The following is a 71766-nucleotide window of genomic DNA, read 5'->3' on the forward strand; positions in this document are numbered from 1 at the left end:
GTCTGCCAATGGACACCTAGGTTGCTTCTGTGTCCTAGCTATTGTAAAGTGCTGCAGTGAACACTGGGGTACATATGTCTCTTTCAATTCTGGTTTCCTTGATGTGTATGCCTAGCAGTGGTACTGCTGGGTCATATGGCAGTTCTATTTTTTTTTTTTATTTAAGGAATCTCCACACTGTTCTTCATAGTGGCTGTACTAGTTTGCATTCCCACCAACAGTGTAAGAGGGTCCCCTTTTCTCCACACCCTCTCCAGCATTTATTGTTTGTAGACTCTTTGATGGCAGTCATTCTGACCAGCGTGAGATGGTACCTCATTGTGGTTTTGATTTGCATTACTCTGATAACGAGTGATGTTGAGCATCTTTTCATGTGTTAGCCATCTGTATGTCTTCTTTGGAGAAATGTCTGTTTAGTTCTTTGGCCCATTTTTTGATTGGGTCATTTATTTTTCCAGTATTGAGCTGCATGTGTTGCTTGTATATTTTGGAGATTAATTGTCAGTTGCTTTGCTATTATTTTCTCCCATTCTGAAGGCTGCCTTTTCACCTTGCTTGTAGTTTCCTTTGTTGTGCAAAAGCTTGTAAGTTTAATTAAGTTCCATTTATTTATTTGTTTTTATTTCCATTATTCTAGGAGGTGGATCATAGAGGATATTGCTGTGATTTATGTCAGAGAGTGTTCTGCCTATGTTTTCCTCTAAGTTTTATAGTTTCTGGTCTTATGTTTAGATCTTTAATCCATTTTGAGTTTATTTTTGTGTATGGTGTTAGGAAGTGTTCTGGTTTCATTCTTTTACAGGTGGTTGACCAGTTTTCCCAGCACCACTTGTACACAGACTGTCTTTTCTCCATTGTATATTTCTGCCTCCTTTATAATTTAAAAAGCACATTGGAAAAAAAAAAAGAGAATTACATATCATAAGCAAGGGCTTATTCTGGGCTTATTCCAGAGATGCAAGGCTGGTGCAGTATTTGAAAACTAAAGCATTCCATCATGTGAAATGGATAAAGAGTATTTGGAATGTTTGGGAACTTGTCTTCTTGGCCTTGCATTCCTACGGAGGAGGTAAGCAAGGGGGTAGGAAACCAACACTAGCAGCAGCGAGTGGAAAGAACTGTGCTGTTTCCTGGAGGATGACCTACATGTGTAATCCATTGTGTCGTTCTTTTTGGAAGTAAATACCATTGCTGAAAAAGGCCTTAACAAAAATCAGACTACTTTATTTTTTTTTACGTGCTGGAATTCTCTCCCCCGCCTTTTAAAATGGAACATTTGTAAATCTTCCTATGGATGCTCAGCTGGGGAGGTACTGCTCCAGACTCTATTCCAAGAGCTATCAATCATTTGGAATTTACCTTAAACAATATACTGGTGAGAAAAGACAGAAGACACTAATACGAGTACTCGCCTAGTCAGGGGTGAAGAGAGAGTAACTTCAGAGCCACTGACGTCCTCAGAACCTACACTTGAGGCGGCTTTTGCTTTTTTGGAACAGTTCCCGGGTTTTGTTTTGTTTTTCTCCTGAGAGAATGGGGCAGTTCTGGGGCGGGAGGGGGTGGGTCAAGCAGTCACGGAGCCCTGCTCCGGGCAGCACACTCGTCCGGCCACGTCCACCAGGTTGCTCTGCATTTCTCAGGCCCCTACACTCGCTGCGGAAGGACTCTGTTACAAATTAACGAACGCCCAGGTCTGACCGGATTGGGAAACCGCGGCGATTTTGATGTGGGGTCGCTGCCCTGCACAAGGTGGACTCTGCGCGGGTCACCCCGCCTGGTCCACGCGATCCCGGACGCCCCGACCGCGGCGCCACCGCCTTCGGCGCAGACGCGGGGAAACCCCGCCCCCCGCGCTCTCCTTAGCCGTGATTGTGAAGGGCATCTTCTGCAGCCAATCAACACCCGCTCACTGGGCGGGGCCCGCCGGGTTGGTGGAGAGTGTCGGGCGGGGGCGGGGCCCTTGAGCGACAGGAATTCTGGCCAATCGTCGGAGGCCGTACTTCGGCCACTCCCCTCCTCCGTGAGGACAGACCTCCCCAGGAGCCTAGCCCGGCAGCTGGGAATGTCCCAGGGCGAGTTCGCAGAGACGCCCGCTCTTCTCCGTCCCGCTGGTCTGCTGCTTTTAGGGCCTTAAGTTCGCTGGGTTAAGAAATGGCCGAGGAGTCCAGCAAACCCGTTAAGTACTACACCCTGGAAGAGATCCAGAAGCACAACCACAGCAAGAGCACCTGGCTGATCCTGCACTACAAAGTGTACGATTTGACCAAATTTTTGGAGGAGGTGAGTTGATGCAGGCAGGATGCCGACCGGGGCTTGAGGGGCTCCCTGCCGAGACTTACCTTGTGTGGCGGGATTGATCTGCGCAAGACTCCGAGTGCACACCTGAGTGTGCTCACCCGCGCGGGAGCACCGGGCTCTGCACACCTGGGAGCACTCCCCTCATCCACACGCCTGTGTCTCTGCCTCCCTCTGTGTGTGCGCTGCCTGAGTGCACACCTGGGAGCGGACCCCGAGTTTGTACCCTTGAGTCTGTGCGCCCGCGTTGTCACCGGAGGCTGCACCTCCGTGTGCGAACACCTGGGGGCGACCGGAGGTGCATAGGTGCTGCGGCCAGGTGAGCCAGTCTCGCAGCCCGCGGCGCGCCCTCTTGGGGCGGGAGCCGCTTCCCGGGAACCTGCGCGGGCAGGTGGGAGAGCCCCGCTTCGCACTTAGTGGGGAGCAAAGTCGCACGTGGAGTTGAGGGCGCAACTACGGGAGGACTCTTGAAGGTCCTTTTTATCTTGAGTTTGCATAGGCCAGGTCTTCATCTAGGACCAGGGTCGTGCGACTTCTTATTCCTGGAGTGGATTCCTGATTGGAGCCGGTGCCACTCCACCATCCACGCCCAGTCACCCGCTGTTCACCTAGAAGGCGCCCAGTGATATTTAAGGATGAGGCGCAGTACTGGACTCCTGCGAGGGGCTGGGGTGGAGGTCGGGGGTGGGGGTGGGGGGCGAGTGGCAGTGAACAGACAAGTGAAAAGAGCCAGTGCGACTTCACCCTTAGGCAGCTTTGGGAATTGTAAAGTAGCTGGGTAACTTGGAGGAAAACAATCCTTTGCCTTGATTGTTTGCATTGATTATACTTTTTTGCAATAAATTCTAAGGGGTTTTTGTTTGCTACCTGACTGTTTGGTCACTGTGTGGGTGTGTTGAGGGGGTTCAGTCATAAAAAATTTTTTTAAACAATTTTTTACTGGAGTATAATTGCTTTACAATGTTGTGTTAGTCTCTGCTGTACAACCAAGTGAATCAGCTATATGTATACATACATCCCCTCCCTCTTTTCTTAAATTTATTTTTACTTGAAGGATAATTGCTTTACAGAATTTTGTTGTTTTCCGTCAACATGTAACACTCTCCTTCATTCCCCCAGACAATAAACGGTAATGTTTAGTGATGGGAATTCTTTACTTAGTTTGTGAGAAAAATGAAGATAGAGGCTTGATCTGAGCTGGATCACAATTTGTATCAAAATACATTTGTTTGGCAGAGAATGCTTAATTTTTTTAAAGGTTGAAGTTGTCTATTAGTAACATATTTTACTGTTAAATTGTTACCAGTTGATGTACCAGAAGATAAAATAGTGTCTTGATGTGGTTAAGAGTGGTTTATAGCAGAGGGTCAGATCTGTCCTATCCCTTCTGCTGAGAAACAGAGCTTATTTGCTATTAGAATTTCTTGAACAGTCTTGTATCATAACATCAGGCCTAATGGATGCCAGATGTCTACTTACAACTGTTCCTTCCCCATTCCCAGGGTATGTATAATCGTGGGATTTTAAAATCCAGTGTGTACGCACTTTATTGGTGTCTAGAAAAAAAATAGTATTTATCAAGTGAAGAACTGAAAGTGAAGTTGCTCAGTCGTGTCCGACTCTTTGTGACCCCATGGATTGTAGCCCGCCAGGCTCCCCTGTCTATGGAGTTTTCCAGGCAAGAGTACTGGAGTGGGATGCCATTTCCTTTTCCAGGGAATCTTCCCAACACAGGGACTGAACCTGGGTCTCCTGAACTGCAGGCGGACTCTTTACCGTCTGAGCCACCAGGATATTTTATTTAATGAAGCTTTTGCCATTTTTTCTTTTCTGTAGAGTTTGTCGTGTTCATTACTGTCTCACTCACCAGACGTCAGTATCATCCCCACCCCCTCACCCCCTTCCCCAAGACAACCAAAAATGTCTCCAACTCTTGTCAAATGTCCCCTTGGGGATAACAAAGTCACTCCTAGTCGAGAATCACTGCCGTAAGGTATATCTTGCCTGACTTTTTTTATGAATACATTTCTCAGAAGATAAGAGATTATTAAACTGTACTATAAACCATTTACTTTTATATCATTCTTATGAGGCAGAAAAGGAATTGCACAAAGTTTCTAAACAAAACCAGAAGAGCTGCAGACCAGCTTCTCAGTGGGTGAATTAGCTGACAGCAAATTCTGTTTCTTAGTCAGTTTTCAAGACTCTCTTTAAAAGGAGCTTGGGGAGAACATCTCTCAAGAAAAAAATATGATGAATTGCATTTATCACTAATATTTGATAACTAATACTTGTAGCTAGGTAACTCAAAACTACTGTTTGTAGTGAGATAAATAAAAACAAATTTATAGTGGTTCCTGTATACCAACCTTTCTTAATTGCTACTTGGTAAATGCTCCTTCAGAGCGTATTACCTACCTGTAACACAGTTTAGTCAGTTCAGTACACAGAAGAACTGTACAAAAAAGATCTTCATGACCAAGATAATCAAGATGGTGTGATCACTCACCTAGAGCCAGACATCCTGGAATGTGAAGTCAAGTGGACCTTAGGAAGCATCACTACGAACAAAGCTAGAGGAGGTGATGGAATTCCAGTTGAGCTATTTCAAATCCTGAAAGATGATGCTGTAAAAGTGCTGCACTCAATATGCCAGCAAATTTGGAAAACTCAGCAGTGGCCACAGGACCGGAAAAGGTCAGTTTTCATTCCAATCCCAAAGAAAGGCAATGCCAAAGAATGCTCAAACTACTGCACAATTGTACTCATCTCACACGCTAGTAAAGTAATGCTCAAAATTCTCCAAGCCAGGCTTTAGTAATACATGAACCATGAACTCCCTGATGTTCAAGCTGGTTTTAGAAAAGGCAGAGGAACCAGAGATCAAATTGCCAACATCCGCTGGATCATCGAAAAAGCAAGAGAGTTCCAGAAAAACATCTATTTCTGCTTTCTTGACTATGCCAAAGCCTTTGACTGTGTGGATCACAATAAACTGTGGAAAATTCTGAAAGAGATAAGAATACCAGGCCACCTAACCTGCCTCTTGAGAAATCTGTATGCAGGTCAGGAAGCAGCAGTTAGAACTGGACATGGAACAACAGACTGGTTCCAAATAGAAAAAGGAGTACATCAAGGGTGTATATTGTCACCCTGCTTATTTAATTTCTATGCAGAGTACATCATGAGAAACGCTGGACTGGAAGAAGCACAAGCTGGAATCCAGATTGCCGGGAGAAATATCAATAACCTCAGATATGCAGATGATACCACCCTTATGGCAGAAAGTGAAGAGGAGCTAAAAAGCCTCTTGATGAAAGTGAAAGTGGAGGGTGAAAAAGTTGGCCTAAAGCTCAACATTCAGAAAACGAAGATCATGGCATCTGGTCCCATCACTTCTTGGGAAATAGATGGGGAAACAGTGGAAACAGTATCAGACTTTTTATTTTTTGGGGCTCCAAAATCACTGCAGATGGTGATTGCAGCCATGAAATTAAAAGACACTCCTTGGAAGAAAAGTTTTGACCAACCTAGATAGCATGTTGAAAAGCAGAGACATTACTTTGTCAACAAAGGTCCATCTAGTCAAGGCTATGGTTTTTCCTGTGGTCATGTATGGATGTGAGAGTTGGACTGTGAAGAAAGCTGAGCACCGAAGAATTGATGCTTTTGAACTGTGGTGTTGGAGAAGACTCTAGACAGTCCCTTGGACTGCAAGGAGATCCAACCAGTCCATTCTGAAGGAGATCAGCCCTGAGATTCCTTTGGAAGGAATGATGCTAAAGCTGAAACTCCAGTATTTTGGCCACCTCATGCGAAGAGTTGACTCATTGGAAAAGACTCTGATGCTGGGAGGAATTGGGGGCAGGAGGAGAAGGGGACAACAGAGGCTGAGATGGCTGGATGGCACCACTGACTCGATGGACGTGAGTCTGAGTGAACTCCGGGAGTTGGTGATGAACAGGGAGGCCTGGCGTGCTGAGATTCATGGGGTCGCAAAGAGTTGGACGCGACTGAGCGACTGAACTGAACTGAACTGAGTGAGGTGAATGAACCTAGAGCCTGTTATACAGAGCAAAGTAAGTCAGAGAGAAAAACAGACATTGTATATTAATGCATATATACTTGATGAACATGAGTTTGAGTGAACTCTGAGAGATGGTGATGGACAAGGAGGCCTGGTATGCTGCGATTCATGGGGTCCCAAAGAGTCGGACGCGACTGAGCCACTGAACTGAACTGATACATGTATATATGGAATCTTGAAAAATGGTATTGATGAACCTGTTTGCAGGGGAGGAACGGAGACACAGACAACGGACTTGTGGACACTTGGGAATGGGAAAGAGTGGGACAGGCTGAGAGAGCCTCTTTGAAACATGCACATAACCATATATAAAACAGATGGCCAGGGGCATTTGCTCTTTAACACAGGGAGCTCAAACCTGTGCTCTGTGATAACCTAGAGGATGAGGTGGGAGGTGGTAGGGAGGTTCAAGAGTGGGGGGACATATGTATACCTATGACTGATTCACGTCCCTGTATGGCAGAAACCAACACAACATCAAAAAGCAGGTTTCTCCATTAAAAAAAAAAAATAGCCTACCTTGACTTGAGTTTGGAACACCACGACGCTCTGGTACTAACATCATTCCTTTTGATCAGTGGTCCAGAATCTGCTGAGTTCTTATCGTGGAGACTGTGGAACTTGAGAGGAAAGAGATACCATTTCTATTCTCAAAAGCTTCCGTTTGAGGAAGCAGGAATAACACAGTAAACAATACAATGGGCAGGGATTTAAGCACAGAGAGCTGTGCTCTATCAGCCAGAGTCTAGTTCAGTAATGGGGAGTGGACCCAGAGTGGCTGTGTGAGGCGTCAGGCTTGGGCTCTGGTGAGTAGGGCCTAATGTCAGTGGTAACAGATGGGCTCCCAGAGCTGGTCTGGGTTAAGGTAAGAACCAGGCCAATGGCTGTGCAGCGGGACCTCTCAGAAGGGTGAAGGCGTGCGATGAGGAGAGAGGCTCGCCAGCCCGTTGAGCTGGTCATCGGCAGTGCCGACCTTCCCAGAACTTTGGAGGGGCCAGCTGTTCTATCTGCTGTTATCACTGTTTTCCCTTCTGTGTCCATCTCTGATTAATGCCGTGTCATAGTCTCTGGCTTCCTGCCCCCTAGCCCAGCCATCCTGATTCCCGTGACTTCCTGCATCTTAAACACACATCTCATTCAGAAACCTGCAGGGTGCCCTGCTGGTGTTTCACTTCTTTCTCCTCCTCCTGTTCCATCACTTTATTATTCTAGTGCTGTTTAATTCCATCCCTTCTGAAACAAAGAGCCCGGAAGATCTGTTTCTCCCTGCTTGCTCTGCTCCCTTTCTTTGTCATTTAAAACTCCAGAAATTCATTAAAGGTTTGCATGTTAACTAGAGAATATTCTCTGTGTGTGTGTGTTCAGTTGCTAAGTCTCTCAGTCCAACTGTTTTGTAACCCCATGGACCGTAGCCCGCCAGGCTCTTCTCTCCATGGAATTGTCCAGGCAGGAATACTGGAGTGGGTTGCCATTTCCTCCTCCGGGGGATCTTCCCAATCCAGGGATTAAAACTGCAACTCTTGCGTCTCCTGCCCTGGCAGGCGGATTCTTTACCACTTAGCTACATCAAAGAATATTTTGCTTTCCCGAATTTACCCAAATATGAAAGAAGTTTGTTTTTTGCCTTCCTACCTCTAAAGGGGACTTTCAGGCTTTATGGGCTAGTGTGCATTATATATCACAGCTTTATGTGCACGTGTGCATTCAAGTTGAGAAAGTATGTACTGCGATGCATGGAAGGGAGTCCTAGTCTGTGCCTGCGCTCTCTGTCCCTCACGTGCCTTATTTAACGTAAAACAGCAGGATGGCGATGGTACCAACTTCTAAGGGTTAAGATAAGAATTAAAAAACATAATGCTGGTTAAACAAACAGCACAATGCAAGCATGTGGTCTGCACAGGAAATGCAAACCCCTGTACCCGCACAAGTCATGGATGGGCATGGCTTCTGTAGCATCGTATGTAGCTGAGTGAGAATGTGAGATTGTAGGTGAAGGTGTAAATTTGACACGTGATGTTGAATTGAAACAAGAGAGTGTTATGAAAGTTATACCCTCTGGTCAAGAATACCAGTGAAGCTTCTAAGTTGTGCATTGAGCTCCATCTCCTGGAATAATAGTCTTATAAAGCTGTTTTGTCTTCCAGAGAAGAGGAGACGCCTGAGAGGGCGAACTGGCTCGCGTTTGCTGGCAATCTGAATAGCAGCAGGCGTTTAGTTACTATCTGATACTGGCTACCACATTATGAGCCTTGTTGCCCATGTATTTTGAAAAAGGTGGTTTGTGTTTTTTCAATTCTGATCTCTAGTTTTTAAATTTATATTTGTGAAGTTGAGTCTTGTCATTTCTGATTGTGTTGCTGGCGAGGTTAATGATTATAGAACTTTGGGGCCAGGGAGAGAAATGATTTGCTTTTCCCTTTCTGCAACTGAGGCAATAGCATTTATCCAGGTTTTACCAGTACTGTAGAATAGGAGAAGAAAATATGACTTAATAGATGGCAGTAATATTGCTTTCAGTTCAAGTCATTACATGTTTCATTTGTAAAACAGACATCTTGAAAAATATTAAGACGCATAATACTTAGTGTCAAGTTGCCCCCCTTCCTTTACATGATCAAAATGGAAATGTTTCTACAGAATGTTTCCTGGTGAGCTTGGGGCTCTGGTGCTCTGTTTCTGCACCTTAGATGTTCTTTCACAGCTTTCTGCCTCACGGAGCTATCGGCCCCTGACTCACTTCTGCTTTTGGAGTCTTAGGCAGTGTTCTTTATAGCAGGTTTTGTTTTAGGGACTTACTGTCTGTGGTTTTCCTCGAAAACGGCTACCCACTTTGCAGAGACAAATGGTTCCAAGCCTGGGTGGGGTCCAGGAACAGAGTGTGGATGTGGGTGCTTACAATTCAGTGTCTTTAATTTTGAAAAACACAAAAGACCCTACATCTTTACCCTTGGTAGGACTGTCATATTTAATACTAAAATCCGAAATGCCTTTGCCTTTTTTCAAGGAAGTTGGATAATACTCTGAATCTTAGACTATTAAAAAGCTACAGTTGCAAATATGTCTTTGAGCATGAAACAGAAAGGTTATTATTATCCAACATATGTAGTTTAGTAAATAGAACTCAGAAAATGTGAAATCCGTAGGAGGGAAATATAGAGGGAGCCCTGGTGGTAAGGGTAGTGTAGGTTTCTTGGTAAACGGGCATCAGAGCCTCAGCTCACGTGGTGTTGTGAGCCTGAGGGCAGGGCCTCCTGTATAGTTTCTTCCTGTGTCTCTGGAACTTTCTGGTGCTTTTGAGAAGAGGGCCCAAAAGTGCTTGTGAGGCTGCTTTGTTTTGAAACAGTTAAAAAAAAAAAAAAAAAGAAACACTTAACATTGTTGACTTCTGGTTTTTGTTTATCTTTAAGATGGATAGAAGTTCTGACTAAGAACAGATTATGCCAGCCAGTTTAGATAAGTCAAATAATAAATAATGCTCATTTTTACTTAGTACAGATATCTATTAAAAGTCCTTGAAAACCACAGAAGACAGCCAGTAAGTGCCAGTTATTATCATGGAGTCAGAACAGCCCCTGTCGCATTAGACATTCATGGGAAGGTATTGAGAGGGGTTGCGGGTGAGGAAAGCCAGATCTAGTCCTGGTATTATTTTTGAGGTGACCTCAGGCAAGGCAGGTAAATACTTTAAATCATTTTCTTCATTCCTCCATGGGGAATATCCTGCACCTGCCTGCACTTCAGATTTGTGAACACTGGAAGAAGAATGTGTGTGAAAACACTTGGAAAAGTATGTTAATATTTCACTTAAAGTTTTCTTATGAAATAAGTGTCATAATTACTTTTCATTCTGTGGTAGGACCAATATTTACTTAGTAGGAACACATCTCAGAATTTACAATGATGTGCTTGCTTCAGCAGCACATATACAGAAATTACAGTGTTCGCCAATAAATAGAAATGGTTCAAAATGCAAATATTCACTAGGAGTATGTTGTTCACGACTCATTTGTGTCTGACTCTTAGGGACGCCACGGACTGCAGCACACCAACCTTCCCTGTTATTCACCATCTCCCAGAGTTTGCTCAAACTCATGTCCGTTGAATCAGTGATGCCATCTAACCATCTCATCCTCTGTCGCCCCCTTTTCCTTGTGCCTTTAGTCTTCCCCAGCACCAGGGTCTTTTCCAGTGAGTCAGCTCTTCACATCAGGTGGCCAAAGTATTGGAGCAAAGTATAGGCCTGAGGTAACAGCAGACTAGCTCAGGATTTAAGAAGCAGTGGCTCAAAGCCACAGTTTTGAAGTCGGAAACATTTGCTTCCTCGTGTTTATTTGCGGGCTGCTTGCGTCTTGCACGGAGTCTTGAGCAGGGATCAGGAGGGTGAGTTGGAGAGGTGGGGCTCAGTCCATGCTGGGCAGGGAGCAGGTGGCCTGTGCTGACGCTGGGAGGATCTGGAAGCTGCGTGGTTCAGGGAGTGGGTGGCCTAACCACCTAAGGCGTCAGGCATCCCTGTGCCTGGCATGCAGGCCGGCAGCCGGTGGCCCTTCTGTGGTGAAGGCCCTGGCTTGTCAGCGTCGACCTGCTTCTGCGAGGGCCTGCTCTTGCTAACCATGGGCAGGCTGTTCACTGAGCTTCATGCAACTCTATCACATGGCCAGGACACCAAACAGATCCAGCCTGCTTTCAGAAAGTGTTAAGTCATGCTAGTCCTCAGTGGGTTGATAGTGGCAGAGGGGACACTTCCAAACGTTGGCTGACCCTCAGTGTGTGCTTGATAGAACTCTAAATGCTCCTTGTGTGTACACCTCTCCTTCACACTGATACTTTTACTCCTTGAAACCTTCCTTTCAGGTTGGTGGTGGTGGTCGTGGCATTCACGTTTTTAAAGCAGGTTGGTGGTGGCGGTGGTCGTGGTATTCACCTTTTTAAAGGATAGAAAAAGGTGGCTTGGAATGTTCAGTAACCTGCTCAAGACATTCCACCAGTGACGATCCAGCCAGGGTTTAAATCTGGGACTAGGACTCCAGTGATTTTGCTAATTCTGTGATTAGGGTGTGAGGACTAAGGTAACTAGTACAGCTTTAAAGGAAAACAGCCATCCAGTTGGTACACAGTCGTTGTTATTTGCTTGAGATTTCCTCCGCAGCATCTGCTATCCCGGTGTTCTCTGTAGGAAGCATGGAGAAAGTGAAGGAAAGTTGTGAAAGAATAAAAAGAAAAGCTTTGTAAGTCAAAAGGCAAAAATGTGCTTTTCTCTCCACCCCTGCTGTCATTTTACCATGTCGCCTTCTAGAAGGTGGCGAAACCAGCCATTCCAGGTTTCCTCAGAGGAGTTTTTTAGTAGATTCTGGGAGAGTCTTCAAGGATGACTCCTCGTGTTAGGATTTGTTCCTAACACAGATGACTTCAGGATGATCTTAAGAAGCCGTATTATTTCAGTTAGGAAGGAGATTGTTGGGCACGGGTGCAGAGGCTTATTGTTCTCTGGAGGCCCTCTTAAGTAACTGGCCTGGAAGGGCTTGTCCTGCATGGAAATTGGATGCGGCTTCTGCTCTGATAAAGCCCTTCTGTGGGTTCAGTGAACACCCTGCCCGCCCCTCCCACCCCCTTGCTGATCCTCTGCGTTCTGGGTGGTGCCGTGTTTCCTTGACCGCCAGCGCCCCGCCCCCCCCAACACACACGTGGCTCCTGGGGGCCTCGGGCAGGCCTCTCCCTCCTTCCTTCACCATTTCCTGTCTTCATCCTCCTTTCTTAGGACTCTATTCTTAGACTGTCTTCCCTTTCAGAGCACGTGTCCTGCAACCCTGGTGGCTCAGTCAGTAAAGAATCTGTGTGCAGTGCGGGAGACCCAGGTTCAATCCCTGGGTCAGGAAGATCCCCTGGAGAAGGGACTGGCCGCCTACGCCAGTATTCTTGCCTGCAGAATTCCATGGACCGAGGAGCCTGGCGAGCTGCAGTCCATACGGTCGCAAAGAGTCAGACACAACTGAGTGACTAACACTTTCACACTTTCACTTTCATCACATCAGTTGTTGCTTTATGAGTTTTCAGTTCAGGTAATTATTAGGTTGTTATTATATGAAAGGATGTAATTTCTGGAAGGACATAAAGAGCTTCATTTTCTGGAAGCAGACTGTCGTTTCTCTCCGCGGTGCATGTAGAATAAGGTGCCACCCCTCTCCTGGTGCAGGGACCTCAGCTGTTGCATTACCACCACCTCGCCCTCTGCGCCTTTCTGTGTCCCTAACAAGCGGGGCTTGTTTCTGCCCAGAGACTTTGCGTGGCTTCCCTCTGCCTGGTGCGCCCTCCTTCATCACGCACTGCAGGTCGCCGCCCAGTGTCTTCCAGGCACGGGGATTTCCTGCCTCAGCCTGCCGCGTCAGAGAGTCCCGGGCTCTGTGTTTTCCACTTTGCCTCAGCTGACTCAGCCAGGGTCATGACTTCAGCTGTGCTGACAGCTCCTGGATTTCTACCTCCAGGTTACAGAGACCTCCCTCCCTCCTACACTGGATTCTTGCCTCCGAAACCCACTTCACGTCTGCACTCGGATCTCTGCCATGCTTCTCAGACCCAGCGTGTTAAAGACTGAGCTGACCTTCCATCTCACGATGTGCTCCGCTGCCGCCTTCCCCGTCTCAGTGATGACAGGCCCATCTGTTTGCGTCCTGTCTGATCCTTTTGTCTCTCTCACACCCACACCGTTTCCCTGGAACATTCTGTGGGCTCAGCTTTTATAATGAAGTCAGATCTCACTGGTCTGTCTTCTCCCCTGTGCTGTCTTCCTACTCTGAGCGCCATCACCTCCTGCTTGGCAGCCTTCGCCTCTGACTTTTACTGTCTTATAGTCGAGTGCTATTTAAAGACATCAGATCATGTCCCTTTCCTGTTTAAACATCTTCAGGGGCTAATTACACCACTCAGTGTACAACTTTGGATATAGCTGCAATAATCAAAAAAGTGTGGTGCTGGCCAGATGAGTGGAACAGAGTAGAGAAACCAGAAATAGATGCGCACAGACGCTTCTGACTTTTGACAGAAATGCAAAAGCTATCTGATGCAGGAAGGACAGCCTTTTTAACAAATGGTGCTGGAACAATTGGACATCAGTAGTCAAGAATATAAATCTTGACCCAAACATCACACTTTGTACAAGGTAGATCATAGATCTAAATATAAAATTTTTAAAACTTTCAAGAGACTTACGATTAGGCAAAGAGTTCTTAGACATAACAAGGAAAGCGTGATTCATAAAAGAAAACGTGGATAAATTGGACTTCATAAAAATGAAAAACTTCTGTTCTTTAAAAGACACTGTTAAGAGAATGAAATGGCAGAGGCATTGACCAGGAGAAATCTTTTTCTGATCTCATATCTGACAGAAGATATATTTAGAATATATAAAGAATTTTCTAACCTCAACAATAAGGAAACAAATAATTCAAATAGAAGAATGGCAAAAAAGACTTGAACAGACATTTCCTCCAAGAAGACATATGAATGGCAAATGTGAATGTGAAAAGATGTCCAATATCACTGGCTGCTGTTGCTGCTGCTGCTGCTAAGTCGCTTCAGTCGTGTCCAATTCTGTGCGACCCCATAGATGGCTGCCCACCAGGCTCCGCCATCCTTGGGATTCTCCAGGCAAGAACACTGGAGTGGGCTGCCATTTCCTTCTCCAATGCATGAAAGTGAAAAGTGAAAGTGAAGTCATTCAGTCGTGTCCTACTCTTAGCAACCCCACGGACCGCAGCCTACCAGGCTCTGCCGTTCATGGGATTTTCCAGGCAAGAGAACTGGAGTGGGGTGCCATCGCCTTCTCCATCAGTGGCTGTTAGGGAAATGCAAATTAAAACCACAGCTACTACAGCATACCTATTAGATTGGCTACAGTAAACAAAAAGACTCCAGGTAACCCAGATGCTGGTGAGGACGTGGAACTCCTAAACTCGTCTTGCATTGCTGGTGAGAATACAGAGTGGTACAGACACATTGGAATCAGTGTACACATTTTAAAATCTATGCCAAATGTAGACTTACTATGTGACCCAACAGTAGCCCTCCGTGACATTAGTCCTAGAGAAAGGAAAACTTACATACACATAGAAGCCTATATGCAGATCCCAGCAACTAGAACAATGCTGGCACAGAAAGAGGACTCGACACTGATTAATTGAACGAATAATTAAAAGTCGATCAGTATAAACAATGTCAGACAATAGATGCAGAATGGCTGTTGGGCTGGCAGCTTTACTTGTAAAGCCCCAAACTGGAAACAGCTCACAGGTTCCTCATTGGATTCCTGGTTAGACCGGTAGATTGTGGAGGGAATACCCCAGACTGGAAACAGCTCACATGTTCCTCAGTGGGGAACTGGTTAGACTGGTTGACACGTGGAGGGAATACCACTCAGCAATAAAAAGGGAACAGAGCACCGAGTGGCTCAGTGCTGTAGAATCCACCTGCTGCTGCAGGAGACGCAAGAGATGCAGGTTCGGTCCCTGGGTTGGGAGGGTCCCCTGGAGAAGGAAATGGCGACGCACTCCAGGATTCTTGCCTGGGAAATCCCATGCACAGAGGAGCCTGGTGGGCTACAGTCCACGGAGTCGCGAAGAGTCAGACACGACTGAGTGAATAAACCACCACCACCAAGGCGTCTCCAAGGCCCTGCGTCACTTGGCTCCCAGTTGCACCTGGTTCTGCCTCTGGCGTCTCACCTTCTCTGGCTGCCGGGGCGTCCTGCATCACACATGCTGATGCCCTTGCTCTTCTGCGAACTTGTCGGCACCCCTCCCCCATACGGAAGGTTATCCCCCAGATCCCAGCAGGCTTCCTCCTTCACCTACTCCGCGAGGCCTCTCCTGACCCCCGTTTCCCACCGGCCATCTCCCCAGCCCCCTGCGTTCCTGACCCCACCACCCTGCTCTGGTTTCTCTGTTTCCCTATCACCTTCTAACATGTTGTATAATTTACCTATCATGTGTGTGGCTTATCTGTCTCCCTCCACTGGAATGTATACTCGTGAGGGCGGGAGTTTCTTTCTGCTTTATTCCCTGGTTATATCCTAGCAACTGGAACAATGCTGGCACAATAAATATTTATTGAATGAATAAGTACAAGTTTATAAGTGTAAAATATTAGAAAATCAGTGCAGAATGGCTGTTGTTCTAGCTTGCATAATTTCCTGACAGCTTGTTTTATTTCTCTCTTACCTCGGGTTGCCTGCAGTAGCCATTTTAAAAAAATTTTTATGAAAAAAAAAAAAAATTTTTTTTACGCTAGGTGTAAAAGCTAAGTCCGGCCTGAGGGTCTGGAGTTGAGGAGGACTGGTTCCGCCCTCAGGCCCCCTCTCGGTCCACCTTGGGTCTCAGCTGTCGCCTGTGCCGTCCTCTCATCTTCTGGCCGTGGATGGATTCCATGGATTCCGTGGATTCCAGGTGGATCCCAGAGGAGACAGAGGAACAGCCCCTTCTAGATCGTGACCCATCTGCCGCTGGGCTCTCAGCCTCAGTGGCTTTGCTTGTTCTTACGAGGAACGCTGGGTTGAGTCAGCTCACGCGGCATGTGGTGTGTGTTTCAGTTCCTCTCCGGGTCTCAGTGTCCCCTGCTCTTGTCCCTCAGAGGCAGACGTGTCCCTGCCCCATCCTCTACTCCAAGATCATGACCTCTCCATCAGGGACTTAACGTTCCCTTCAGGGGCCAAAGGAGTTGCTGTGTCTCCAGTGAACTCACTTATATTACCGACTGAGACATGTTTAGTGATGGTAGAATTAAAAATATCGGTCCAGGCACACTGACTAAATGCCAAGTCACCTCTGATTCATGGTAAACTTGGAGCCACACATTTGCTGTCTCAATGCTAAAAGTAACCATGAATGATTTTGCTTTCTTTTCATTTTTTCGAAGAGAGAAACTAATAGCATTATATTCCCAGCTCACAGCTGCGTGGCTTATCTCTCCTCATCCTGATGACCTTTAAGAACTGTTTCATGCAGAAAATGTTCTTTGTCCTTAAGATGCATAGTTTCTGTGAACTCTTGTCATTGGATCTGTGGCTCAGTTGGATTAAGTCCGTTAATTATTCCGTGGAAATCTCTTGAAGGGCAGGATGGAAAGAAGGGGCCTCTTGGGGTTTGGGGTTTGTTGCTGGACTTGAGTTTGCAGGGTCTGGGTGCTGTGTGAAGTCTGTGCAAGGCTCTTTCTGGTAGCATTGAATGGTGTGGTGAGGAAACGGAACTAAGATGACGTTACTGGGACGCCAGGCGTTCTGCTGGTTACATCGTTTAATCTCTGAAGTTTAAGTGGGAGAGGCATTTCGTAATGGAGAAAAGGCAGCTCAGGAAGAGCTGGTACTTTCCTGGGTCGCTCTGCCGAGACGTGGCGGGGCTGGACCTTGAATTCGGCTTCCTCTGCTTCCAGCCCAGGTGTCCTTCTGTAGCACGTACTGCCTGCCTGGGCTTAGGGGCTGAGACAGCTGAAGACCAAACCACAGCCACAGTGCCGGGGCTTGTGGGCAGACGGGACCGCGGGAGGGTCTGACTTAACGTTTTGACGAGGGACTTGGGAAAGTGTTACTTATAAAGTGATTGGCAGGTGACGTGCTTGAGTTCCTTTCTAATTGCCTGCACCCCCCCATCCAATAACAAAAACAAATGAGAAGGTTGTCACGCAGGGTGTCTTTATTCAGAATCCAGTTACTTACAGTACCTGCAGTTCCTCCGAGTGCCGCTGTGTCTCTCTCTGGGCCTTTGTGTTCTCCGTTTTCTTTGCATGGACCATTCCTCCACCCATTTCCCCTTGCAAAAAACCACCAGAGAACTGTCCACTCCAGAGTGCAGGCGGCCCCCGGGGGCCCGCTTCTCGCCTCAGGTCTAGGAGCCCTCGGCCCTCCCTCCCTGTGTCCTGGCTTGGCACCTGGTGCTTATGCTGTTTAGCTCTCGCTTGTCTGCACGTCACTGCGGTGTGACTCCCTGAGGGCAGGGGCCGTGACTTACCCACCTTGGAAACAACAGAGCCTGGCATGGCGCTTGGCAGATGTTTGAGTGAGCAGGCACGTCTCATAAACCAGCCGGGTGAATGCAAAGATGGATTTGTATTACATTTCATCTCTCATCTTCAGAGTGAAATGAGGAGAATTACTCTTTGGAAGAAAAGCTATGACCAACCTAGACAGCGTATTAAAAAGCAGAGACATTACTTTGGTAACAAAGGTCTGTCTAGTCAAGGCCGTGGTTTTTCCAGTAGTCATGTATGGATGTGAGAGTTGGACCATAAAGAAAGCTGAGCGCCAAAGAATTGAAGCTTTTGAACTGTGGTGTTGGAGAAGACTCTTGAGAGTCCCTTGGACTGCAGGGAGGTCCAACCAGTCCATCCTAAAGGAGATCAGTCCTGAATATTCACTGGAAGGACTGATGCTGAAGCTGAAACTCCAATACTTTGGCCACCTCATGTGAAGAGCTGACTCATTTGAAAAGCCCCTGATGCTGGGGAAGATTGAAGACAGGAGGAGAAGGGGACGACAGAGGATGACATGGTTGAATGGTATCACCGACTCGATGGACATGGATTTAGGTAAACTCTGGGAGTTGGTGATGGACAGAGAGGCCTGGCGTGCTGCAGTTCATGGGGTCACAGAGACTCAGACATGACTGAGCGACTGAACTGAACTGACTGAATTCAAATGATGTCTGTGAGCCTCTGGCCTGGGGCTTTGCAGTGAGAAGCTACACAGAGGACCGGGGCAGTGCGGACCCGAGGGCCGGCTCCCTCCCCAGTCCCCGGGGAGCAGAGCCGCACAGAGGTCTGAGGGTCCCACCAGCTTGAAGGCCATCGCCCTCTACCTTCTCAGAAAAACAACGTCTAGAAATGATAGGGAACATTCAGCTATCTTGTTATTTTTTTTTCCTAAATCTTATATAAATTGATTGCACGCCAAATGATTGTTTTCATTTTTGGCTTAACTGTTGAAGATAATCTCTTTAAATAATTTTTTTTTTTGCCTAGTCATTGTTTATAGATGGTCTGTTTGTGCCACCTTTTCTGGCAGTGTTAAGCGTTTGAATTGAAAGGTCCTGTTTAAACTCCGGAACTGGTGGATCCACATAACATTACATTTACATGGAAAGGGTTTTGCTGCTGTGTGTGTGTTTGTGCTCGGTTAAGCAAGTCCTGAAATGGAAAGACTTTGACCCAACTGGTATTGCAGTGTGAGTCTACATACCCCGTGGGGCTTTTTTTTTACTGAGAAAACCTTGCAGCCAGATGGAGCCCTGAGACAGAGGCAAGTCTGTCTTTGTAGCCTTCCTCAGTTGGTGAGGCCGAGGATGGTGGGTTCCCTGATGGCTCAGTGGGTAAAGAACCCACCTGCCAATGCAGGAGACACAGGAGATGTGGGTTTGATGCCTGGGTAAGGAAGAAAGGAAGTGGTTACCCACTCCAGTATTCTTGCCTGGGAAATCCCATGGAGAGAGGAGCCTGATGGGCTACAGTGGGCTGTACTGCCTGTGGGCAAAGCACACACGACTGATCACATACTCGGGATAAGGCATGGAGTTCCGCAGCTAAACCAGGCCACGTGTCTTCTTGGTGAGATTCTTGGAACTTTGGTTGTGAATGAAGCTGGTCGTGTAATTTCTGTCAGTGTGGAGTTAACCCTGATAGCCTTGCTATCTCTCCTAAGAGAAGCAGTCCCATGAACACTTCAGCTCCACCTGCACTGAACACTTTTTTCAGATCAAACAAATTCTTACCAGTGGAAGTATTTGGAAAGAGGTAGGGTGCATGGGATCATGGCTAGCCTGGCTTTGTAAGTGAAGGGTAACATGCTGGTCATCTGGTTTAAGTGTTTGGGTAACTCAGTGCTGTTTACCTGAAAACACTGGTGTGGCACTGTCAATTAAAGGTGAAGTGAGACTCTAAAGTAGCACAACATTGTAAATCAACTATATTTAAATTTAAAAAGAAGTGAGAATCTGAGCTTGTTTCTGTTGGCATTGTGCAAAAGACTATAAATAAGGCTTAATTCATCATGGATATTTGGAGCCCAGTGAAGAAAAGTTTACCAAGTTTATAGTATTTTCTTCCTTTTTGAGTTCATTCTTTAGAAATCAAGGGATACCCCTTTTAGATCATTGAGTACTATACAGACTCTGCCAGGGTCATTAATTCAGGTGACCAGGTAATGGGGAAGGGTGACCTCTCCTTTCCGTTGGCTGTCTGTCATATTAACATATTGAGGTTTCCTTTGTCACCTGTCCTCCAACTGGAATGAACTGTCGGTTCCTTGATATTCATTTAACACTTTGTTTTCTGCCTTATTTGCATTCCTCTCATTTTTGTACATTTGGCAAACCCTTGACTTTGATACATCCTCAAATTCAAGAGTACAGTTACAACTATATTATTAGGTAAAGTGTAACTGAAAAGCCTAAGAGACCACTTCCGACCTTTAGTGATTACAAATGGGAGGCTAAAGCCATAAAACATTTGTTAAATTAATACAAACCAAAGTTCTGTATGAGATGGCAGTTTTTATTACACTGTCATCATAGAGATAAGAACTTCCTACTCTGACCCTGTAATGCCCAGGTTTGGTACAATGGTCAAACAGGTCATTCTTGATCCTGAAACCTGCCACAGAGAACAAGAGTGGTTTGGTCCGTGGCTGTCTTCAGCTTTTGCGGTGGCCTCTCCTTGAACGAGTCCGTTGGCAGAAGCTTTTTCTTCCAAGACAGTTTGGTTTGTGTTGAGCCCTTCCTCTATCCAGCGACCCTTAACTATGGGCCTGCCCACCTTGAAACCAGGCGCTGCCATGGCTGTGGGCGCCCCTTATGCCACCGCTTCTTCAATCATCACCATGCAGAGAGGCACCCTTCTTGACAGACGGAGCTCATCTTCACTCTCTCTCACAGACACACACCACACACATACACGATGAGTAAGTGCTCATGTCTTTCACTGCAAATGAAATCCTTTTCAGTTTCCACCTAGGCTGTCCCTGTCTCTTGAAAAATATTTGCATTGTCCGCAGCTACACTTTCTGATATGATAGCTAATAGACAAAAAGTGTCTACTTAAGTTTGTGCTTAGTCACTCAGTCATGTCTGACTCTTTGTGACCCCATGGACTGTAGCCCACCAGGCACCTCTGTCCATGGGGTTCTCCAGGCAAGAGGACTGGAGTGGGTTGCCATGCCCCCCTCCAGGGGCTCTTCCTAACCCAGGGATCGAACCCTGGTCTCCCGCATTGCAGGCAGATTGTTTACCGTCTGAGCCACCAGAGAAGCCCTGGTTGGTTTAGTCGCTAAGTCGTATCTGACCCTTGTGACCCCGTGGACTGTAGCCTGCCAGGCTCCTCTGTCCATGGGGTTCTCCAGGCAAGAACATTGGAGTAGGTACCAGTTCCCCTCTCCAGAGGATCTTCCCAGCCCAGGGGTAGAACCCGGGTCCCCTGCACTGCAGGCAGACTCTTTACCGCTGAGCCGCCAGGGAAGCCCTGCTGTACTGCACTGCCTGGTTTTTTCCTCCCCAAATGTGACTTTAAAAAGCCATCTGTCACTCACACGAAAACGGAGCTTTTACCACAGTTGTAACAAAAGACGCGGCATCAGAAGTCAGTTGAGAATTAGCACGCTGCTCTGTGACATGAATGAAGGGAGCTGGGGGAGCGCTGGCGGTAGCGAGGTGCCCGTTCACTCCCGCCTCTCGGGGAAAGGGGTTAACCTCCTGCTTCAGCAGTGATGCTTGCTACTGCGTGCTTAGGCCCCGTCGGGTCGCTCGGGTCACTCAGAAATAGTCAAAACTCTGAGGCTTTATCAGGGAAGGCCAAGGTCTTTCCTGTTTTTTTTTCCTTCAGCCTCAAATTCATTGTATGCTTTTTCAGAATCCAGTCATGTCGATTTTTCGTGTACTTTTGGGTGTCCCACACAATGCTTTGCACATAGTAGTCTTAAATATTTTGATTAAATGGATGAACCTATTGGCAGGGCAAGAATAGAGACACAAATAAAGAGAGCAGACCTGTGGACACAGCGGGGGAAGGAGAGGGTGGACGCGTTGAGAGGGTCGCGTGGAGACACACATGGGCATGTGTGAACTCGACAGCTGGTGGGAAGTTGCTGTGCAACACGGGGCTCAGCCTGCTGCCCTGGGGTGATCTGGAGGGGTGGGATGGGATGGGGCAAGGGTGGGATGGGATGGGGCGTGGAGCGGAGGTTCGAGAGGGAGGGGACAATGTTGTCGTATGGCAGAGACCAGCACAGCATTGTAAAGCAATTATCCTCCAAATAAACATTTTAAAAATGAGTTAAACAGTAACTGAATGTGAAATTACGTGTTTTCTGAATGGTATGAACTATTGTATAGTTCAGGAAAAGGAAAGGGGTGTGAACGAGAAGAGCTGCAACGGGAAAGTTGTCACTTAACCAAGTTGTATGCACTAGTTCTAAGACCAGTGTGTACTCAGCGGTGCATATTGCCTTCCTTTAAAATTACAGGCATTTCTGTGTATCTGTCAGGTGTCAGGCACTGAACTAGGTACGGGCAACAGTGATGAGTGAGGCAGACAAAAGCCTCCATCCTCCTGGATCCTGCAAGTGATTGATAAAATAGAACATGAGGATTACGAAGCGCTGTGCAGAAAAGTGCAGGCGGGGGCTTGGGACCACGGTGTCGGGGGGACAGGGAGGGGCTGGGGCCACGTGTGGTGGGGACAGGGAGGGGCTGGGGCCATGGTGTGGGGGGAGAGGGAGGGGCTGGGGCTGTAGTGTATGGGGGACAAGGAGGGGCTGGGGGCCACGTATGAGGGGACAGGGAGGGGCTGGGGCCACGTGTGGGGGGACAGGGAGGGGCTGGGGCCACGTGTGGGGGGGGACAGGGAGAGGCTGGGGCCACGTGTCGGGGGGGACAGGGAGAAGCTGGGGCCACGTGTGGGGGGGACAGGGAGGGGCTGGGGCCACGTGTGGGGGGACAGGGAGGGGCTGGGGCCATGGTGTGGGGGGACAGGGAGAAGCTGGGGCCATGTGTGGGGGGGACAGGGAGAGGCTGGGGCCACGTGTGGGGGGACAGGGAGGGGCTGGGGCCACGTGTGGGGGGACAGGAGGGGCTGGGGCCACGTGTGGGGGGACAGGAGGGGCTGGGGCCACATGTGGGGGGGAGAGGGAGGGGCTGGGGCCGCGTGTTGGGGGACAGGGAGGGGCTGGGGCCACGTGTGGGGGGGACAGGGCAGACTCTCTGGACGGGCAGCTCGGTGAAGTTCTGTGGAAGGCTGACGTGAGCAGAGATAAAGGAATCTCATCAAAGTCTGGGAGACGAGCATTCCACGGGAGGGGGCTTTGAGTTTCTGAGACGGGGAACCGTCTTAGCAAGTCTGAGAGCCGGTCCTCAGGCCGTGCGGCTAGGACTCAGGCACGGCCCTTGGAGGGTGTGGGAAGACGTGGCTCTGTGCAGTGGTGGGGGTGTCATCCTCAGGCCGACACTACGGTGTCTGTGTGGCTTTTCTCCTTTCCCTGTTACCTCCCATGCTTCCACTCTGACCAGCTCCCCTGCACTTGGCTAACATCTGAGCATCCTCATGGCGTGAGGGCATCAGGAGAGTGGACTGTGGGAAGAATCGCGACGCAGCAGCAGCCCAGGCAGGGGACCGTTGTGGTCGTCTGTGCAGGAGGTGCTGGTGCTTTGATCTGCAGAGGTAGTGGTGGAAGTAGGGAGCGGAGGTTAGATTCTCAGGATGCTTTGAAGGTAGCCAACCGAATCTGCTGACAACGGGAATGAGAAGGAAAGAGGAATGAAGTTTGATTTCTAGTTTTTGGCTGCAGCAATCAAATACAAGGGCTTCCCAAGTGACTCAATGATAAAGAACCCGCCTGCCGATGCAGGAGACCTGGGTTTGATCCCTGAGTCAGGAAGATCCCCTGGAGAAGGAAATGGCAACCCACACCACTTCTTGCCTGGAAATCCCATGGACAAAGGAGCCTGGTGGGCTACAATCCATGGGGTCACAGAGTCAGACACGACTGAGAAACTGAGCTCACACACACAACTGGATGCATGGTGGCAGTGTTCACGGAGAATAAAGACGGAGAAGGAGTGTGTCTGGGGGCAAAGGACAACATTAAGCTTGGGTTATGCTATGTTCAGGGTGCTCCCTGATGTTGCGTGCATGGGCAAGTAGGCTGTTTCAGGTCGGAGGACTCTGGGATCAGGAGCAGCCTGGTGAACTGCACGTACTGGAGAACAGGTGATGTTCTGGCTGGGAGACCAGGTATGATCACCAGGGGAGCGTGTCCAGGTACGATGGGAGAGCGCCAAGGACTGAGTGCTGGGGCTGAGGTTCCATGAAGGTCAGGAGTGGTCAGCAGAATTTAAGGGGAACTGGGAGAGCCTGTTGTACTGGAAGCCACGTTAAGAAAACATTTCAAGGAGCAGAGATCCCCTGCTGGCGTCCCCAGAAGTACTGATGCTGTGAGTGATAGGAAGCCGATGGTGATTTCAGTTCCGGTAGCCACCATCCTGTTTATCCCACAAGAATTCACCACGTCTTTGTGAAAGTGTCCTTAGGAACGGGTAAAGGTTGTGATAATTGATGTCTTCTGAATTATGGACTATGCCGGCCTTTCATCTTTTAAAGTCTATTTTGTATTTATTTCCCTGCAAATAACTCTTAAAGACAAAAAGGGTGCAAAAAAACGAAAGCTGTTCTGGTTATTTCATTGATATTCCCTGGTTTGTATGTGGAGATTCTCCTGTGTTATTGGTGCACGGTGTTACCTGGTGACCTGATAATAAGTAGTGATTTTATAGAAGGGGATGCGGAGTTACTGGCTCCCCAGATGTGTGGACATAGTGAGTGCGGGGCCAGGGGGAGGTACTTCAGGAAAGAGTCCACCCCCTAAACCTGGTCTCCTTCACTCACCATGATGTCTGGCACACTGTGGTGTCTGGCACATGGGGACTCTCGGGATGTGTGTATGGAGTCAGTTAACCTTGATGCGTGTGCTCAGTCATGTCCAACTCTTTGTGACCCCACGAACTATAGCCTGGCAGTCTCCTCTTGGGATTTCCAAGGCAAGAAAACTGAAGTGGGCTGTCATTTCCTTCTCCAGGGGATCGTCCCAACCCAGGGATTAAACCCATGTCTCTTACATTGGCAGACAGAGTCTTTACCACTGCACCACCTGAGTGAACTTTTGTTTGTTCAGTCATTAAGTTGTGTCCAGCTCTTTGCAACCCCATGGACTGCAGCATGCCAGTCTTCCCTGTCCTTCACTATCTCCCAGGACTTGCTCAAACTCATGTCCATCGAGTCGGTGATGCCATCCAACCATCTCATCCTCTCTCGTCTCTTCTCCTCCTGCCTTCAATCTTTGCCAGCATCAGGGTCTTTTCCAAAGAGTCAGCTCTTTGCATCATATGGCCAAAGGATTGGAGCTTCAGCTTCAACATCAGTCCTTCCAGTGAATATTCAGGGTTTATTTCCTTTAGGATGGACTGGTTTGATTTTCTTGCTGTCCAAGGGACTCTCAAGAGTCTTCCCCAGCACCACAGTTTGAAAGCATCGATTCTTCCCATATCCTTAATAGGACCCAAAAGTTAAGGAACTCGTGAGTGAAGCCAGCCACACAGAAGAAACAGCAGTCTGTGGATTTGCATAATTTCTGGGTGTAGTAATTTTGTGTCTCCCACATCGTTGCTTCTATACCTCTCAGGCTGTTCAGTCCAGTTCAGTTCAGTCGCTCAGTCGTGTCTGACTCTTTGCGACCCCGTGAATCTCAGCACTCCAGGCCTCCCTGTCCATCACCAACTCCCGGAGTTCACTCAGACTCAACGTCCATCGAGTCCGTGATGCCATCCAGCCATCTCATCCTCTGTCGTCCCCTTCTCCTCCTGCCCCAAATCCCTCCCAGCATCAGAGTCTTTTCCAGTGAGTCAACTCTCCTGAGGTGTTGACTTGCATGAGGTGGCCAAAGTACTGGAGTTTCAGCTTCAGCATCATTCCCTCCAAAGAAATCCCAAGGCTGATCTCCTTCAGAATGGACTGGTTGGATCTCCTTGCAGTCCAAGGGAGTTTTAAGAGTCTTCTCCAACACCACAGTTCAAAACTATCCATTCTTCGGTGCTCAGCTTTCTTCACAGTCCAGCTCTCACATCCGTACACGACCACTGGAAAAACCATAGCCTTGACTAGATGGACCTTTGTTGGCAAAGTAATGTCTCTGCTTTTGAATATGCTATCTAGGTTGGTCATAACTGTCCTTCCAAGGAGTAAGTGTCTTTTAATTTCATGGCTGCAATCACTATCTACAGTGATTTTGGAGCCCCCCAAAATAAAGTCTGACACTGTTTCTACTGTTTCCCCATCTATTTCCCATGAAGTGATGGGACTGGATGCCATGATCTTCATTTTCTGAATGTTGAGCTTTAAGCCAACTTTTCCACTCTCCACTTTCACTTTCATCAAGAGGCTTTTTAGCTCCTCTTCACTTTCTGCCATAAGGGTGGTATCATCTGCATATCTGAGGTTATTGATATTTCTCCCGGCAATCTGGATTCCAGCTTGTTTTTCTTCCAGTCCAGCGTTTCTCATGCATAGAAGTTAAAGAAGCACAGTGACAATATACACCCTTGATGTACTTCTTTTCCTATTTGGAACCAGTCTGTTGTTCCATGTCCAGTTCTAACTGTTGCTTCCTGACCTGCATATAGGTTTCTCAAGAGGCAGGTCAGGTGGTTTGGTATTCCCATCTCTTTCAGAATTTTCCACAGTTGATTGTGATCCACACAGGCTTTGGCATAGTCAGTAAAGCAGAAATAGATGTTTTTCTGGAACTCTCTTGTTTTTTCGATGATCCAGCAGATGTTGGCAATTTGATCTCTGGTTCCTCTGCCTTTTCTAAAACCAGCTTGAACATCTGGAAGTTCACAGTTCACGTATTTTGAAGCCTGGCTTGGAGAATTTTGAGCATTACTTTACTAGCATGTGAGATGAGGGCAATTGCTGTGCCCAAGACTAAAAAGACTGCGGATTAACAAACCGTGTTTTTACTGTCACAACCTTGGACTTGCATGAGGAAGCTTCGGGTTGGCTTTCAGACTGAACTAGCTTGTACCTCCAGGGCAGCTTCCCACATCTGAATAGATTCCTGTGTCCCAGTGGAAGACTTAAATAAGTGTGGAAATGCACACAAGATGTAATGTTGTCATTTAAAATGTCATATTAAAGAAAGATAGTCAATGACATTGCAAAGTATTTAACAAAAATCCTGGATAATATTTATTGGTTATATTAACACATACATTAACACTTATTTTTCAAAAATTATATGAGATAAGTACACTATTTTCCAAGTTCACATAGTAACGCTGGGCAGTACTGTCTCTGTATATATTATAGTCTCCTTTCTTATCTAACAAAACTGTATGCCTTAGGTATGATCATGACCTTCTTTTAAAAATTATTCATACATATATGCATATGTCTGGAGGAGGGCATGGCCACCCACTCCAGTATCTTGCCTGGAGAATCCCATGGACAGAGGAACCTGGTGGGCTACAGTCCATGGCATTGCACAGAGTTGGACACGACTGAATCGGCTTAGCGTGTGTGCATGCACGTGTATATGTATATCCAGTCTTGTCTAGATGCTGAGATTATGGGTGATTTAGGTGATTTTTATTTTCTTACTTGTGCTTTCCAGTATTTCTATACTGTAGATGGATAGGTTTTATGAGTAGTAGAGAAAAAATTAAGTAAATTTCTTTAGCACTAGATACGTCTAAATGGTAGGAGACATAGATTTCACAGTAATTGTCCACCTTCTGCAGTCTTTGTGCTTCTGTGCCTTCCGTTAGTGGGAGAGATGAAGAACAGCCTGTAGTCAGTCAGGTACGGGAGAACCCTCTTGTTCTGTAACTGGGCACTTGTGGGTGATTGGCTCAGGGCAGGGTGAATTTGATCTAAGTTTTTCCCCCTGCAGAAGTGTTTAGGATGACATGAGCAAGCACCTCCTTTTCTTTGTCTGAGAGCCCTCTTCCCCAGCCCGAGAGTCTCTGGACGTCTCCAGCTGTGTCCGTGACCAGCTGCCCCTGCCAGTCCTGGGTCCCTGCATGGCGGCTGTCCTGGGTTGCATCAGTTAAAGCAGCTGGGCTGCTGAGATTCCACAGGAGGCTCTTTCCGCCCTGTGCCCTATAGAACTGGGCTCTCTCTTCTTTGCCTCTGTTGTTCCCTGTCCGTCACATGTCCCTATGGCACCTCCTTGAGCAGGTCTCTCCTACACGTGTTTGCATTGCTTTTTCTTCCTTCTAGAAAGTGAGTTTGTCCAGAGGCAGGGGATCTGCTTGACTGGACACTGCTGTACTTGCCAGGCATACAGAGCACTTTCAGAGATGAACTGTCTTGGATGTAGTAAGTCCATGATTAGATGAAATAAGTCAAAGTTGAAGCTATATGAATAAGTTGAAAACAGATTGGCCAAATATTGAGAGTCTGCCTGCAATACAGGAGACCTGGGTTCGATTCCTGGGTTGGGAAGATACCCAGAAGTAGGAAATGGCAACCCACGCCAGTATTCTTGCCTATAGAAAGCTGTGGACAGAAGAACCCGGCAGGCTACAGTCCACAGGGTCACAAAGAGTCAGACACAACTGAGCAACTAAAACTTTCACTTTTGAAGATTGAGAAGAGTTTTATGGCAAAGCAAAGGGGACATTCTTGAAGGATACAAATGTGTACATAATGCTTTGGTTGCCATATGAATAACTGCGAAATGAACATCTTACTGTTGGAGAAAGTTTTTCTGTACTTTCAAGTAGGAAATTGAATGCAAAGGAATTGTTTGATTTAGGAACAAGTTACACCCCCACACTGTCACCTATGGTGGCCAGAATAGCCTTTTTGGTTAAGTAAACCAGCCACTTCCTTTTAACTCATTTGCCTGGAGAAAAATATTTTTTCTCTCTCTTCTTCAAACAGCATCCTGGTGGGGAGGAAGTCTTAAGGGAACAAGCTGGAGGTGATGCCACTGAAAACTTTGAGGACGTTGGACACTCTACAGATGCTCGAGAATTGTCCAAAACATTTATCATTGGGGAGCTGCACCCGGTAAGTACCTTTTGGTGAGGGGCGGGGCTTGTTTCTCTTTCAGGCTATGGTTTGACCTTATTCAAACCTTTAGACTTGCATATTACAAAATATAACAAGGAATAAAGCAAAAAGAAATTCCTCCTGACTTTAGAACACCATTTTATCAAAAAGTAAACTGACCAGAAATTTCTTTGCACTCCCTGGTTGCATTTTTCATGAGCACTCAGAACCCTCTCATCCAGGGTCATATCCTGGTGATGGTGCATCCCAGACTCTGAAGTCCCCTGAGTAGCAGATTTTAGAAAGTGGGGTGTTGGCCCAGAGTAGTGTTATTTTTATTTTTTTCTTTTTTGACCAAAATACCTTTCTTAAGAAGCCCGCTTCTTTTTTTCTTTCTTTATATCTATTTAAACAAAAATTTTAATAAATAAAAGTTTTTAAAATAAAATAATGAAAAATTAAAATTAAATTTTGAAAAATAAATATATAAAAAGAAACTCCTTTCTACTTTTGTTAGTTTGAGGATATTTTAATTGTAAAATGTGATTTAGAAATTTTTTAAAAGATCAGCTGTTAAATGAATAAACCCTGCCTTCTGTAAAGCCCACACACAGTCCTCATCCTTCTCACTCTACCTGAGACCTTTGAGAACATCTCCCTTGGTGCTAGTCCATGGACTGACTTTGGGAAAACAGAGGCTTATTTCAGCTTTTCTATAAACCCAGGGGTGTAATAGGAGTTGAGGCCCTTGTGCAGCATTTTGAAAGGTGCACGTGTGACTGCACTCATCCATCAACCAGCGTTGCCAGGAACTTTGGAGATGTGCAGACCTGGAGTGTGGAGCAGGCAGGCGGGGACCCCGCACCTCCGAGAGGGCGTGGATCTCCCCTCTGAGCCTGCCTGTCTCCTCCCCCATCTCTGGACACGGTACCAGTGGCCCACCTGAAAGGGTGGAGGTGCTGCTAGAAGTGGGCCCCAACGAGGAAATAACATAGCAAAAAGTCTTGACCCCAGTGAGCACACCAAGAAACCCTATAAAAAACACCCCGTGAGAATGTGTGTTGTGTCTGGTTGCGGCTTCTCGTAACGGCCGCTGTTGAAGGAGGGTTGAAGCAGGCTCTCTGGGGAGGGCCTGGAGCTGTCTTAGAGAGGTTTCCATTGAGTGGGGAGGTGGGGTTTTGGGTGGTAGGAGATGGTGCTTTGAGAAAGGCAGCTTCATTTCCCAGGAAAGTTTATTCACCCACATGTTTTCATCTTTATCTTCATATATTCCCGAAGTGATGTAGTTTTATGGTCATCGGAGAGGCCTGCCCTTTAAATGCTCCCTCCTGTCCTTATTCTTTCCCTTCCAAAGCTCCAGGGGTTGGAGCAGGTGAGTTTTCAGTCTCCCTTTTGGACTGCTGAAATTCTGTGGTGCTTGACGTCCCACCTGCGTGTTTGCCTCACCTGTGATCAGCCTTTGTCGTTGAGTTGCTAAGTGATGTCCAACTCTTTGCGACCCTGTGGACTTGCAGCCCGCCAGGCTCCTCTGTCCATAGGATTTCCAGGCAGGAATACTGGAGCGGGCTGTAATTTCCTTCCCAGGGCGTCTTCCCAACCCAGGGATCAGATCTTCGTCTCCTGCATTGGCAGGTGGGCTCTTCACCACTGAGCCAATCACCCTTTTAATGCACTTTATTTTAGATGGACGTCTGAGTAGATTATGACCCTACAACTGAGAGATCAGGAATTCACTGAGTATACCTCACAGATTGCACACCCATACACGTATATACACACACCTGGAAGGGAGTTTCAGAGGACAGAAAGGAAAAATCTAATTAAATCTCAGCTGCTTCCTGAATTACAGATCAGAATCTGAGTCTAATAAATGTATATACAGATCAGCATATAAATATGACTACCACAAACGCTGTTTTAAATTTTGGAACTCTAGATCACAGTATGTCTCAGCACTTTAAATTGTTGTAGTAGGATGGATCAAACTGGGTATTTAGGTTCAACCTAAAATGCTAATTATTGAATAGCAGTTTTTAAAATGTCAGTAAAAGTGAACACTTCAGAAATGGTTTTGTAGATGTTTTTCCTTTCATAATGGGCTTTATTTTTTTATTGCAGGATGACAGATCAAAGATAACCAAGCCTTCGGTACGTGTGACCATCTCTAATATCTCGGTGGCTACATTATCTTCGCTGTATTTCATACCTGTCAAACTGGAGGGCAAAGGTCATTTACTTACCTGAGACCAGCACAGGTCTTTCTAAGTTAGATGAATATGTACCCTGTTGGCTCAGCAAAATTTTTGTCTGTTTAGATCCATCAGTATATTTTATTAGGATAGCTTTATGTTCTCCTCATAAGATTGTCAATACTTAAAATAACATTTCCATCATCATTATCAGCAGATGACTTTTGAAGGGCTACTTCTACTTTTTATTTACATAAGTAGCATTGTGCTTCTGAACTGAAACATTTGACAAAAGTCTTCTTTTCAGAGAACTTAAAATCTCAGTAGAGTCTTCATACTTAAACCTATAAGGTGTCTATCAATGTCTTCTTCATCTCCACATCTCTGGGACATAGTAGGTGTTCAATAAATATTTATTGGTTGAATTTAATGCTAATTAAATAACTTTTTGATGCATTTTTTCTTAGGAAAGGAAAATAATTCCAGTAATGTTCATTTTATGCCCAGGTTCACCCGCCCTTCTCTCTGAGCTGATCAGCTCATTTGTATGATTTAGTACCTTCTTTGAGGCTCCCTTTTGGACTGCTGAAGTTCTGTGGTGCCTGAAGTCTTTTGCTTTTTCTTCAAAGTCTGGCAGGGAAGAAGTGTAATTTCTCCTGTTAGGTGTTCAGTATATTATCTTGGCACATATTATTCAGCTATAGTAAAATGAGGATTTGATAATGCTCATCACCTTAACTTAGAACTGATATAGATCCAGCCATATCCTGAACCACGATTCCTGCCAGCAGAAAGCACAAGTCCGAGCTAAGGTCTCCCACGCGATTGCTTTACTCCCGAGAGACACGCTCTTTGCTCCTCTCGAACAGACATGGCTTTGCTTACTGCAGAGCAGACCTGGGGGAGTGCGGGGCTGGAACCTGCTGGGTTTTGAGGCCAGAAGCAAACACATGGACACTTTCCTAGATTTACCTTTCTTGTGCTTATAGCTTACTGGAAGAAGAGAGCTCTTTGTTGTATCTGTATAACTATCCATCTGTTTCCAGGTTGATAAACATACACTGTGGTCTGAATTTTTGTAATGCTGCCTGCTTAAACTGTTTGAATTGTGAAATAAGATGCACCAAAGAGTATTAGCTTGAACCCAAGAGAGGGAAACAGATTGAGTTGCCAAGTTAAGGTATTTGTGTTAATAAATACAGAGACAATGCAGTTTTAAGTGAGCAAATCCAGATCTATCAGTTTGACATGGAGGATATCAGTAATGGCAATACCTACTGATAGGTTTCTGTGGTTGCCATCTTAAAAGCTTTGCTACATAACTGAGTTGATTGATTCTCAGGGTATCATAGGGGAGCTCCTGGACCTACCAGAGAAAGTGTAAAGAATGAAACTCAACCTTGTTCCAAGCTTTGACTTTGTTCAAGGTCACACACTGTGGAACCACTGCTAGCACCCGTTTAAGGCGTAGTGCTTGTGAGTCTCTCAAGCCTCTGTAGGCTCCGATCTTTGCATAAAAGGCATCACTCCATCAGCAGTATTTTTAGGGGAGCCTTCCAGTGAAGCAATGAGTTTAGTCAAATGAACTTATAAATGATTTACATGAGCTTTGCATGAGAGCTTATCACGTGTTGATTTCATTGCTCACCTTTTCCTACCTGAAGTTGAACCCCTCAAGTTCACTGTGGGGACAGGAGGAACAGCCTATAATAAAGACTGCAGTCTTTCCCCCGTCTTCTGACAGATCTGTCAGTTCCATACCAAAACCCAACTGGGGCCCAATGCTAAGTGGTGATTCAAACTTGTCTTAACGCTGAAGCATCCCTGGGTTATTATCTAAAATGCGTATTGTCTTTTACAGTGCAGCTCTTTAGAGGATCTTCGTTGTTGCTGGTGGTGACCACACCCTAGTAGTGCATTCCACCCATGGTAGCAACGAAGGTGGAGGAAGGCAGGCCAACGAGTTTCCATGCAGGGTTGTTAGCACGTTTGGTGCAATGCATGTGCTGGGCGTGACAAAATAACCTCTGTTCACTGTTTCAGGCTTAGCTTTCTAGTGTGCCAATAACACTTCACCTTAAATGGACTATTGCATTTGTTTCAGGACTGGTTATGTCTTTGTACGTCTCTAATAGCTAAATATTTTCACATTGTCCAGTTACCTCTTGTAATCCTTGTTCATTTTATTTGCCTATACAAAAATGTGAAAACTAATCTTGCAGTAGTTATGAATACTTTTGTAGTGTCTGAGATTCAATGTTGCTTCAAAAGATAATGACTGTGAAGTTTTCTATTTGAATGACTGTGTTTTTCCCTCCTCCTGTGTCAGGAATCTTAAAGGCCATGTCTCCAGGTTGGTGGGTGTCATAACTGCTTTGCCTGATTTTCCCCTGAAAGGTTTCTGCCTTTTCACGGGAATGTCTTCAATGCGCTTTGCTGTATATAGCATTGCCTTGCTGCAGACCACTGAACATTTGCTAAAGCTTTTTTATCTTGTGCCTTGGGAAGCTACAGCTGCGTAATTCCCGTCTACCTTCCTGTGAGGCACTAACGCTTTGCTGGTGTGGAGCTTCAAGAGTGCTTCTTAACTACTTTTCAAGCCTGAAAAAGCTTGCATCCTGCTTGGCCTTGGTTACCCCATTGTTTGGGGCAGACTGTCTTCCCAGAGCCATCTGCAGCTCATTTTCATGGTGTTGATAAGAAGAACCTCTCTCAGAAGGTGTTGGAAGGTAAACCAGGAGGCAGCTGTGAATGCCCCTGGTGTCTGAGGATTTCTTGGTGGGTGACGGTGTGATGTCAGCCTGCAAGGCCGCCAGTTTTTGTTTTTTCTTAAAAAAAAAAAAAAAAAACCTGCCAGAGTTAAAGAAGACTAGGAAAGGTGGTCCAGACTATTACAATTTAAATGCCACTTCTTTTTTTTTCTGTTTTTGTTTCTTTTTTGGTTGACACTTTTTAAAATAAAATCTGGGTACACTTACTTCTATGAGATTTGATGAAATAACTAATGCTTTATTGAACATTTCATTACTGCTTTTGAAGGATGAAGCTGGTCTCCTTAAAGATAATGATACATTTTTTGTATGTATAAATGATGCCTGTGTTCAGTTTCTACATTAAGCATTTAAATGTCTGTCACGTACAGAATTAGGTAGCCTATTAATTTTTAACATTTTCTTGCAAATTTTTGAGGTTATGTTCGTAAGTAATTTAAATAGAGACCCTTCTTAAAATTTTTTTCTTCGGAAAAAATGGTGAGTTTGGGTATATTAGTGAAGATTATGATGTCATTTTCCCTTCAGACTTTTTTTTGGAAGAATGCATTGAATAAGACTAATGAATTGAATAAACTGTTGTGATCTTGTTTTAAAGCAGGTTATAGTTAATTGAATGAACGTTCAGATGTTCCCTTTAACTTACCTTTTCTTGTGTTTCAGGAAAGTATTATTACTACCATTGATTCTAATTCCAGGTATGTGGTAGTTTTCTTTAAAAGTATGACTGATCAGAAGGCTCCTAGAATCAGAGTTGGGCTAGAGGGTCTCTCCCCACACCCAAGGCATCTCTGTTGCTGGAGCTCCCGCCATGCTCCTCTCTGTGGACAGGTCGGGGTCCTCTCCACTTAGCATCCAGACTACCCAGGGCCTTCCTTCCTAAACTGTCAGATGACTCAGACATTTCAGACAACCCCACATCTCACCCTGCTGCCGCACCTACCTGGAGGAACAGAGCAAATGGTTCTCCCCACTGTGAGCTGGACAACCTTTCTCTCTTGAAGCAAACATTCCATTTCCTTCCTCATTTGATATGTGGCCAGTTTCTTAAATTGTCGTGATTGTATCTCCCTAAGCATGGTTCAGTTTTCCCCTTGTCCCTTTTCTAGTCTGTCCTGAAGTTGAACCCAGTGATCCAGGTATAGCCTGAGTCACTTGTTCTAGGCACTTGATTTCTTCATATAGTTTAAGATCATATTGATAGCTCCCAGGTGGCTCAGTGGTAAAGAATCTGCCTCCCAAAGCAGGAGATTCAGGTTCGATCCCTGGGTCGGTAAGATCCCCTGGAGGAGGAAATGGTAACCCACTGCAGTATTCTTGCCTGGGAAATCCCATGGACAGAGGAGCCTGGTGGGCTGCAGTCCACGGGGTTGCAGAGTCAGATGCGACCTAGCACACACAAGATCATCCTGACGTTTTTGGCAGTTCTACCACGCTGACTTATGGACTGCCATCAAATACACTTTTTTGGGCCCAAGCTCGAAGCCACACACTTCTGCCTGTTATATTCTGCCCTAAGTTTGCTGCCCCCAGGCTGCTCATATTCTGGTACATTGCCCGCAGTATTTCCTCTTGCTTTACCCTGAAATGTCCGTCTCCTCCTAAATGGAAACTGAAAACCTACCAAATTATACTCGTAATCCTTTTGCAATTTAAATCTTGATTTTGAACTTGCTGTTTGTGAAGAGTATTAAAGGACAGGAAGTTTATGGCAGAAACCGTCACGTGTGTGTCAGCTGTTACCTGCTCTTTCTCCAGATTCTAAACACCATACATTGATTTCTGTTTTCTAAGAAATTATAAGTTCACATCTGTATTAATGATCTCTCCAGCCCTGCCCCTGATTAATCTGTCCTTTATAGTCGATCAATGTATTGGGACAGAACAGTATATAAATTAGGGGTTTTTGTGAATTCACAGCTATGGACTGCAGATGCAGTCATTTGGGTATGCTGTTTCTTAACATGTTAAACCTCCTGCGCACAAGTAGCGATTAGATTTTCTAACCAGAATCACAGAATGTTGAGCTGTGGTGCTGGAAGCAACCTTAGTGACCCTGCTTTACATCCCTTAGCTTTGCGGCTCGGGGCACGTGATTTGCCCTTGGCTGTGGAGCCTGCTGATGGCTTTCTTTAAATGAGAAACCTGCTCTTCTGCTTCGCAGTTCAGTGCCATTGTTAACTTACGGACGTACCTAGATCAATACCTGTTTACTTTTCTGAACTTGTGATATGAAACCCAGAATTGATGTCCTTTGATAAGTCACTAGTCCTTGGTGGCATCTGTTGAGGGAGTGATCGATAGCTGTTTGTATAAATTCATAGAAATAGATCTAAGTGGGACTGGGAGGGCATTCAGTTTCTTATAAGGCTGGAAGGGTGGAGCAGTTGTCCTGGTATACCAGGACATGTGTTAAATACCAGGACGTGTGTTGGACTCACTTCCCTTTTAGCGATTTAGAGTGAGCTTTTCATCCAGAAAGGTTAGAGGGGTAACAGAACACTCCACGGTGACTGTCATGGTAAGGAGATGGAGCAGAGTTTTGAGTCTCCTGCGTGGAATATCACGCAAGCGTCATTATTCTTTCTTTCCAGCTGGTGGACCAACTGGCTGATCCCAGCCATCTCAGCGCTGGTTGTAGCCCTGATGTATCACCTCTACACTTCGGAAAACTAAATACATTCTCAGAAGCCAATGGAAGAAAAGACTGCGTTGGTCCAGGGAGAAAGAAGCCACCACTCTTAACTTCGACTGACAAACCCTTCACCTGAAAATAATCTGAATACACCTGTTTTCCTTTCCTCCTACATTCAACACAAAACAAACCAAAACTGTTCCATTCTTTCGACTACTGAACTTCTAGAGTGTGCCTTCTTATTCACCAACTTTATTTTGCTGTTCCGTCACTACATCATTTGCTTATTGTGGACATGATCTTTTAAAACATACCACCGTGCTGAGCTGTCTGTTGGGTATATAATTGTCTTTAGTGTTTAGAATCTGATTACTTGGCGGTTGTTTAATGCGCTCATCTTTCAGACCCAAGTTGTCCGAGGTAAGGAGGGGTGTCCTTGGGTCGTTTCTTGTGCTGCTTCATCTAATTGAATGATCAGATTTTGCATGTTTCTAGTGTAGGGTGTTTTTTTTTGTTTGTTTTTTGTTTTGTTTTTTTAGGAAGGCCCAGAAATAATAGCTTAATAACTGTTCTACAAAAAAACAATCGGATAGATGATAAAAAGAGAAAGTGGCCTACAAGACCTAGAAAAGATAATCTATCTCGTCTTTGATTAAAAGCACCAGCAATGCCAAGAAGAAGCCTAAGAACCATGAGAGAACGTTGCCGCTGTCCCATCTCTGAGCTTAACAGTTTGCACAAAGATTCTGATTGCACAGAGATTCTCAGCTAAGTTTCTCAGGTTTTACAGACTCTCCTTCAGAAGTGAAAACTGCTTTTCTGCCTCCATAAGGAAATCTTGATTCCCTAATCTGGGGTTTTTTTTGGGGGGTGGGGGGCGGAATCTAACCAGCATTTATAGAATATTTTCTTCTACTACATCAAAATACACATTTTTAAGCTCAGACGAAAGTTTGATTGAGGTAGACAACATTGTGGGTCACAATTCAAAGAGAAGAAATCCTACAAAGCATTTTCTCAGACTGCAAATCAATGAAGCTAGGCAGTAATGAAAGAAAAAAAAAAAGCTGGAAATATTTGCAGGTGGAACAACACACTGCCAAATAACATGTGGGTCAGAGAGGGCCCAGATAATTTTTAAAATGTCTTGAACTAGTGATTCACTAATTTGTACAAACACACACTTGAGATTATGGGACATTCGGAGTCTTTGATTTTTGAAGAAATTTAGCTCTAGTGACAGGCCCCGGGGAACTCTGGTGTGACTCTGATTCAACCATCCCATTCTTGTTTATTCTCTACCCTGTGCTTTTTTTTCCCCTCTCGAAAAACTTGAGAGATGAATTTATAGACTCGAAGTACATCATAGTTAGCGATGATTGTCCATTGGCATGCTAGCTGACTGGCGAGCCATGGCACTCATCAGAAATATCTAAAGCACATTACAGCAGTTGTTTAAATTTCAGAGCATACAGATTTTTATAATCAATGACGTGTACCACCCTCTGCCTCTTTTGTGACTGGAAGTTAGAGTGAATGTTGGAGGGCGGTGGGGGAGGTGTCTGTATCACGTGGGAAAATGCCTGGCAGAGGACTCCTTTGTTCAGATTTTAATAAACATATTCCTGGAACAAAACTCATGCCTCTCGTGATGGACTTGAAGCGCCCGCCGTCCCTCTGAGTGTTGGTACATCCACAGACGAGTCAGCAGGCTCTGCTGTAACGTGCCGTCCTGACTGTCACGAATAGGTCAGCTAAATGAAAATAACCGTGGACCTTCACCCTGCTTTTTGATGCTACCTATCAAGGGTTTCCACGTCGAGTTCCCCAGTTCTTCCTCTGGGGTAGCGGAGCAGTTGGTTCACAGCTCTGGATGTGGTTTTGAGCATCATCATGAACGGTGTGTCTGGAAATAAACAGTATAACCAAAGCGATTGAGGCAGGACCCTCACCCTCACCCCCAGGCCCATAGCTGGTTCCTGTGAAGCTTGAAATGACCACCAAACTCACACTCCAGTGAATTATTTGTATGTCCCTCATCTGGATCTCTTAAAGAGAAGCTTGGTTTAAATTGGGATGAGGATGAGATGCTTGGCATGGGAAATTTGGGCAGAGTGACTGTGATTGCAGTATTTACAGTTAAAAGCCGTGTGCTGTCCGTGTGCAGAGTCTGAAGCTGGGTTGCCTCTGCCTCCAGACGCCTCTTTCTGCTCTGCCCTGGCTGCTGGGTCTTTACTGTCACCGTATCTGGAAGCACAGTTTGGTTTGGCTCCGTATCCAGGTGGGGAGCTCTGGGACTGGGGGTAGTCCACAGTCGCCTTTAGAGATCAGGGTCCACTCCTGTGCCACCAGCGTTAGCAAAGACAAGCTTTCATATCACCCCTGCCCTCTGTGAGCCTGATCACGGCCCTGGGAGGCGGGGGCATGGAGAGAAGATGTGATGGCAGGCATCGGGCTGGACTTCCCCGTCTGCTGTGTCCAGCTGCTGGAAGGGTGGGCGGACTCGGGGGAGGGCAACCGGAGAGAAAGCTGTTTTGTGCAGGAATCCTGGCCTCAATCTCTAGAAATGAAAGCGATTCAAGGGATTCCCATGGTGACTGGAGGAGGGGCAGGGGGCTCACCTGGAGGCATGTTTTGTAATCAACAGTTGTTTGAGAATCTGAAAGATCTCATAGTCATTCTCTAAATTCTAAAACATAAACCGCAGTCTTAATTTGTCTTTTTGAAAGTCAAACATGAACCTTTCCATCAAGATAGAAAATGAATCCCAAGTTGTGGGTGGGAATGATGCATCTCTCAAGGAAAGTCCTAAAAAGTGGAGAAATAGGTAACCTTGCATTTTGCTTCTGTCCGCTGTTGCCTCATGCCAAGTATCTTCCTAGTTATTCCACTTGCCTAGTGAGGTTGACGATGCAAAGAACCCTCAAGTCGTGATAATCACCCCTGTGAACTTTGGAGGCAGAATTTCTTTAATAAAGGGTAGCTGTTAAGGAGGGTGAATGGGCAGCAGGTCTTTCTGATCCCATGGTCAGTCTCTGCACCTGGTGGTATTTGGCTTTTCCAACTAAAGTTGGCTCAAGGTTTCAGGTTGGTGGTGAAACAGTTATACTTCTGGGGTAGGGCTGTGAGTGGACTGCACCATTCCCTTAAAGAAGAAAGAAACAAGTGAGACAAAAAAAAATTTTTTTTTTACAGTTTCATTTGTTTTTTATTTCTGTTACTGCAAAAATGCTAAAATTAATGGTGAATGCATGCTTGCATTTATCTATAGGTTCAATACGTAGACAATAAAAATTTTCAGTCAAGGGGAAGTACAATTATTATTATTATTTTTTTTTTACTTTACGATATTGTATTGGCTTTGCCACACATCAGCATGAATCTGCCACGGGTGTACACGTGTTCCCCACCCCGAAACCCCCCTCCCACCTCCCTCCCCATTCCATCCCTCTGGGTCATCCCAGCGCACCAACCCCAAGGATGCTTGGAGACAAAATTTTAAAACACTTGTTTATATTTATTTATTTGGCTGCAACACATCTTAGTTGGAGTTTGTGGGATATAGTTCCCTGACCAGGGACTGAACCCAGGCCCCCTGTATTGGGAGCTCAGGGTCCTAGCCAGTGGACCGCCAGAGAAGTCCCAAGTGAAACAAATTTGCTTATATCTGCAGCTAACATCCTCCAAAAAGAGGATACAAAAGGCACAACTGCAAAAATTGTTTACCTTCAATCCAAATAATTTAAGAGACCATTAAAATGACATTTTAGATAAGAAAATTCTATTTGTTTTGATACTCTTAGAGCCATGGAGGAATTCTGGTAATAACAATTAGAAAAGTTCTTGTAGAAAGAATTTAAAATTCACATGATATGTCTAAGTAACATTGATCCTGTGGCGAACATTCAGTCACTTTGTAAACTCTTGTTTCATTGTCCTTATATTTTATTCCTAACAATTTATTTCACCTTTATGATTATGCGTGTCAAGTGATAGCTCTTCACGAAGAAGTCATCTGAGAATTGTCAGATGGACATATCAGCAGATGAATGGATAAGAAAGCTGTGGTACATATACACAATGGAGTATTACTCAGCCGTTAAAAAGAATTCATTTGAATCAGTTCTGATGAGATGGGTGAAACTGGAGCCAATTATACAGAGTGAAGTAAGCCAGAAAGAAAAACACCAATACAGTATACTAACACATATATATGGAATTTAGGAAGATGGCAATGACGACCCTGTATGCAAGACAGGAAAAAAGACACAGATGTGTATACCAGACTTTTGGACTCAGAGGGAGAGGGAGAGGGTGGGATGATTTGGGAGAATGGGAATTATAACATGTATACTGTCATGTAAGAATCGAATCGCCAGTCCATGTCTGACGTAGGGTGCAGCTTGCTTGGGGCTGGTGCATGGGGATGACCCAGAGAGATGTTGTGGGGAGGGAGGTGGGAGGGGGGTTCATGTTTGGGAATGCATGTAAGAATTAAAGATTTTAAAATTTAAAAAAAAAATAAAAAATTAAAAAAAAAATCATCAAACATAAATTCCTTTCACCCACCAACTTCAGCTGAATTACCTCCTGTTTCCATCAGGGACAGCATATAAAAAAAAAAAAAAAAAAAAAAAACAAGTCATAGCATTGCTCTCACATTCACTTTCTCAGTTAACCAGTTCAACAACACAGTACAAGCTTCATAATCACCTTGGAAGAAAACACTGGCATAGTTCTTGATGATGCTGGAGTAGGTGATCATTTCTTAGATAGTGATGCCAAAAGCGCAAACTACAAAAGAAGAAATAAACTGGATCTCTTCAGGATTAACAACTCTGTGTTTTAAAGGACCCCATCAAGCAAGTGAAAAGACTACACACAGAATGGGGGAGAATATTTGCATATCATATATTTAATAAGGGACTTCTAAAGAATTCTTACAATGCAATAAAAGGTAATAACTCAATTGAAAAATAAGCAAAGGATCTGACTGCATTTCTCTAGAGAAGATGTACAAAGCCATGAGCACATAAATGAGTTGATTTCAACCAGCATTAGTCATTAGGAAATGGAAGTCAAAGCCGCAATGAGATACCACTTCACACTCACTAGGAAGGCCATAATAAAAAAAAAATCTGATGGTGGCAAGTGTTGACAAAGATATGGAGAGACTGGAACCCTTGTGCATTGCTGGTGGGAATGTGAAATGGTGCGGCCACTGATGAAAACAAGACGGCAGTTCCTTAAGTTAAAACATTCCTATGATAAATCATATTGGAAAAGAATATTAAAAAGGGAATTATATATAACTGAGTCACTTCGCTGTCTGATAGAAATTAACACATCGTAAATCAGTTATGTGGGTGTGTGCTCAGTCATGCCTGACTCTTTGGGACTCCATGGATCGTGGCCCGCCAGGCTCCTCTGTCCAGGGAATTTTCCAGGCAAGAATAGGGGGTGGGTTGCCATTTCCTACTCCAGAGGATCCTCCTGACTGAGGGACTGAAGATACACCTCCTGCATCTCCTACACTGGCAGGCAGACTCTTTACCACTGTACCACCCTATACTTCAGTTTAAAAGAAGCTAGACAGAATTACCAGTGACCCCAAAATTCAATGTGCTCAATAAAGTTGAAACAGGTACTCATACAAAGGGACTTTCTAGGTGGCACAGTGGTAAGGAATCCACCTACTAAACAGGAGACATGAGTTTGATCTCTAGGTCAGGAAGATTCCCTGGAGAAGGCAATGGCACCCCACTCCAGGACTCTTGCCTGGAAAATCCCATGGACAGAGGAGCCTGGTGGGCTACAGTCCACGGGGTCACAGGAGAGTTGGACGCAGCTTAGCGACTAAAACAACAGAAGACTCATACAAAAGCTTGTACATAAATGTTCATAGCAGCGTTATTCATAATAGCCAAAAAGTTGAAACAACCCAAGTATTTGTTCATCAACAGATGAATGGATAAAAGAGGTTTTATATCCATGCAATGGAGGATTATTGGATGATAAAAAGTGCTATGTGTGTTACAACATGGCTGAATCCTGGAAACAGCACGCCGAGTGAAAGTGGTCACAAAAGGCCATACTGTGTATGACTGCATTTCTATGAAGTGCTCAGAACAGGCACATCTATAGAGACAGAAGGGGGTTGCCTAGGGTTGTGAAGTGGGGAGTGACTGATAATGCACAAGGGGTTTCTTTTGGGGGTGATGAAAATGTTCTAAAATTGATTAGCGTGATAGCTACACATATCTGTGAATGTATCAGTACTAAAAAACATTGAATTATGCAGTTTATAGTGGGTGAATTGTATGGTGTGGGATTATAATATAGGTCAATAAAGCAGTTATAGAAAATTCAGCGCGGGGCCTCCCTGGTGGCTCCATGGGAAGGAATCCCATGGACATGGGTAATGCAGGAGACATGGATTTGATCCCTGATTCGGGAAGATCCCACATGCCGTGGAGCAACTAAGACCATGAGCCACACCTGTTGAGCCCGTGCTGCACAAGAAAAGCCACTGCGACGGGAAGTCCGTGTGCCACAACTAGAGAAGGCCCGCACAGCAGCGAAGACCCCGTACAGCCAAAAATAAAAAAAATTATATAAAAAAAATTCAGCGCAAACAGCCTCTGTTGTTGTTCAGTCGCTAAGTCCTGTCCAACTCTACTGATTCAGGGACTGTAGCCCACCAGCTTCCTCTGTCCACGGGATTCTCCAGGCAAGAACACTGGAGTGGGGTACCACTTCCTCCTCCAGAGACTCTTCTCCACCCAGGGATCGAACCCACATCTACCTGCATCTCCTACAGTGGCAGGTGGATTCATTACTGCTGGGCCACCAGGGAAGCTCAACCACCTTTTGCCTGAAGACATTGGTCCCTTCGCATGTCTGTCGTCTTGGAAGCATCCATCTGCTCATGCCAGCTTTGGGAGTCACTCGCGTTGCACTCACACACTGCATCACTTCCTGAAATCAGCACTCTGGTAGAAGTGGCCTCTTGAAAGATGTGGGGTGTGAAGACAGAGAAAGGACTCTTTCTTTTTACTTAATATTTTGTTCTCTTATGGTTTTTAAATGAAAATGTTTAACTTGTGCAGTTAGAAAAAAGAAACAGCTCTGTTGGTCTGTCTGTTCTCTGCTCAAAGCCACCTCCCTCCTCTCTCTCCAGTGTCCCCACCTTAGTGCAGGCCTTCAGCTCTGCTCTGCTGAATGTCTGCTGCGAAAGCTCCCTGTCTTTCCCCGCTCCTAGTTCTGTTCCATGGTGTATCCTTTAAGCCTTGTCCAATTCATGGGGCAGAGGAGGTATTTGTTTAACTAAACTGATTAACTAACTGACTGGTTAACTAAACTAATAAATGACTGAAGTCCCTTAGCTGGTCTCCACCTCACATCTCTGTTTCTAATCTTTTGTTTGCTTTATTATGTTATTCTAAAATACCACTTTGATGTCACTCTTGCACGAAAGCTTTAGTGATGGCGCTAAGTCTAAGGCAGTGCTGAAGGCACCTGGTAGGGCTGCTCCTCAGCCTGTAAGGATGTTAACTTGAAGAACTGCAGCCAGAAGGCTCCCAGTTTTGTATACTGGAGCCCAGGTGCGTTTTTGCTCAGATGTGCAGTCGTGACTCCAGGGACCTGTAGCCTGCCAGGCTCCTCTGTCCAAGGGATTTCCCAGGCAAGAATACTGGCATGGGTTGCCATTTCCTCCTCCAGGGCATCTTCCTGACCCAGGGATTGAACCTGCATCTCCTGTGTTGGTAGGCAGATTCTTTACCACTGAGCCACCAGGGAAGCCCAGGTATGTTTAGGCCCTAGCAGTTTTTCAGCAATGACAAGATGTGGAGAAAGGTGTTATCTGACAAAGCACTGATATTCTTAGCATGTCGGAACCAGTTGGTCAGTGAGGCTAGGTTAGTACCTAGCCCTGGAGCCTGTCCAAAAGATGGAGGGTGAGGGAGGCTGGGAGGTTATCAGGTGCAAACAGGAGGGCAAGGCTGCTTACACACCCAGAGGTCAGGGAAGTTCTGTGCTCTTGGAGCTGAGTTTGATTAACTTCTGCTAGTTACTCTTTATCTATGCTGAGCTGCAGTATCTCATGACTTCAGCAAAGCCACCCCAGACCTAAGCCTGTAGACTCTTCCAAGCTGGTAAAGTTTACTTGGCAGTAAGCCCTCCCTAAAAGCCTCCCTTTTAACAGAAAGCTGTAGGTTTTAAGGGCCCTGAGTGACACTCTCCTGGGAAAACCGTGATTATTTCAGTATTCAAGACTTACCACTGAGGTAACTAGAGAAAGCATATTTCTCTTCCCTCTTGGTGTGAGATTGGTCACTGATCTACCCCTAGACACTGAAACACTGGATATCTCATAGGAGAATTCCCAACAGAGACAACTGGGAACAGCTCAATGTTTTTGGCTAAAGTCTCTGGCGGTTCAGACAGTAAAGAATCTGCCTGCAATGCAGGAGACCCAGGTTTGATCCCTGGGTCAGAAAGATCCCCTGAAGAGGGGGAGAAGGGAATGGCTACCTACTCCAGTATTCTTGCCTGGAGAATCCCATAGACAGAGGAGCCTGGTGGGTTACAGTCCATGAGGTCACAAAGAGTTGGATGCAACTAACACTTTCACTTTTCACAAATTAGAACAAAACGCTTTAAGGGAAATCATTGCCTTTATCTCCAATGCTGTGACTGCTTATTATGTTTCAGAATAATCTCTTCTGCTCATTATGCCCATTCTTGATTGGTTCTTTACTTTTCAAGTTCAAACTGGATTCCATAACACTTTCATCTCTCTCCTCATGAACCTGCTCCCACCAGAGTCAGTGTGTGTAGCCCTCTCACTTACATCCCTCTTCTTTTTAAAGCTGAGTCGTGTCCAACTCTCTGTGACCCCATGGACTGTGGCACCGTCTCCCAGAGTTTGCTCAGACTCATGTCCATTGAGTAGGTGATGCCATCCAACCATCTTATCCTCTGTCATCCCCTTCTCCTCCTGCCCTCAGTCTTTCTCAGCATCAGGGTCTTCTCCAGTGAGTTGGTTCTTCGCATCAGGGGGCCAAAGTACTGGAGTTTCAGCTTCAGCATCAGTGCTTCCAGTGAATATTCAGGACTGATTTCCTTTAGGATTGAGTGGTTTGATCTCCTTGCTGTCCAGGGGACTCTCAAGAGTCTTCTCCAGCACCACAGTTAGAAAGCATAATTTCTTGGGCATTCAGCCTTCTTGATGGTCCAACTCTCACATTTGTACATGACGGCTGGAAAAACCATAGCTTTGACCATTCAGACCTTTGTCGCAAAGTGACATCTCTGTTTTTAATACACTGCCTAGGTTTGTCATAGCTTTTCTTCCAAGAAGCAAGTGTCTTTTAATAGGCTTTTAACTATAGCCCTGGGAAATGCAATTCAAGTGCTTCCAGTAACACAACCCAGATCTGTCTCTTAGGAGACCAGTCTCATCCTTCTCCGCAATGTGATATGGGTAGGATTGACACAATTCCTAAATCCAGGATGATTAATTTTCTTGAGCTAAAACAAACAAACAAAAAATCCCATCTTTTGGCCACAGTGGGAGAATATTTTGCACTATCAGAACCAAAGAGGCAGGAGAGCTGTTTGCCAGTGATAATGGGAAAGGGAAACTCCTTCCCTCCTCTCTGTGTTGTCAGAAGAGACTATTTCTCTTCTCCTGAATGACGGATGCAAAAGTAGATGTCATGGGCTGCTGTAGCCATTTTGGCATCGTGAGGTATCTTGGGTCCTACTAGGGTGGAGACTCATGAGGTCTAGAGCTGAGCCTGTCGCCATGGAAGAGAGATTTAAAGGACTGAGAAAATCTGCATTCTTAGAGACACTGGCTGAGCTGCTGGATCATGCCTCTGTTTCAGATCTATCATGGGCCTTTTCTTGAGGTCGGAAGCCTATGATACTGCTGATAAATTGATAGATGTTGACCTATAAGAATGGCAGTTTCTTTTGGTTCATCCTGAGAGTTGACATTCATAAATCCCTTTGAATGTCTAAGTCAGTCTGAGGTGAGCTGTAGCTAAGACAGGCTGGAACTTAGAGCCTCACGCCGAGGAGAAGCCTGGCGCTGACCACTCCAGGATGCCTCTGTGGCGCTGTTGCTGCTACCGGGCCCCCTGCTGCTGACACCCAGGTGACACAGAGGTGCACCGGTTAGCTCTGTAGCAGCAATGGCCACAGGCTGCTTGGCGCACGCCCAAGGCGGGCAGACGAGGGGCAGGCTCGGATTAACCAACCCCAGGTTTCTGAGAGTCCCTGCCCGGGAGAATTTGATTCAGAGCAGATCTCAGCCCAGCTCAGCGACTTGGAGCAAATTCACTGGCAGGAGTCCTCCTCCATTTGGGGAACGTCCTCAGACTCAGAGGGAGAGGGGGACGACAGCTATCTTTGAGGAGAGTCGTGTCTGCCGTGAATGTTACCTCCTCCTAAGTATCTACGTGGCTAAAAACAAGCATGCATGCGTGCTAAGTCACTTCAGTCGTGTCCAACTCTATGACCCCATGGACTGTAGCCCACCAGGCTCCTCTGTCCATGAGATTCTCTAGGCAAGAACACTGGAGTGGGGAGCCATGACCACCTCCAGGGGATCTTCCTGACCCAGGGATCGAACTTGCGTCTCCTGCGTTGGCAGGCTGGTTCTTTACCATTAACACCACCTGGGAAGCCCAGTTGAAAACAAGTGCCTTCTGGAAATGTATTAGGATGGAGGGCGGGGCTTCCAGGTGCCCGCAGCTGTTTGGATTTTTCAACTCTAAGTGAATATTTGGGAAAAGCCAGATGGGATTTGGGTGCAGTGAGGTAAGTCAGACCAACGCCAAGCTTGCTGGCTGAAGGAAGGTTTTGTGGGTTAGACAGTGCATACTTCAGACAGTTGATCGTTCCTCCTCATATTGCTCAATAACTTGAGACCATAGTTAATTAGTATTATTAGCCCATGGTGTTTCCTCAGGGAACAAGCATTTGCTTAACTGGGGGAAGAGGAACTGGTAAGTCAGAGTCTGCATACCTGCTGCTCTTCCGTCGCATGTGTCTGGTTCACTCATTCTTCCTGACAGCACCTCCTCCATTCCTGGCCAAGCTGTCGGGGCCCCGGGCAGGTGGGGTACCCTGCGGGGCGTGGCACCCTGGGCCTCTTCCCCCCCGCCCCTCGCCGGGGTAGGAGCTGATGTCCAGGCAGGACGACGCCTGCTCCATAAGCCAAAGAAGCGAAGTCCTGTGCTTTTCTTGGTCCAGCCGAGGTCTGTGGAGGCTCTAGTGCTTCTTGCTCGTCCAGTCTTCAGAGGGTGGCTTGAACCCAGCCACAGGGTGAAATGCCTTGTTGACAAAGCCTCTGAGCCCAAACATTTCAAATCAAGGGTTCTTTGGATTCACGATTTCATGGTTCTTTCCCTCAAGGCAGGGAGGTTGAATTAAACTCGTTTATTAGTCGAAGATGGTCCCCTTGCCCTCAATGACCTCAGGCTGTCTGTTTCTACACTCTGTCTCAAAAAAATTTGCCTATGCTCCTTACTGAGACAAAGCACACAGGAGACAGCCCAGCTTGCTGGTGCACTTCCTGCTAGGCAATCTCTTCATTGCCAGGGCTGACGACCAGGGGCCTATTAAAGTCTTTAACCACCTTATTCCTGTGCATTGTGCTAAGTCGCTCAGTCGTGTCTGACTCTTTGTGACCCCATGGGCTGTAGCCCGCCAGGCTCCTCTGTCCATGGGATTCTCCAGGCAAGAGTACTTGAATGGGTTGCCATTTCCTTCTCCAGGGGATCTTCCTAACCCAAGGATCGAACCTGGGTCTCCTATGTCTCCTGCACTGGCAAGCAAGTTGTTTTTTGTTTTTTTTTTGTTTTTTTTTTTTTACCACTAGTGCCACCTGGAAAACCCAGTTTAGTCCTAAGGAGTCAAAACAAAGAATCACACAGAATTATACTGTTAAAGTGAGAGTCAGATTCCAAGCATCTCTCAGTGTCCCCCTTCCCGAAGCAGAGACAGGTTCCCAGAATTCAGCAGTGTTTGATAGTCACATGAGAGGAGTCTTCTCATTGTAACTTTTCCTCCTTAAAGGCGGAACCAGCTCCTCCCCTTGTACTGCCTAAGCTGCCTTTGATTCTTGTGTGGGCAGAAGAGAGGAAAATGATGTATTTAATACCCAGTGCGCCTGGTTTAACAGTTGGCCTTAAGTATAAATACATGAGAAAATAATAAAGCGACCCTGCAAACTGTAGCCCGCCAGGATCCTCTGTCCATGGAATTCTCCAGGCAAGAGTACTTGGGTGGGTTGCCATTTCCTTCTCCATGGGATCTCCCTGATCCAGGGATCAAACCCAGGTCTCTTGCATTGCAGGCAGATTCTTTACCAACTAAGCCACTAGGAAAGATCCCATATATATATGTAGATAAACGTATATTAATGTTATGTATGTACATGTGTGTGCATGTGTGTGTGTGTGTGTGTGCATGTGTGTCTTTCTCCTGGCTGCCGGGGGCTGGCTGGCTCTGACGGCCTTGGTCCGCAGAATCATCACCCCGTCTCTGCCCCCATCTTCACACTGCTTTCCATGGGTGTGTCCTCCCAGGCCATCTGGAGAGGACACCAGCCACACCGGATGTGGGGCCAGCCTGCTCCAGCATGACTTTGCCTTGACTAGTTGCTTCATTTCCAAACATGTTCACACTGGGGGTTAGGACTTCAATATATGAAGTTGGGGAGAAATCACTGCACCCCAAGCCGCTGGTAAAGTTAACATTGGGCCAGAATTTCAGGGAAAATGTGACCCACAGCCCACGTTTTTAACTTTTTAGAGCAGAAAAGTAATGTGCCAGAAATTGGTTTTACCTCTCGTTGGTGGAAGAAAAGCAATGAAAATGAAATGGCTACTGGATCCAGACGGGCTCGTCTGTCCTGGGAAAGCGGCACCGGGGCAGCGTCCAGAACCAGCTTGTGCAGGGACACGGCCGGAGGCAGCCGGTCCAGACATCGTCTGGAGAGGGGGCTTTATAAAGCTCTTTAATGTGGGGAGTTAGGAGGTCATCCGACTCCTTGGGCTCTGTCTGCTCCTACATGTCCTCATGAAAGGCAGGGGAGCCGAGAGCAAGGCCAGGAGAAGCACAGGACCCTGACGTGAGCTGCGATGGAGAAACGGCTCCCAGGCAAGCAGGGGCACTGTGTGTTTTGCACGTGGTGAAGCACAAGGACCCGGCAGTGATGACAACGTGAAATTATACCACAGTTATCGCAGCTCAGACATGCAAAAATGGAGTCAGACTGCCCCTGAGGATCTGAACTCAGACACATCTCTGCACCGCTGAAAGCCTCAGCCGTCTTCTATGAACTGTACCAGGGACACCACCAGTGACACCTGCCAGCTGCAACCTGACAGTCTCCAAGTCCCCTCTTGTAACTCTGAAGCCATTGCAGTCCCCCACCAACCCTGACTTAATAAGCACCCTCTCTTCTTGCCAGATCCTATGATAATTCTTGGTAAATAACTCTTGTAACTGAAATCTTGTGGGTTTTGCCTTTATAGACTCTCCCTGCTTTTTTTATTCTGGCAGAATGCGATCCAGGTGCTTCTTGAACTTGTGTGTCCCTGGCTGCAGTCCTAACAAACTCTGAAAGCAAACACCTTTTCATTTCAATCAGGTCTCAGTTTCTGAAATGTTGGTTAACAGTAGATGGGAGCCCAGAACGAAGCCCTGTGACCATCATGGATAGTTTGGGCCTCGCGTGGTTTCATCAGGGTCTGCTGTTCCTTCTCAGTTGAAGACCTCTTCCCTGCTTGGCAGTGCCCTTCCTTGCCTTCCCAGGGCACATGACTCAGCACCTTCTGGAGGAGAGCTTGGCCAAAGGTGCTGCAAGGCTTGTGGGCAGAGTCAGGCAGGGCTGTGGGCACACCCGCTCTGTGCAAGCGTGGTACAGGTTTGTGTCAGCTCCAATCCCAAGGTCACTAGTCAAGTGATCTAATTTTCAGTCTTCACCTGGGAAGAAGGGGCGTTTGCAATGGATGCGACGCTGTATAAATAGAGCCTCAAGCTCTCTGCTGAGTCTGTGATGAACAAAGATTTAGAAGTCACACTTCCTCACAGCTGGAGCTCCCCTGGCACTGTCGCTGCCAGCACTGGAGCAGACTCAAACAAACAGGCCTCATCAAAACTTCCTTTCCACTCCAGGCTGACTCTGCAGGGCAGGAGCTGAGTCAGGGCGTGTCAAAGAGAAGGCGGGGGAGTGAGTGCATGCCATGGGACAGGGGCTGAGAGCCTGAGGCAGGATCAGAGATGACTCTAGGGGACCGTGGCTCCCTGTTTATTTCTGACCATTGCCTCCTTTTGTGCTGTTATTTGCCCAGTGAGTTTGTCCCTAGCCCTTGTCTTGACTTCTGGACGGTCTGCTTTACGTTCTCCACTACAGATGCTGGGAGGACCTGTGTGCCTCTGCTAACTGTCGGCTACCGACTCTGCAGATCATGGATGCACCCTCCCGGGTTGGGGATCTCTGTGTCCAAACTGTGGCCCTGGTTGCAGAGCATAGCCCTAGTGCTTCTTGGCAGCAGTACACTGCCGCCTTGGGGGTTCTTTGGACATGTGCGTGGGCCCTTTCTGTCTTCTGGCAAAACTGTCCTCAAGCATTTAATGTATTGAAATAAATGTTACTGTTTAATTATGAACTGCTTCCATTTTATTTTCCCTTCATATTAGATTGAGGTTGTTATGAGAGTGTGTTAAGTGCTATCATCTAGGAATTACTTCAGACTAAGATAGCATCACAAAATCTTAGTTTTAAAAGGGTACATATGGGGTCTGATTGGAGAGGGAACTAGTGACCCACTCCAGTATCCTTGCCTGGGAAATCCCATGGACAGAGGAGCCTGGCGGCTACAGTCTGTGGAGTTGCAAAGAGTTGGACACGATGTAGCAAAGAAAACAACAACTTGGGGTCTGATAGCATTGAGAAACTGTAACTCCCGTGTCTCCTAACATATAAATATAGATCATTTCATTCCAAAGAACGATTGCATCTTTCCTCACATTTCCGATGTTGACCCTAACTTTGAGACGCCTGTCAGGTTTTGGGGAGACTCTCCCACCAGAATCGACATGGAAGTAGTGAGCCCGTGTTCACGCACAGTGGATGCAGATGAAAGGTGCAGGTGTGGGATGTGAGACGAGCTCCTTGCAGCCACTCTGCTGAGCTCAAGTGGGGAAGAGCGCACCCGGGGAGCCGGGTGAGCCAAGAGCCTTTGGCAGAGACTGCATGCCCGTTTGATTTTATCTTATCAGCCAGGTGTTTATTTGCTCTGGATTTCTGCTCCGTCATCTAGACCTTGGATAGAACCCTTGGTCACGCATTATCATGACCTCTGGTTCAGAGTGGGTGTGATTTGCTGGACTGGGGAAGAGCCGTGGACGGATCTGGTGCAGAATTCCGTCCCTCTGCTACATGGCATTCTCACATTTGCATTCCCAGAGCCTTCTTGCTCGTTTCTGCGTGTTTGGGGCAGTGATTCTATGGAGCAACATGTGTCAGTCCCTGAACTGAGCGCCCCCTCCCCTTTGTGACGATCCCCGTCCGTGCTCCCCAGTGGACACCCACACCCCTGGTTCTCAGCCGCTTGAGGACAGTGCTTGCTTCCTCCCCTCCTTGCCCCAGCGACAAGACTCTTGGCTGGCAGGAATATCACTGCTGGTCATCTCGCCTCCCTGGGAATGCCACAGGCACACCCTTGGGTCACCTTTCCTTTCTCCACATCTCTCCACAGAGCAGAGTTTGTGTCAAAGTTTACCCCGTGCACACGAGGTCGAGGTGCTGCTTCCGTGAACCACAAGCTTCCTTCTTGTTGGTCTGAGGTTCATACCACCCATGCCGGTTCTCTTAGCCCCAGGCGTCCCTGATGGGGCAGCCCTGCGGGGTGGCCCCTCTACCGCCGCAGAGCCTGCCTCTGAAGTGCACGATTCACCCTGCCAAGCCTGTGAGGAGGCGGGAGCCCAGACAGTCCCCGGGCGGGCATGCAAGTCCTTGGGGTGGGTTCCAGCATTTCCTCCGTGCCGTCTGTGCCTGGCGGAAGCAGGCGGCCATACCTGCCGTATCCTGACCACTGCCTGCTGAGCATCACGCCTCCATCTTTTCACTCCAGCCCCACAGCAACCCTGCAAACCCACTTAGCATCTCACAAAGAAGGAAATGGAGATTCAGCATAGCTCAGGGACTTGCAGAAGGTCGCTCAGCTCGGAGGACCCACGCGTGTGTGTCTGATGTCATCGCTCTGGCTGCGTGCAGGCTTCCGGGCCTGGCTCTGCTCTCGGCATCCTGCCCCCTCCAGTTCCCAGCATCTCTGTGCTCCTTCCACCCTAGCCTGGCTCATAGGAGCTCGTACATTTATTCTTTACTGGTAAAGGAACCGTGATGAGCTGCTTTCTAGAATAGTGGCATCGTAACGACCGCCAGAGCTACAGTCCAAGGAGACGCGAAAGAGTCGGACATGGCTTAGCGACTAAACGACAACAAAAGACCTCCAGACACTGGTGGCCTGGAGAATTTCATACGTCGGTCTGGATGGGGCAGATGTATGATTTTAAGTTGGGGGGGGCTTGATAATCTGTACTTTGTTTTAGCGACACCTGTGTGCTTATTTATATTGCAACTATATGTGAGAGAAGAATGTGATGGGTTAAAAGCTATGTCCTCCAGAAAAGACATTTTGGAGTCCAAAGCCCCAGCACCTGAGGATGTGACTGTATTTAGAAATAGGATGGTTGCAGATGCCGTTGCTGAGATGCGGTCTACTGGAGCAGGGTGGGCCCTAATCCAGTACGATCAGCGTCCCTCTAAGATGCTCTCAGGGAGACAGACCGAGGGAGAACGCCTTGTGCTGGTGAAGGTTGAGAGAAAGCGATGCAACCGTAAACCAAGGAAGACAAACGCTGCCGCAGTCTCCCGGGCTGGGAGCGGGCCCCTGCCCTGCTGGGCTCGGACGGGGCGCAGCCCTGCCCACACCTCAGGTTTGGACTTTCGGCCCCCAGCGCTGCCCCGCAGTCTGTGTCTGTTGTTTTCAGCCCCCTTGGCGTGTGGCCTCTTGTGACGAACATCTCCAGGAAACTAGATCATGGGAGAAACGGGGCGGTGCCCGTTGCGAGACGCCGGGTTAAGAGAGGCTGACCTGCCCTGGTTCTCCCACAGGGTAACCGGTCATGCGTGTCTGTGTGCCCGCGGACCTTGGCCTCATAGCATACCCAGATATTTAAACAGTAGGAAAGATTCAAGTAAGCCTGTTAATTAAATAAGAATGCACATTGAAAGGCAATCGAAAGAGCATTCGGGTTTGTTTGAAAGGCTGTAAAATGAACTGAGGTGTGTTTTTGTTTGTTGGCGATAAGAATGGTGGTAATGTGATGCTTTCTGTAATATGAACCAGCAGAGAGAGGGCAGAGGATCAGAAATGCAGGCTGGCAGCCACATGGTGGACGCCCATGGAAAGGCCCTCCCTGCATAGCTTTGGAAAAGAGGACTTGGGCTTTCCTGTGACCAATGTGCACCAGTTCCTTGGTGCCCACCTGTCAACTACCCGCAGGGACTGCCTTCTCTAAGCTGAACCCATGTCAAATTCCTAGAGGCATTTTCCTGAGTTAGGAATGCCTCCTTCTTCCTGCCCCTTTGTCTAGGCTTTTCTCACCTGCTGAATGGCCCCCACAGGCCCTTTCGATCATATTGCTTATCACCATGTCACCCACTGGGTTAACCACGCACCGGGTTGCTGGGTAATTTCTCCTGGACTAAATGTTTCTCGTATATTGAGTTAATTTGGTAATCGGCCATATCTAAGACATGGGAATTTCTATATGAACCCAGTTTCTTCAACAAGTAAATGGGATTAAAAAGGAAGGAGAACTATTATGGGTTAAAACACTCCTAAGAGACAGACCCGTCATGTTCGCTTAGATTTTAATTTAGATCAAGTGTGAAAAGACACTTTTGAGATAACTGGAGAAGATTAAGCATAGACGGGGGTGTGTGTGCTGTGTTCTGTTGCTTCAATCATGTCGAACCTCCGTGGACTGTAGCCCGCCAGGCTCCTGTGTCCATTAGGGTGGGTTGCCATGCCCTCCTCCAAGGGAGCTTCCCATCAGCTGGGTACTATTAGATAATTAGATTATTGCTTTTTTTGTTGTTGGAGATGATAATGGCGTTGTCCTTAATTTTGGAGATGCATGTGAAAATATGTCTAAAGTATGCTTTAAAATTTCCTTGCCAGAACGTATGGGGGACCAAGTGGTGTGGACAAACTAAGAACGGTGGGTGAGGCCACACAGGTTCTTGCGTGGTTGTATGTGCTTGAAATTTTTCAAAAGACAGTGGTTTAAAAAGCACACATGAACCATGTGATTTTTTTTAAGGTTTTCAAAATAACATTTATTTCTTAGAAGTTAACACGTGCACAATAGGAAACCAAACAACACAAGAAGCAAAAAACAAACTCATTCATAAGCACAAGCAGTTTACCATTTGGTGTGTCCCTCTAGGTCTCACTTGTGTATTTTCACAGCTAAGCATCCATTTTTATGTAATTAAGACCATACAGTTATGGATCATGCTGCTTCACATATCATGAATATTTACCACCTCAAAGCCCCAAAGCTGTGAGTATCCTGATAACTAAGAGTACTCTTGGAGCTAGATGTAGTCCAGTCCTTAATCTGTGAAATGCTGGAGGAGGGGTAAGAGGAAGACGAGGGGAAGGGCTCTTGGCTAATATTCCCACATCTAGAAGACAGTTTAAGGCTGCAACCATAGGCCTGTGTGTGCATTTTTGTAAAGTACCTATGTTTATTGCAGACAAGGGCCACATGCTCTTTGGTGCCAGGCTGCCGCAGACCGTGCGTGGGCACCCTTGAATTCATCTCATCGACATGATGGCAGAGCGCTCCCCATGGTTTCCATGAAGGTCCCAGAAAGTTCACTGCTCTGTTTTTTAGTTAAAGTATGCTGGTGGCTTGCTGTCCAAGGTCACGGGAAAGATTCAAACCCTAGTGACCCGTATGGGGGTTCAGATGTTGACAGCTCCATCCTGGAGGGACGTTTGATCCTGGCGACACCTGCGCAGAGATGCAACCTTTGCACCGGAAACCCAGTTTTTTATCACAGTGTCTGTATCGATTTTCTCCTCTTCATCTGAACTCTAGGACTCTTTGTTCCTGGTAGAGAACTGTGTTTTATGATGCCAGTTCTGATGAAAGCTGACCCTTGGAAAGGACTTCCCTAAGATAGGGATGCACGAATTTGTCCAGTCATGCAAGACACTGTCGAGCACTGTGTCCACTGAAAGACCTAGAACCAAGTACGCCTCGGAGCAATGAGCGCACCAGACCTACACCCAGACCTTGGTGTTGAGTACTGTTTTCCACCAAAAGGAGCCAGCCGGACACCTTGTAGAAATGGCTGATGTCAGAGCTAGGACGGCGTAGATTGCATGAGTGTGGGGTACCATATGCCACAAAATAAGGAGCATTAAAAATCAAGATGGGGCGTGTTGAAAGGACATGGGAGCCGACTTGATGGGATTTCATTGGCCAAATCTAGCTCAATTTCAGCAGCCAATTAAGCACAGTGTGGCTTATTAACCATTTAAAAAATAGCAACCTTCAGGCCATAATGATAATTAAAGGATAAATAAATGGGAGAGAAAGGAGGGTTACAGGAATGCCCAGTGCTGGCTGGTGATGTCTGAGGAGTGTCAGCCATGGGCCATTGTGTGCAGCCATCGAGGTAAAGACGGACTCAGACAAGAATTCCTGCTGGATGCTGAGTCTCAGGGGACATTTGTGAGGATCAGCACACGTGCACCCACTGCAGGGGAACCAGTGGGGCCATGTGTGTGTGCTAAGTCACTCAGTCGTGTCCGACTCTCTGTGATCCCATGGACCAAAGCCCCCAGGCTCCTCTGTCTGTGGGATTCTCCAGACAAGAATACTGGAGTGGGCTGCCATTCTCTCCTTCAGGGGATCTTCCTGACCCAGGGATCAAACCTGGGTCTCCTGTGTCTCCTGCATTGGCAGGCAGGTTCTTTACCACTAGCACCACCTGGGAAGCCCGAAGAGGAACCACACTATAGGAGAACTGGGTGACGCCCGACGGGCATTGTCAGAGAGGGGCCAGAGGCCACCGCACGTCTGCAGTGAACACAGCATTGCTTATGTGGCTCACCGGCCAGAAAGGTGTCCAGCCCTAAATGAGAGCAATTCTATTCAAAAGGGAGGAGGAAATTATTCTTCAGAAACGCAATACCTTAAAAGATTTTTTTTTTTTAAGCTGCTGGAATGTTCCAGGGGAAAGGTGACTAAGGACACACGGCAGATGGATGAAGTACCAGATCCTGGGTGGTGGCTGTGCTGGAGGGTAAAGTGCCGTAAAGGGTGTCAGGGGGTCTGTTGGCAAAATCAGAACCCGAATGGCACCCTGGCAGGCGAGGTGGCAGCAGAGAATGCAGTGTGTCTTCCGGTGGCTGCGGGATGTCACGGTGGGCCTGGGTCTGCTGTGTGCTTGCCGGAGCTGCCGCCAGGAGCCAGGACAGCCCTGCCCAGCGCAGGTCTGCACCCCACGCCCCCCTCCTCTGACCCCCTCCTCGTGTCTCTGTCCTTCCCAGCCAAGCCCCAGCCAGGCCGCTCTTCTTCTCCAGGACTCCCTGAGCCGCCAAAAGGTGCAAGCTGCTCACTCTTACCTAGCAGATCGGCCACCGGTTGGTGAGCTAAAGGATATTTTCTTCTAGCACATTTGACATTTCTTTAGTGAGTAGTTAATGACTTGCTTCCCTGGCTTTGTTTTTCATGACTGAGTCTCTTCTTTCGGGGTCCTGGGTTCTCAACATATTTGTTTCTGAAATGGCATTTCTGATGCAGAAAGTGTATATAATCGGAGTGTGTGGTTTTCGTTAATAAAAGGTGTCTTTCAGCAATGTTGCCATCACTGGACCGGGCTGCAGCACCCCTCCCTTAGGGAAGCCAGGGAAGCTGGCACCCATCCAGGGAAGCTGGGGCCTGTACTTTCTGCAGAAGGGCTGGGCGTCACAGCAGATATTCACCAGTGAGGAGGCCTCCGTGATACCCAGGTCTTTGTAGAGGCCTGGGGCTCCCAAGCCTAGGAAGAGCAGAGGGCAGAGGGCAAGTATCTGGCCATATCCTCCCAGCCTCCCTGGCCGCTTCTCCTTGGAGCTGTCGGCTCCCTGCGTTCTCTGCCTCTGGGATGTTCTCTGGCTCTGCTTTGGACCGCGGCTGGCCAGCTGGTGGGCAGGCTCGAGTGCCTGGGAGGCGATCTCCTAGGAGTGGCTCCGTCAGTGAGGGCTGGGGTGGGGTCCAGCACCTCCCCTTCCTCCTCGCGGCAGGGGGTGGTGCTGAAGTGTGCCCCGTGCCTCGCTGAGCCCTGATGCCCGCGCCCTTCCCTGCTCCACTGGCACAGCCTCGGCTGCCTGTCTGCCCTTGCCTGGCTCACCCCCCACATGCGCTGCTTCTTCTCGTGGGCTCATCCCAGGACCGACCTCCGGGACCTCCTAGCCCAGTTTCAGATTACAGGCTTCGATGGCAAAAACCCAAACTCACGAACTCAAGCTCCATCCAATCTGTGTCTGTGCCAATGTTCACTGAGTTGATCTTTTCATTTTCCTTTTTAGAAATAATCTTCTAGATAAACCACTCAATAAAATCTTAATTCATATTTTAAAAGATACCCTAGGGCATATTAACCTACTTAAGAAACATTTCTGAGTTAAAAGCAAGGATGAGAGCTTCCCTGGTGGCTCAGGAGTGAAGAAATCACCTGCCAACGCAGGAGACATGAGTTCGATCCCTAGTCTGGGAAGATTCCACATGCCTCAGGGCACCTGGGAGTCACCACCACTGAGCCTGAGCTCTAGAGCCCAGGAGCCGCCACCACTGAGCCTGAGCTCTAGAGCCCAGGAGCCGTCACCACTGAGCCTGAGCTCTAGAGCCCAGGAGCCGCCACCACTGAGCCTGAGCTCTAGAGCCCAGGAGCCGCCACCACTGAGCCTGAGCTCTAGAGCCCAGGAGCTGCCACCACTGAGCCTGAGCTCCAGAGCCCGGGAGCCACCACCACTGAGCCCATGTACCACAAGTGTGCCCTCGAGCCCACGCCCAGCAACAGGGGAAGCCAGCTCAGTGAGAAGCCCACTCACTGCAGCTAGAGAGCAGCCCCAACTCCCTGCAACTAGAGAAAAGCCTGCAGAGCAACCAAGACCCAGCACAGCCAAAAGAAATAAGTAAAGCCGGAATGTTCACATTAGCCTTTTATACAGTGCTAAGGCATAATGCTATGCAATATTTTATGACGACAAGCCGTCTGTAAATATTCTTCCAACAAATATTTTAGGAGTTATACTTCTCAGCTGTGGGGTTATTAGAAATCGATTTCAAGGACTATGAATTTGTCACATATATTGCCTGGTGGGTGGAAGATGCCAGCAGAACTTGACCACGTGACACATCACCTTTGGAACTACAGGAATCGTCAGTCTCTAGAAAGCGTGATGACTGACCAGCACCTTCCGCTCATTGGTGCTTTCATCTATTGAGCATGTATTTTTTCAAGTGCTGCTACCTGTTGGAACCGCTCGTTTCTAGAGACCCGGAGCTGTGAACACCTAGCACAGGTGGTGGGCGGGTGCAGGCAGGGAGGGCGTGGGACCCCTGCCGTCACAGACACTTGCCCCGTGTTCCAACAGAGCCCAGGACGAGAGCCAGACAAGAGATAAATAAATGTGTGTGACACGTAGGATTCAAAGTACTGTGTGCTTTCTTCCCAAATGAGAGCCTGGGTTGTCCCAAGTCTGGTTTCTTCTCAAGTTTTTCATTTGAAGTCCCATATGTCACAGTTGGGATTGATATTTCAAGCCCTCTTGCGACACAGCTTGGGCTGGCGCAATCGATCATTCGCAGGGGGGCCTGGTCTCGCGGGCCATCGGGCCGGGCTAGAGGTCTGTTGCCTCATCGTAATCTCCTGGGCTTCAAATGAGAGCACACATCTTTTTCTTGGCAACTGGCACTGGTTGAAACAGGAAGGAGCGCTGGGCTTAGGAGCAAGGAGAGGCGGGTCTTCAAAGTGCTTGACTGTGCGACCTTGGGCAGCAAGCCACGCCCCTCTGTGGGTGCAGATTACTTCAGTGGCAGAGCCCGGGGTGGTGATGAGCGCACCTTATTGCAGAAGGGCCTGTGTAGGAAAACATGGCTGACAGGCCTCCTCTGCAAAAGGGAAGAAATGCCCACTTAAAATCAGGAATCGCAGCGCTTCGTCAGCCTTTGAATGTAACATTCGAGACTTCTTTCTCCTAAGATAGACAGTATGTCACTTGTAGGTGGCTCCTTATTAGAGGTCACTCTAAGACCTCTTGCAGCTTGAAAAGTTTGATTTCCCCCACCCCTAGCCCCCTGTCTAACCTCTGGTAATAGCGATAGTTTTGACTTCTTGGAGATACTTGGTATGTCTTGAAAAGATATGTCGAGGGTTTCAAAAGCGGTGCTTGAAATCTGTTTGCCAGGGCAGAGTTCTGGGTGCACCTGTGAACTGGAAAGTGTGTGTGCGAGGGGGCCAGCTCGTTCCAGCTCTGCCCAGAGCAAGTCCAGCACTCCCCTCCTAGGTGGACTACAGGGATCCGCCAGACCCAGAACCTCACATCGGGAGTGGTAACCTCCTTATCTGACATGGGTATTTGCTTGTTCGATCTTACCTTTGTTGTGTTTTCTTTGCCCTTGACGTTTATTCACATTCAGTGGTTCTATTTACAAGTCCAAGAGTTCATTCAGATGCATCATGGCAAGTTCTTGGGGTTGTTGTCCATCAGAGCCCATTTTGTGAGCACCACCTGCTTTACGTACCTGGGTTCTACTCACCCTAAGCCTGCCGTGCAGGGTACTGGTCCTTGGCAGTTTGCGCTCTCAGATTTCTTCCTCATATGTCCCCTCTTCGGCTCTGTGTCACTTGAGGCTGACCCCGACTCCATTTCCCAAACTCTCAAACTAGTCAGTCAATCCAAATCAACACTAAATACTCGTTGGAAGGACTGATGCTGAAGCTGAAGCTCCAATACTTTGGCCACCTGATGTGAAGAGCCAACTCATTTGAAAAGACCCTGATGCTGGGAAAGATTGAAGGCAGGAAGAGAAAGGCACAACAGAGGATGAGAGGGTTGGATGGCATCACCAATGCAACGGACATGAGTTTGAACAAGCTCCAGGAGATGGTGAAGAACAGGGAAACCTGGCATGCTGCAGTCCATGGGGTCTCAAAGAGTCAGACACAGCTAAGCAACTGAACAAAAAGAGCAGAAAGGTGATTCAGTCAGTAGGGACCAGGGTTGGAGGACTGAGCAGGAGGAAGGGACAAGCTACAGGGGCTTTTCTCCCCATGTTTCCTTGGGTCTCAGGCAGTGGCTGCACTCTTTCCGGCACTGGCTTTCTGTTGGACAGGCCTGCCCTGGCTCCCACCTTTCTGGGCTAAACCGTCACCTGTTGTTTGAGTCGGGATGCTGGTTGAGTTCAAGGGTTTGGGATACAAACTAGAGGCTACATTCCACTGACGTGCAGTAATAACGGTCACGCAGATGGTGCCGGAAAGCTTCTGAAATGACTATCCAGTTCTGAGCTGGAAGTCTTGGGTTAGGCACAAATCCAAGAGGTCACTCAGAGGTCAGCATCAAAACAACAGTTCATTTCTTGTAGCCACAGGGAGGGCCTGGCTGCGGATCAGGCCCGGTATCTAATTGTGTGGGCAGCAGAAATGACAACCAAGACTTCCCTGGGGGGTTGGTTAGTGGTTAAGAATCTGCCTGCCAACGCAGGGAACACGGGTCAGATCCCTGGTCGGGGAAGATTCCACATGTTGGGGGTCAGCTGAGACAGTGAGCCGTAACTTACTAAGCCTGAGCTCCAGAGCCCCCGCCCAACAACAAGAGAAGGTGCTGCGATGAGAAGCCCTCCAGTCTCAGCTCGAGAGCAGCCCCTGCTCGCTGCAAGCAGAGAAAGCCCGTGAGCAGCAACGAAGAGCCAGCTCAGTCAAAAATAAGTGAATAATGTTATATTTAAAAAAGAAAACCAAATGACAACCACAGTAAATCCCTTATGTTAAATTCGTGGCATTAGTGGGGAAGAGGAGGGCCCCGGGGATTTGGGAGGGAGACAGCTAAGTGGACTCAGCTAAGAATCCGGACACCCCCTTCTCCGATTCCTCCAGCCTGCCTCACTAGATTTCTCTCTGTCCCAGGAAAGCAGTCCTGTATAAGGACTGTGTGCTGAGGTCTGTTCTCACCACCTGCCTTTGCCCCCAGACCTATAACCCCAGTGTGTCCCAGGATCTTTGTTCCCTGTAAATGCTTGTCAAAGTGTCTCTACTGCAGAGAAGGCTCAGTAATCAGTGGGCGAGATGGTCCATGCTGTGGACCAGCCTCTTCCTCCAGCTCTGAGGAGGCTTAATGAGCCAAGGGAACAGAGATGGAGATTTTCAACTGCTCAGCACAGACATCCTCTTTCTCAAGGCAACCTGGGTACCACCACCGCCAAGGGCCCAGTCTGCCAACAGGACAGCCATAAATGGATGCCTTTGCCTGGTAACTGGGGGGCAGGGATGAGAGGCATTGCCGGAAACCCAGCGGTGAGTTAGTGATGTCGCGCTCCTCTCATCATGACTGGTCCTTCATGAACGGAAAGGCATCCTTTCTGGGTATGGGTCTGTCCTCTTTGAATGAAATGCTTGTGTGAACTTCAGACACCCCTTGCCCACGGTCCTGAAGCCCTGCATTGGGACCATCCTCCTTCCTGGTGAAGACATGTAGCCCTGGGCTCCTCTCTTCTCACCCTCCAGCCAACCACCACGCACCCCATCAGTGGCCCTGAAAGAACAGAGCAGCCTGGCAGGCAGCCCTTGGGAAGCTGGGTACCATCCCAAAGGACACGGTGGATGTCTTCAGCCAGTAGATGGGTTGACGATGCTCTTTGGCCCTCAGTCTGGGAACCACAGGGTGGGACGTAATAACCCACAGAAGAGTTCTTGCTTTCTGTTCTCACAGCTTTGAAATCTGCTGGTTTAGATGGTTCACTTCGCATTTCAAGAGAGGAAAACGTCCAACAAGTGATAAACTGGGATAAACCATAATGGAAAAGACTATGAAAAAGGGATTTCTGTGTGTTAATTTTATATCCTGCAACTTTACTATATTCATTGATTAGCTCTAGTAGTTTTCTGGTGGAGTCTTTAGGGTTTTCTATGTAGAGGATCGTGTCATCTGCAAACAGTGAGAGTTTTACTTCTTCTTTTTCAATCTGGATTCCTTTTATTTCTTTTTCTGCTCTGATTGCTGTGGCCAAAACTTCCAGAACTATGTTGAATAGTAGTGGTGAGAGTGGGCACCCTTGTCTTGTTCCTGACTTTAGGGAAATGCTTTCAATTTTTCACCATTGAGGATAATGTTTGCTGTGGGTTTGGCATAACATTCTAATCAACTAGACGGCAATACAATTTTTTTAAAAAAGGAAGGTGGGCTGCATGAAATTGGACATTACCTCGATCGCCACCCAACTGTCTTGAATTCCTTGTGCCACTCAGGGCTGTAGGTCACATCTCCCCTGCATCTGGCCTTACAGGAGAGATTCCAGATAAACTTCCTTTATCTGCCCGTTCATCAGCTGAGAAGGTTTGAAGGTGGACAAACACTGTTTTCGTCAGCTGGGGAGGAGGGTTGAAATTAGGAAACTATTAATAAGTCTTAACATGAAAATACTTGAATGCAAAAGAGAAAGCAGGTTAACTAGTAATTAGCAGCAGCCGGTGTTTAGAGCAGAAATGGGGAGAAGGCAGGCACATCTATTGGTTCATGCTTCTGTTAGGGCTGGAGGGAGGCAATCTGCCTGCAGATCGGGAGACCCGAGTTTGATCCTTGCGTCGGGAAGAACCCCTGGAGAAGGGAATGGCAACCCACCGCAGTATCCTTCCCCTCGAAATCCCATGGAGGGAGGAGCCTGGTGAGGTATAGTCCATGGGGTCGCAAAGAGTCAAATACAACTTCACAACTAAATAACTTGGAGCCAGGCTGCCTGAGCTCAGAAGTTGGCCCTGTCTCTCAGCAGGCGAGCTTAGGCAATTTGTACAGACTCTGTGTATTGAGTGTCCTCTCTCATAGAACAGAGGTGGTAACGGCTCCTACTTCCTAATGTCACTGTGAGAATTCGGTGAGTGAGTTCATGTAATGCGTTTGAAGCATCTTATTGTATTTAGTGGGGATTCAATAAATGTTAGCTCTTACCTGGGTTTTGGTAGTAAGGTAATGTTCACATAGGCACAGATTCTGGGCTAGAATTGTAACATGTTCAGATTGATGAACTCTAAATAATGAACCATAGTTTAGAAAATAGTCCTTGAGAGTATACATGAGTTACCTGTGATTTTTGTTTGTGTGTGTTCTGAACGTGGTACATGCCCTGTTTTAACAGCTTTGTCGAGGTACAGTTCACATGCCAATAGATGCTCTATTTTGAGAGTGGAGAATATTCTAAATCTGGAGTCCTGGCTAAGATCGCAATGATAATACCATTATTGGACATGCACATCTAAATACAGAATTTCTTTTATATATCATTTCCCACAGTTAGAACTATGTCTGGTTATTTTGATATATAATGGCATTTTCAAAGGCAATATGAATGATACTGCAAGCCCTAGTTCAATTACACATTTGTAGTAATTCACCTTTATATCTCTCCTATGAAGATCTTTTATTTCCGAGTGCTTGCAGCATAATCGGGCTTCCCAGGTGATGGTAGTGATAAACAACCTGCCTGCCAATACAGGCGACATAAGAGATGCTAGTTCGATCCCTGGGTTGGGAAGATCCCCTGGAGAAGGAAATGGCAACCCACTCCAGTATTCTTGCTTGGAAAATCCCATGGACAGAGGAGCCTGGGGGGCTACAGTCCATGGGGTCGTATGAGAGTCAGACACGACTGAAGCAACTTGGCACGCACATAGCATAACACAATTATATCACCTTCCCGATGAATGTTTATAAGAAACTAAGTAAAATAATTATTAAATGTTCAGCATTTTTATGATCAAACGTGGGTATTCATTTTCTTAAGCTACTTTTGCTTCTAGCACTGGGTGGAATTGAGCAGACATGAATAGGGATGATTTCACTGTTCACTGAACCAAACTAATGGGTCTCATCTTTCCCACTTTTTAATTTCTGCCATTTCAATGACATGCTTCCATCTTTTGATTATATGTCATGGACTTGGAAATAATATTCCCATATCACACAAATGGTATAGTTTTTCTGATAGATGCCATTTCTCACTCTTCCATACCGATTTATTTTTGGTTGACAATACTCAAGATCTTAAGACAATTGCTCTTTGGAAAAGCAAAACTAAATGTCTCACAAGTCAACTCCTGCTGATAACACCCTGGTGTCAATGAACCTGCTACTGTCCTCTGCCTCCTCCTCCCTTTCCCCCAACCCTGCTGCCCTTTGCCTGGAAGGACTTTATAGAATGGATTCCCAGCTACTCAATCATAGCCAGTGAAAGACAAGTTTTTTACTAGTCTCACGACTCTGAGAAAAAGTGAGTTGCTCACTCACTTAAGCATGTGAGCTTTTAATCTCCAAGAAACTTAAAAGTGCTCTTAAAACTTAAAACCATGACCAACTACTGCTTAGTAAGTTTCGTCTAAAAAATAACATACCAATAAGGTCACACCCTACCTCACTGCACCTCACTGACACTCTAATGAGTGACATTACTCATATTAAAAAACTGGAAAATATTTAAAATATGATTTAAAAACTCTCTTTAATTTCACCTACAAAGTCTTAGATCTTCCCTGATGGGAAGAAGAATCTGCCTGCAACGCAGGAGACACAGGAGACCCGGGTTTGATCCTACAATCAGGAAGATCCCCTGGAGAAGGGAATGGCTGACCCACTGCAGTATTCTTGTCTGGAGAATGCCTTGGACAGAGAGAGAGGAGCCTGGTGGGCTACGGTACATAGGATCACACAGAGTCAGACACAACTGAGTGACTAAAACACTCTTTCACAATACATGTTTAATAGCACCAGCTAATAGAATATAACCGATCTTGGATGTTTTAGAGTATGGGTATTATGCCTTTGTCTCCTTGTTACCAAGGAGAAGCTGGGTATCAACTGTCTCAGTCACTCTGAGGAAGAAACTGAAGTTCTGAGAGGCAAAGTCACCTAATGGCAGTGTAAGGAGGCTCCCAGGAAGGGCCAGTTCTCCTGAGCAATGGATCCTCAGCCCTGATCATAAGCCCTGAAATACTCTAGGTATGCCTTAAATGCCTGGTGAAGGAAAGGTATTTTTGAATCCCCGGTCTCAACATAGAACACTCTTGAGTAAAAGGTACAAAAAACTGAGTTATGTATGATCTGACCCCCAGAAGGTGTCTTAAAAAAACAATCCCCCAAATCAGCTTACTTACTTGTCACTTGGATACCCATGTGATGGATGTCTGTGCCTTGCAGGTGAGAACCATCCCCACCCTCACTCGACAACTTGCCACTCACTTGGGGGTGGTCTCCCTCCCCCGCCATTCCCATTCCAACCAACTGTCTCTGGAAGAATTGCTGGGCTCCCATTAAGGCCACACATGGCTGTTGTTGTTGTTATTGCTGTTCAATCACTAAGTAAAGTCTGACTCTACAACCCCATGGACTGCAGCACACCAGGCTCCCCTGCCCTTTACCTCCCGGAGTTTGCCCCACTTCATGTCCACTGAGCAGAAGACGCTATCTCACCATCTCATCCTCCGTCATCCCCTTCTCCTGCCTCCAATTTTCCCCAGCATCACAGTCTTTTCCAAGGAGTCAGTTCTTCGCATCCGGTGGCCAAAGTATTCGAGCTTCAGCTTCAGCATCAGTCCTTCCAATAAATATTCAGGACTGATTTCCTTTAGGATTGACTGGTTTGAACAGTCTTCTCCAGCACCACAATTTGAAAGCATCAATTCTTCACTGCTCAGCCTTCTTTACGGTCGAACTCTCACATCTGTATGTGACTACTGGAAAAACCATAGCTCTGACTATATGGACCTTTGTTGGCAAAGTGATTTCTCTGGTTTTTAATACGCCAACTAGTTTGTCATAGCTTTCTTTCCAAGGAGCAAGCGTCTTTTAACTTCATGGCTGCAGTCACCATCCACAGTGATTCTGGAGCCCAAGAAATGAAAATCTGTCACTGCTTCCAATTTTTCCCCTGATGGGACCAGATGTCATGATCTTGGTTTTCTGAATGTCGAGCTAAGCCCAGGTCATCTCCTAGGACGTTCTGCTGAGGAGGAGCCGGTCAGCTGTGGGAGAGGTCATGACTTCCCTACCATTTGGCTGTTCAAGCCTGGATTCCAGGGCTTTTTCAGTTTCTTTTGTCCCTAAGCTTGCTGATCTGGTTCCAGACATTCGAAGCTAAAGCCTGACTTGCACAAGATTAATTACACACAGTGTCAGTTTATTCCTGAACAGCACCTATGCATGCATCCAGACACTCTAGAAATGAGTTAGCACTTGGGAGGTGAGCTGATACTGGGGGTGGGCGGGGGGTCTGTGCTGTGCGGCACCCCGGCTGCGGGGCCTCTGATAACCCTGGTTCCCAGGCCTGCATCGCTTCTCACCTTCCCGCGAGCCCTTCTCTAGAATCTGCGCCGCTCACCATCCTCCTAAACACGTTTCCTAGTGCAACCACAGCCTTCTTAATTTAGACATATTTTTCAAACATACTTTAAATTGTTTTCAGCTTTATGGCAGTGCAGTTGATGAACAGAACTGTTAGATATTTAAGTGTACACAGTACCGACTTGATATCCATATACACTGTGAAAGGCGTCCCTCATCCAGTTAATCCACCACCACCTCATGTATTTATCTTTTGTGTGTATGAGACCATTTAAGCCCTACTCTTTCAGCACATTTCAATTATACAACAGTGTCATTTAGTGTGGTCAGCATGTTGTACATTTGATCCTCAGAGCTCATTCATCTTATTAGCTGAAAATTTGCACCCTTTTAAAACCAACCTCTTCTTATTTCCCCCAACCCCTGGCCCCTGACAACCACTTTTCTGCTCTGTTTCTGTAAGTTCGACTTTTTTGTTTTTGATTCCACATATACATGACACCATGCAGTATTAGGCTTAGGCTTTACTTAACATAACGCCCTCAAAATCCATCCATGTCGTCACCAACAAGTACATGAAAAGGTGCTCAGCATCACTAACAGTCAGGGAAATGCAATCCAAACCCCAGTGAGATATCACCTTACACCTTGTGGATGAATACTATCAGAGAGAAAAGAGGTAGCAAGTGACAGTGTGAATGTAGCGAACAGGGAATTCTCGTGCGCTGCTGCGAGAATGTAGATTGGTGCGGCGACTATGGAAACAGTGTGGAGTTTCCTCAAAAACAGGGATAGAGCTGACGTGCCAACTCTGGGTATATATATATATATATATATATATACCCACAGGAAATGGAAACAGGGTATGGAAGAACTGTCTGCACCCCGTGTTCATGCCGTGTGATGCACAACAGGCCAGAAATGGAAACCTATTTTTCAGGGGATGAATGGATGAAGAAAACGTGGCGTGTATACACATACAATATTCTGCTACTGTCCAAGGAGTTGCAACGGGTTGGACTCAGTAACTAAGCACACAGCACGCATGTGCACACACGATATGCACACACATAACATAGAACAGACACATAATGTATAACACATGGCGTAACATATATAATATGTACCATGAAAAGTGAAGTGAAAGTGTTAGTTGCTCAGTCTTGAACGACTCTTTGTGTCCGCATCGACTGTAACCCACCAGGCTCCTCTGTCCATAGGATTCTCCAGGCAAGAATACTGGAGTGGGTTGCCATTCCCTTCTCCAGGGCATCTTCTTGGCCCAGGGATCAAACCCAGGTCTTGTGCACTGCAGACAGATTCTTTACCATCTGACCCATGGTGGGTATAATAACACATATTATATATAATGTATACATAACACATATACATGATATATAATAAATATAGTACACATATATAATATACATTATATACATATATAATGGAATATTATTCAAGCATGAGAAAGAAGGAAATCCTGCAATTTGTGAAAATATACATTTTTATATTCAACTATTTAAATTGCATTTTAAGCGAGATGATTGCTTCCTAAAGATATATAAGGAGATGTTAAACTTATCTTTCTTAGATAGTTTTCTTTCAGAAATATTCTCAGAAGGCACTTGATCTTTTTCCTGATATGTAGATACTTGCTAACTTTCTTCTCAGATTGGTTCGTGGTTAAACCATTTCCAAACTCAAAGGGATCTAAAACTCCAACTTATTTGGATATATTCTTTAATAGAAACTCGATATAAGGACTCTTGCCTCATCAGTGCATGAGAGCCACAAAGCTAAGCTGCCCCATTTAGAGATTCGCCTGTGGCCTGAATTTCAGTAACCTCACAGTCGTGGCTTTTTGCCTCACGACTTTTGTTCATAAAAGAACTTTTCTTTGGGGGAAACTTTCACAATTATAAATTGTTTAACTGCCATCAGCTTGCGGGGCGGAGGTGATCTGCGGCTCCTGTGTGAAAGTGTAAATCTCTCAGTTGTGTCTGCCTCTTCACGACCCGGTAGACTGTAGCCCAACAGGTTCCTCTGTCCACGGGATTTTCCAGGCGTGAATACAGGAGTGGGTTGCCATTCCATTCTCCAGGGGATCTTCCCGACCCAGGGATTGAACCCGGGTCTCTTGCCCTGCAGGCAGATTCTTTACCATCTGAGCCACCAGGGAAGCCCCAAGTCTTGGACCCCTGCTGCCCTGGAAGCCAGCACTTGAAGAGGACTTGGAGATCATCGGGCCAGCATCCTTCGTCTTACAGACCTGTCACCGGAAGCTGGGAGGGGATGGGCCCCAGGTCCCTCTGCCATCACAGGAGAGGACAGTCAGCTCAGTAGCTTCCTTCTGCTCATCTCCAAACTCACCAAGCTGGCCAGGACTTGGGCCAATAGAAACATCTGGCCACCAGCTCCAACCTGGACTCCCTCCTGTAGGGAAAGTGGCAGGGGAGAAGCAGCCGGCAGCTGTCTGTAACTTGTGCATTTTGAATGAGATTGCTCCAAGCCTAGAGCTCTCGCCTTTGAGTTCTCAAGGCTATCAAAGCCCTTCCTGAAAGCATTTAGAGCCCCAATCCCTGCGGAACAGGCAAGAAAAGGAAGTTGACACTCAGTAAACATTTAATTACGCAATCGCCGTTAATCCTCACACCCAGCCTGTGAATCAGGTCACTGCATGAATTTCTCACGGCTGCCATAACAAAGTGCCCTAGGGAGGCTCACTCTCAGCTCTGGAGGCCTGAGTCCTGAATCAGGGTGTCTCAGGGCCAGGCTCCCCCAGAGGCTCTGGGGAGGTTGCTTTCTGACTCCGCTTCTGGTGGCAAATCCTGGGTGACCCTTGGCTTGCAGACACATCACCCTGGTCTCGGCCTCCTCCTCCCCGTGTCTCTCCATCTTCTCTTGTCATAAGGACACTGGTCGTTGGATTCAGGGCCCTCCCTGATCCAGCCTGACCTATCTTAATTTACATGTTAATTACATCTGCAGAGACTCCATTTCTATATAAAGCTATATCCTTTTGGGAGACACAACTAACCTCAACAGGTGAGTAAGCCTCTGAGGGCTCCCCTGCTGACTCACTGGTAAAGAATCCACCTGCAATCCAGGAGATCCACATTCAGTCCCTGGATTAGAAACATCCCCGGAAGAGGCGAATGGCTACTCACTCCAGTATCCTTGCCTGGAGAATTCCATGGGCAGACGAGCCTGGCAGGCTACAGTCCACAGTGTACAAAGAGTCGGACATGACTGAGCGACTAATGCTTTCACTTCACTTACATTAGACACTTAGGAAGAAAATCAGGATATCTATGCATTTGAGTTTTGTGGACAAAGATAGAAGTGGCACCTTCTGCCTCCCCCCAGACCCCCGGCCGCAGGAAGACCTGCCAGTATCCTGCTTCCCAATGGCCCAGAGCGGAAGGCGGAGCTCCGTCCCATCCACCCAGCCTCTGCTGTTGTATGGAGCACCCCGACATGCCGCCTGCTCCTGGGCCACGGGGTCGGACCTGCTTCTTTCCCAGCATTTCTCCCCAGTATCAGGGGCTTATCTCCTTCACAGCCCATCTGCAGCGCCTGAGCACTGCTGGCACAAAATCTGGTTGTTGTGAAATAAGATTGTTACACCAAAACACGTTTTTCCTGTCTCCTTCTGCTGACTGTCACTCAGCACACACGACTGGGAAGACTTCCACTTCTCTCTCCAGGGAGAAAGTAACAAGAACAGTGATTGCTAGCACTTGCTGAGCTGGGTGTCCTCTGACTGCGGCATCCCTGCTCCCTCCTCGTCCTCCTCCCAGAAAGATGTGAAGGGATTGCAAGTATCCTGGCTCAGAGATGAGGTAACAGAAACTGAGGAGCTTGTTCCGAGCTTCTCAGGTCACAAGAGTACGAGGCTCCTTGTGCAGGAAGGTGACATCTTCTCAACCTCTGAGGTGACATCTGCTTCTCTCTCCTCCTCACCGCAGTAAAATAATGATGAGGGCATGTTCAGAGCTGGTTGTCTGAAGGTCTCCAGAATGGCACACCAGTCGAGCTTGCCTTCTCCTGCATTCATTTCGGCCTTCTGATTCTCCATCCAGACAATAAAAACCCCGGCTCAGAGCTCTGGAGGGAGCAATCTAGAGGAAGAGGCGGCATTTCCCGCCTCCCCCCGACCCCAGGGCATTTGGATTTAAGAGGAGACAGTGGTCAGTGGGTCCAGAGTTCTCAAATCAGCAGCATGCAGGTCAGCTTTGTGGGGAGCGGGCAAGACAGACATGTAAAAGTGAGGGCTCTGGCCCCTTACCTGTTCTGCAACCTCCTCACCTCAGTGCTTGCTCCATGCCTCCACTCATGTCTGACTCTTGGTGACCCCAGGGACTGTAGCCCACCAGGCTCTTCTGTCCATGGGATTCTCCAGGCAAGAATACTGGAGTGGGGTGCCATTTCCTCCTCCAGGGGACCTTCCCCACCCAGGGACTGAACCTGCATCTCTTACGTGTCCTGCATTGGTAGGCGGGTTCTTTACCGCTAGCGCCACCTGGGAATCCACTCAGCGATGGACTGGAAATGCCTCTGGAGGGTGCCCCAGGTGGGCATGAGGCTTTCCCAGTTCTGCTCTGTACTTTCTAATTCAAATATTTGGAGGTTTGCTTCTTGGAACATTTTTTTTTTTTTTTAATTTTAGCTGCACTGCGAGGCGTGTAGGATCTTGGTTCCCTGACCAGGAGTCAAACTGACGCACCCTGCATTGGAAACTCAGAGTCTTAACCCCTGGCTGCGAGCGAAGTCTCTCTTCTTAGAACTTGATTGCCCCAAACTGGAGTAGAAATAGATGAAATATTAAAAAATAATCCAAGGAACAAAGAACCCATCTTTAGAGGGATAAGGATGCTATTTTAAACCTTGGAATGTAGCTTCTAGCAATCTCCATTTTATCTCTTTGGCACTTAGCTCCATCACCAAAGTTTACCTCTGGCAGCCCTGGAACCTTCCTTATTAAGACGCCTGTTGAGTATTAGACAATCACACT

The 71766-nt window shown here is 46.9% G+C and overlaps 1 protein-coding gene across 1 annotated transcript; it reads left to right on the plus strand.

Moving 5' to 3' along the window:
• On the plus strand, positions 2152-36092 carry CYB5A (cytochrome b5). Its single transcript, NM_001287234.1, has 5 exons — positions 2152-2280; positions 28346-28474; positions 30575-30604; positions 34080-34114; positions 36011-36092. Exons 1-5 carry the CDS (start codon positions 2152-2154, stop codon positions 36090-36092), a joined length of 405 nt encoding a protein of 134 aa, NP_001274163.1.

Source organism: Capra hircus, chromosome 24, assembly GCF_001704415.2.
Source record: "Capra hircus breed San Clemente chromosome 24, ASM170441v1, whole genome shotgun sequence".
NCBI lineage: Eukaryota > Metazoa > Chordata > Mammalia > Artiodactyla > Bovidae > Capra > Capra hircus.

Excerpts from the sequence above, each read along its gene's own strand:
- CYB5A (NM_001287234.1), top strand. The coding sequence starts at position 2,152 with ATGGCCGAGGAGTCCAGCAAACCCGTTAAGTACTACACCCTGGAAGAG. Across the intron at positions 2,281-28,345 it reads TGACCAAATTTTTGGAGGAG|CATCCTGGTGGGGAGGAAGT; the intron begins GTGAGTTGATGC and ends TTCTTCAAACAG. Across the intron at positions 34,115-36,010 it reads ACCATTGATTCTAATTCCAG|CTGGTGGACCAACTGGCTGA; the intron begins GTATGTGGTAGT and ends CTTTCTTTCCAG.